We start from the raw sequence: 70,484 nt of genomic DNA on the forward strand, positions 1-70,484 counted from the left end.
AGCAGTGGGGAAGGGGATCCTTGCCAGCAGACTGGACAGGGAATAGGCCAAGGAAAGAGAAAATGTGAAGGAGAAAGCAATAGTGAAACCGAGTATGGGTTAGGGAGACGGGACAAGAGAGCTGGTAAAGCACCAAAGGATGTGTGCTCTAATCCGAGCCAAGCCACATAATTCCTCTGTGACCTTAGGCTAGTGACTGACATTGTTTCCTTCTTTAATTCATTGTTTGTTTTCATTTAGGCTGTTAAACCTTGAGGACAAGGACTACTCTGTTTTTACAGCACCCAGAACTGATTTCAGGGCAGGCGTGGCTCTATTTATCATAAATTTTAAAAAGAGAATGGGTGGGAAGGTGCTGCTAAGTTGAGTAGAAAGAAAACTCATTTTTCTGCGGAAGTGCCGTGTAGACATGTGATTTTATTCCCCCCCCGCTCTGGGGTCCCAGTTGCTTATTCTAGGGCAGAGTACTGGAAAACTAAGGCTAATATTTTGGCCATGAGTGTCAAAGTTAATTTTCTCTTCATTGTAAGTGCCACAAAATGCTTAATATGTATTAAAAGCATGTTCTTTACAAGCAGACAACCACAGATATCCCCAATGTGTAAGCCAGCAAACCCCCTGGAGTTTGTTTTATTTTCCAAGGAATTCCAGTAGAGTCGGTTCTGAGTTAAAACATCTTGTAAAAGCTTTTATTGGCCTGACACTTCTTGCAGTGGTGTGTGACCTGCAAACCACCGGCTGGAAGAGGATGTGTAGCCACAGCCCTGGAGACCGAGGGCTGGGCTCTTGAGATGAGACAGAAACAGGTTCATGCTTGGCACCTGGCTCATGAAGCAAAGCTGAGAATTTGTTTTTAAAAAAACCAAGAAAGGAGGGAGAAACTTCTTCTTGTCCAGAGCACAAGTGTGGCTGGCACACGGCATGCCTTTTATTTGCCAGGAGGTCATTCGCCCAAGACGGCTCCACGAGGCAGCTTTAGAGCAGCCAGAACAAACCCAGGTCTGCAGATGTCAGCTGTGGTGCACCATGGACCTGGAGCCTTTCCCAGCCACCTGCTGGCTGCAGAACAGGGAATGGGGACCTTTGGTGACCACGATGGTCTTCTCTTTCCTGTGAATGGAGCTGGGCTGGTGCAGGCAGAATGCGGACAGGGGCAGTCCTGCTTGGCCATCCGTCATGGCAATCTTCAAATTTCTCCTGCTGCTCCCTCTTTGACACCAGCTGAGCTCTCAGCCCTGACTGTTGGGTGAATTCTCCTGCTCATCTCAGATGTGTTCCAGCCTGTGATCCTTGACTAGTTTCTACTGATCAGAGGAATCTGCAGGGGTTACCAATCCAGCTCACCTCTGTAGTTTAACAGGCTTTAAAGAGGGCAGATGTTTTACTGTAGAGTTACACATAAGGGACATATAAATGTTTTTAAAGAGAAGAAAAAACATGAAAGGATTTAGGCATCCAAAGAAATAGTCTTGTCACTGGGGTATGCCACCTCTGTGCTGCTGAGTTTTCTCTTTCTCCTATAAGGCTTTTTGTTCTTTCTGCATGCTCGTGCATGACTTGTATGAGGGCATTTTTTCTGAGGACAAGTAAGCTAAATCATATATATAGTAAGGATAAAGTAGTATACACAAGGATGGTATTAGAGGTATTTCTGTCTTTAGCAGGGAAGATACTTAGCATATTGCATCTTTATTCATTCTTTGTCTACCTCGGGTAATGCCTGTGTTGTTAGTTTTTAGGCTTGCAGTGAGTATGGAGAAAGAGTAATTGAGCATTCAAAGACCATTTCACACATTTTCTAAGGGTTTTCAAAGTGCTTTTTGTTCACTGTGTTCAGAATGGTTAATGCTTTATCTGCACCATTTCCAGCTGAATTCTGCGAGATGCCTCTTAGAAAGACAAAGCACAGAGCATCCTTCAGCTGGGAGGAGAGGAGGAATCAGCTCGTGATACTTGCTTCTCTTGATCTTGTCATATCCTTCCTATTCAGTGTTTTGCTAGGTCGTCTGGAATCTCCCACCAGAGACATCCTGTACAGAAAGGCAGCATGGATAGACTCTACCTAGTGCTGAGCACTCCCCGCACCGGTCGTGACTTCCCGGGTGGGTATTTCATCCTTCCCTTTTGCTGTGGCTGTTGGCACGTACTCAGTGGTGGTTCCCTGTTGTGCTTTGCTGTGGCTGGGCTGCACCCTCCAGCGCTCGGCTCACTGCAGCTGAGCATTGGGGCTGCATGGGGAGCAACGGGCAGTGCCTGCTTCTGCCAGCTCATGGCCTGGGCCAGGCAAGGGCAATGGTGAAAGCGGGGAGTGCTAGTGGTGTGGAAATTTCTACTACACTAAGGTCAACCCATGGACATCCAATAAATTTAAGCCCTGCTGCTTGCGACTGCTGAGGGCAGTAGGACTAGAGGGAAGGCAGAAGGATGAGGGTTCATCTTAGCATGACCAGCACCGCTTTAGAAGAGGAATTGTGTCCTCCCTTGTGCACAAGGTTGTGTGAGGGTTTTGCCATAATCATGGCCAGGTATGAACATGTGTCAGGAGGGGTTTTCAGGTCAGTCATTATTCTTACACAACTCCTGACCACCAATAAGCAGAAGTAGGACATAGCTGAGCACTATGTGGAAATGTTACCCTGTTAGACTGAGTTTGTCACCAGACAGAAGATGGGGACCAGCTCCTTGAGCTGCCGCTTGCTAGGGGATGACATGTGATGGGAAGGAGTGGGACGGTGCAGGATGGTTCCCCACCTCCAGCCTCTGTGTCCCTGCCACGACCTCCCACCTCTTTGCTGCTGCAATCCTCCTTCTGCCCTACGGTGCACGTCCTGTAAGCACATTTCCCTCCCACACACGCTAAGTGAGACAATCAGCTGGGTGGTAATCCTGTGGTGTCAGAAGCTGTGGGAAGGTCATGGCCCAAGGGGATGCTGCTCCTGTATCTTTGGCTCCAGCCCATGGCTGTGGAGAAAGCAGGGGCTGAGGGATTGGAGCTGCACCATGCCAGGGACCCCGTGGGACTCTTTCAGGGCAAATCCTGGTCTATCCCTTTGTGTGTGCTGTGGCAAACTACAGTGCTTGTCAGCATGATGTAGGCAACCTGGAATTTCTTGAATTTAAAGTGGCTACACTGGGCACCACATTTGTTGTCGTGATGAACTGCTTCACCTTCTACTGCTGCTGCCAGGAGATTTTTTCCCAGCAGCAAGACCCCAGGTGAGACACAGACAGACCAGAGCTTTGGTCTCTTCTGGTGTGCAAGTAACCTTTCTTCACCCCCTCTGCCTTTACTTCAAGGAGAGAAAGGCAAATAATACAGAGAATGCTTTGTGCTGTACCAGACTTCTTGCACTGAGTGCACTGGTGAAAAGTCAGATGCCATAAGTGGAGTGTAAGGACACAAGGTCTCCTAGAATAACTTAGATGCAATGTATTGAGCAAAAAGACCAAAATCCAGCATGGTCCCTGTGGGACATAGACCCTGGAAGAACTCATCCTCTGTTCTGTGGATAGATTTCTCACCGGGGAGACTATTTGGTTTGCCCAAGACTGGAGCACAGGAGGGACTAACATGTGCAGCTTTTAGATGACTGAGGGATAAGATTGTGACATGACACAGGGAAGAACCAATGCAACAAGGGAAAAGCACCTTAGTCTTCAAGAGACCAGGAGTACTTTAGTCTCTCTCTTCAAATCTCTCTTGAAGCCAGAAGAGGTCAGGTGCAGGGCGCCCTAGGTCTCATCTAGAAGAACTCTCTGCATTTGACCAAGGTCTTTTGCTTCCAGCACGTACTTAGGAGTTGTTGCAGCTCAGCAACACAGGGTGGTTTATTCACATGGAAGTTAATTTCTGGTGATCTGAAACCATTTCACTGTCTTCATGCCTTCCTAGGCATAACACTCTCTGCTTTTCCATATACTTTTTCTCCCAATGAGTTTCCCAGGGTCAGAAAATAGTCAGAGATAAGGAGGAAAGTTCATGATAAAAAAAAAAAAACCCAGTGCAAAACATTGTTCTGTCAAGCAAAAAGATCATTTACCATTTACATTTGCAATAGCTCAGGCCCAACTGATTACAGAGCTGAGAAAAGTATTCTTAGCCAAACTCCCGGCAAGGTTTTCAAAAAGATACTGTGGGGAAGATGCTCTACTTCTGACCACATGGGTACAGGTAAGTTGAAATCAGTCAGTGAAACCAGTGCACATCAGTTGAGGGTGGTCTTCCCCACTGTTGTTCAGGTGAGATTAATGCATGTACCTGTGCATGAGTGCGAGGTCTGAACCCTGTTCCTCATTCATGAGGATGTTTAGGGAGCAGACGGTATCAGCCGGAAATAATATAATCGTCAGATGTATAAGGTTTTTCTCCTGGACTGACTACAAGATAGATTTACAGATACACTGCTCATTCCCGTCTGTTGCTGGAGTGGCATCTTACTCAGGTTTTGCAAGAATGCATTTGTATTGTCAGGGACATGTTAGCTGGACATTTTCCCATCTGTTTCAGTGCATACAAGGAAGCTGGCTCTGTAAAGTATTCCCTTCATGATCCGGGGCTTTGTTCTTCTCCTTGCTGTTGACAGTCCCTAGCAAATGGTCCAATGAAGCAGAGCTCTTTGCTCTGCACCAGCCTCCCTGCTCTACATGCCTGTTTGTTAGTCTATCAGTCAGAAGCAAACCACAGCTAGCTATTGTTGTCTGAACATCGAGAGGTTGCTGAGGATACAGAAAACAGCATCAGTGATGCATGTTTCTATGTGGCAAATGCAAATAAATGAAGAAAATCTAATTATACAGTGCAGTTCCTGGTTATTTTGTAGAAAGGATTATATGGCATGGATTGGGGAATAATGACTTTGCCATTACCTTCCTTTCATACATCACAGCTGGCCACAGCTGGACCTTCCCTTTCCTATTGCCTTCTCTGGGAACAATGCAGCCCAGAAACTGTCAAGTATGAGCAATGGGATCAGGGGGTCTTGCAGCTCACTTGCTCCAAACTCCAGATTTCCCTAAGCAGGGCAATGGTGACATAGTCTCAACTTAAGATCTTGGCCCGTATTGCCCTAATATGCTCTCAAACCCTTGAGGGTCAGTCTGCCAAGGCATGCTTTTGAGTGATTCCTGTTTCAGTCTTAAGACAGGGCTTCAAGTTTTAGGCTGCCATCGACACGTGAAGTGCATGCCATTAAAACCTGGGAAGTAGGAGTTGTCTTCTTTCCAGGTAGGGATGACCCATGTTTCCTCAGACAAGGCCTGCTGCTCCCGTAGACAGCAAGTCTGCCAAAATAGCCCCAGGCATGGCTGAAATGCTGGGGGCAGGATGCTGCTGGTGTGCCAAGCGGCATGCCTGTGTGCCAGCCAGGCAAATGGAGCCAGAGCTGAGCAGAGCCAGGGTGCCATTTGCACTACTGCCCTTGCTCCTGCTCCTCCGAACCACAGGGACATCGCCAAAGCGTGCAGGAGCACTCTCACAGGAGAGAAAAATTAGGAAGCAAACCCCAGATGGTTTCAGACAAAGCTCAATGAGAAAGAGTTGTTTGCATGATGAAGCAGGAATTTAGGGAGGTCTCTTCTAGATGTGCTCTAAGGAATTTTGTAATGGAAGTTTTGTGTCAGATCCAAATCTTTTCCACGGTATTTCTGATTTAGCTGCAGCCTTTCTCCAGTGCTGAAAAACCTATTCACAAAGGGAAAGGTTCTGATATCAGACTTGTCTCAGTTGTACAGCAAACAGAGATGGCTGTAGAGCCACAGAGGGAATAACTCTGCAAAAGTTAGAGCCCTCTGGCTAAGCAAGTGCAGAGAAAATTAAATCCAGGCTGTTAATCCTTATGCTTTGGGGATCAGATCATTATCTGTGATGAAAAGGAAGGATCGCTCTACTTGGGATATTATATCACATTGCATAAGTCAGTTATGGTCACACTTAACCTCATCCCAGGCATCAGGCCCCGGCTAAGGGCAGAGACAGGAAAGAGAAGTCGGCACAAACTGACCTCAGGATCTCTATGTCCTTCTGTGCATGTGATAGGATAGAACTTTAGCTTTTGCATCTGAGAGAAATTAATGTCTCTCCGTGTGCTGACAACCTCCTGGTGTTGATTTGACACTGGTTTTCTCCTGAAATAAACACTGGAATATATTTATTCCTCATTTACACGCCTCCTGCCATACTTACGTTATTAAATATTTTGCCCTTCGTGCCATTCCCCAATAGCTTTATGTCTCGCTTCGGCAGAGTCTTTTTGGATCATTTCCCATCAGGTAAATAAATAAACACAGGGCCAGTACCCTTCACTTGCACTTATTTCAGAGCTCTCCTTCCCCAGCCAGCGAGCCAGACTCTGCTGTCCTAGGATATGTGTGAGAGCAAAAGAGAAGCGATTAGAGCCTTACATTAGACATGCAATGGAACCATCACTCCTTAGCATTGACCTCGGTGGCAGGACTTGCCTTTGGCACAGCTCAGCCACCGTGGGGCCCCACTGGAGAGGTGCTGGGAGCTCCGCTGGAAGGTGGCGTGGGCTCACCAGGGCTCGGGGGTCTGCAGCACTGCTTCGTAGGGCTGGTGGAGAGGAGGTGAGGGGAAAGCCACCTGCATGTGTGTCAGTGCCGGGAGGTTGGAAGGACTCTGCCAAAGCCAGCAGAGTTTCTCGCCCAGGAGAAGCAGTTGACCTCCTGTGAGTTTTGAGATGCGTTGACCTGTGGCCTGTCACTATATGGAAGTTGTTAGCAAGCATCATGATACTGAGAAAGCACTTGTTTGGTTGGAGAGAACGTAATTAATAACTGTACAGGAAGAAACCCCAGTGAGTTCCTTCTCTCTCTGGTTTTGGGCAGGATGCCCAGTCTTCAGCAGACCAAAATTTTACAAGTGATATTACTGGTGTGAATGTCTACAGCTTGGTTCACCCTGGGTTCTGTGAACATCACAGGAACCTGCACATAAATTTTATGATCAGCCTTCACTGCCAGGTCTTTATGGCCACCATCACCTAAACCAATTAAATTAATGCTAGGATGGGTTCTAGCACTTACTGAAAATCTAAACCAGCAAGAGAGAGGTCAAAAAAACCCAACATCCCCCCCATCTAAGCTGTAGTATTCCTTTCTGTAGGATATTGTGGGTGCTGAAAATTTACATTGGTTCAAGCACAAACTAGATATGTTTGTAGAAGAGGAGTTCTCTGTGGGAACTAAATACTCAGAATTTGTATGTCTCAGGAAGTCCTTGGGCCTCCGATTGCTGGAAGCTGAGGGAATGTTTTCAGGAAGCATTGTATGTGTTTGCCCTGTACATCTTCATCTGCACCAGGGCTGGGGAGATTTGGGACATGCCTGTGGAAATGCCCTTGTGGTAGATCTCCAGCTGCAGACAGCAGACAGCAAGCAGGGCTGGGACACTTCTGGAAATGACTCCACTGTGGCTCCCTGATACTGGTGACTTGTCACAGCTCCAACAGGAGGAAATAGATGGAGTTACTGTGCCAGGTCTTGAGGCTACAACTGCAGAGTGGTGTGGCTACACCTTTATGACCAGCAGAGGATGGGTGACCACTCTGAAGGAGGCGATGCTCAGTCTGCTTCATTCTTTTGATCAGTATTAATTACACATTTCCTGATCTGAGCGTTTCAGCCCACTTACTTGTCCTTTCCTGAAACCTGGTCATTTGAGTAATACCTCTATGGTTTCCCCAGGTGGGTTGTGGAAGAGTATCCCCAAGGGGTTGCTGGCAGCTGTCTTGTGCACTTGGCGTGGGAAATTCCTTGCTCATATCACTCTTCACCTCCCTCCAACACACCCTTTCTGTTGGATGCAATTCTGAACAACCTGCTTGCCCACACAAAACTCTTACCCTACCTCAAATTAAATTAGGGAGTAAGAAATAAATGCACTTCAACAGAGTCCAGAGAGCCAGTTTTCTAAAGGTTCTGCACGTCTGTTCTTCAGGAGCTGATCTTCAAACCGATGTTCTCAGAAACATGATGTATCATGAGAAATTTCAGGGTTCCAGGTGGAAATAGCATGGGAAAGTTCTCCAAGACCAGTTTTACATTTCTAAATCTGTGAAGCAAATACACATTTCAGAAACAAAGCAGGCTGAAAAAGGCATGAAAATTGTACATGGCATTGTTTTTAGGCTGATCTTAATGTTTCAACCCCCCTCTCTTAGAGGCCATGTGTGAGACTGCATGATCTTATGGTCTCTTCATTAATAGAAAGGGATTTTACTTCTATTGACACAGAGATTACAAACCCACCATAGGTACTTTTTTGTTGAATGGGAAGTACAGATAAGCAATTGTAGTTTATTATTTTAACACTGAAATAAGATGCAGGCACTAATATCAGCCAGGCTTGAGCTCATATAATTTACCTTGCAGTAGGTTAATTGTTCATTGTCTATTGATTCTCCTCCTGTAAAAAAATATTGGTATTTGTTAACGAAAGCAAGTCTTTCATGGTAATGGAGCCCAAATATTGCTTTGTAAAATGAGAAACACCAGACTGTTAGGTGTACAACAAAGTGCAGTAAATTTCTTTGTGCTTCAGAGCTTTCTGTCTCTCCCTCTTTTTCCTGAAGAGCAATTAGTATACACTGGGAGTGTTGCCAGGCATACAGGAGATGTTCAAGTCTTGCTGGGGGGATGGTGACCTCTCAGGGTCAGCCTTTTGATAGGTATGTAGATATATATTTGGATGCATGGAGGATGATGTTTCCCTTTTGCAAAACTATCCTTAAATTTAGCCTATATGACCTGGTGTATGATTTGAGACTAGCTGTCAGCCAGCATTAAGGTTGTTTTCCATCTATCCATAAAGGGCTGACCTTGATTTTTGTCCATGGAAATTGCAATGTCTAAGCTGCTCTGTTGAATTAATATACGATAAAGTTCATTGTGATTCATAAGGGTGGTTCAGCCCAGAATACAAGACATGCAAATCAAAACAAGAGACACTATGTAAGGTCTGTAAGGTGTCAGTCATGAGCCTCTACTGTTAGTGGACAAATACTACTTACGGTAAGCAAAGAAAACCACGACCTCATACTAGGATGACAGGTGAGGTGGGACTAGGGAAAGGAAATTACAAGGGGAGAGAGGGTATTATTTTCATGTTGCACAAAATATGTTGTCCTGGCTTCCAATGCAGAAGTGACACAAATGTGAACAAGGAAGGACTGACTCAAGACTTCACTCACTTAAGCTTTGCTATATTTAATGCTGAACAGATTCATGTTTCAGGGATGATATAAACAGCTATGAAGATCTGAACAGAAGAGTAAAATCATCTGAATTTTATAGAATTACCAGAAGAATAAGATTAGCTCTATGCAGCACTCATCTTGAGTGTTGTCCTGGTTTTGGCTGGGATAGAGTTAATTGTCTTCCTAGTAGCTGGTACAGTGCTATGTTTTGAGTTCAGTATGAGAAGAATGTTGATAACACACTGATATTTTCAGTTGTTGCTAAGTAATGTTTAATCTAAAGTCAAGGATTTTTCAGCTTCTCATGCCCAGCCAGCAAGAAGGCTGGAGGGGCACGACAAGTTGGTGTAGACATTCGTCTGATCACCCCGTGGGACTCGGCACAGGGTCCACCATACCCTGGGCCACAGAGCACTGACACCAATATGAGGATGCTGCAAATGGCGTTTATTCAACTGCGTCACGCCCTTATATACTGTCTGTCGGTCATCCCGCCTCCTTTAACCCTTCTCTTTCCGTACATCGCGAGATCTTCCGAGCGCCAATCCCTACAGTTGGGAGGGGAAACAGCCAGGACAGCTGACCCAAAGTGGCCAGCGGGGTATTCCATACCATCCGACATCATGTCTAGTATATAAAGTGGGGGGAGTGGGACTGGGGGAATCACTGCTCGGGGGCTAACTGGGTGTCAGTCAGTGGGTGCTGAGCAATTGCATTGTGCATCACTCATATATTCCAATCCTTTTATAATTATTATTATTGCCATTTTACTCTTGTTATTATTATCATTATTAGTTTCTTCTTTTCTATTAAACTGTTCTTATCTCAACCCATGAGTTTTACTTCTTTTTCCAATTCCCTCCCCCATCCCACTGGGTGGGAGGGCAGCAAGTGAGCGGCTGAGTGGTGCTGAGTTGCTGGCTGGGGTTAAACCATGACAGGTGTTTATGTGGCTTCTCACTGTGAAGGACTCTTAAGTGCTCTGTCAGTATAAACTCAACGGGCCTCTCAACATCTGTGAAATGCAGATATCATATGAACAATTCCTGAGATCTGCTTTTCTTTGACAGATTAGGCCTATATTTCTTGGACTGATGCTCAAAAGAGTTGAGCAAAAATATAGCTTCCCCAGAAAGAAGAACCAGTGCATTCCTGAGATGCACCATTTGGACTGCAGTAAAGCTGGGAAATTCCTCCTGTTTTTTTGAGGTGATGTTTGTGCGGAGGGAAGTCTCCTGTCAGGACAGTTATTTGTTTGCATACATGTCTTCCAGTGCAATTGCTTTGAGATTCATATTTTTATTTAAGATTTTGATTTGAGACTCATAAACGGAATTGTTTGGGGAACTGGGAATTAGTTCCCTCCGTGATTGTTTGGAAGAGTATATAAAGCTGCAAGAATGTGCCTGCAGCTTACACTGGCTAGCTATTAACCTGGGACAATATACAGCCGCAACCTCATGGCACTTGCAGGGGGTTGACTGCCCAAATACTCACCAGGGAGAAAATAACTGTCTGCGCCAAACCTAACTGCAGACTACCAAAAAGGGAGTAATAATAAGATGGGACATCTTAAGGGAAGTGCCTGACTCCCGGGTCACTATGTAGAGGGGCTGTAAGAGCCTGGGGCTGGTACAAATTGATCAGTGAGGTTCCCATTACAAGAGGAGAGTGCTTAAGGTGGACAGGAGACAGGCCTGAACTATGAATGCATCTGGCATTGCGGGTAGGTGTGGCAGAAGGACAAGAGAGCAGTCTGGGAAGACTAGATCTGTGGAAGACATGATGGCCAAATCTCATGGTCAATCTGTGCAGAAGGACCTGGTGGAGGCTAGTAACTGGTTAGCCCCTAGGATCTAGGTTTAGGAGGCCTGAGGTGGGAAAGTGGGTCTGTCACATCCAAGAAACTGGCTTACAGCAGGCTTGAATGCACCCACATAAAGTGTGCTCTGATACTGCACAGGTTTTGGTAAAAGTAGTGGTGTAATTAGGATGAAGTTGCACCTCTGAAACCTACCTGTTTGGGATGGTGGAAGAGCGTTGAGAGGAGTTGTCTCAGCACAAGCGAAGGCTGCCAGGGTGTGGTTAATGAGGCAATTGACTGAAAGGCATTATTACTCTGTCATTGAATTACATCTTGAGTGGGTGAGGAAGGAGACTTGTTGGAACAGCCAGATGCAGGCTCTGTAGGAGTCTCTGTGGGGCTAATGTTTCTGGCTGCTTTCTGAGGTCAGAAGTTTGCTGCTTCTTAATTGGGCCTTTCTCAAGTGCCAAGGAAATCAATGAGTCAATTCCTGAAACTTGTCAACAGATCTGTATCCCTCATATCTCCCCCTGGGCCGTCTTGGCAGAATCTCACCTGTGGGATGAGGAGCCCTCTGCTATACACACCATTCCTGGTTTGTGGGTGTGCTTTCAGTCCATGACCGCATTGCAGGCCAGAGCAGGAGCTGGGACCACACCATCCTCTGAATGCTCAGGGACGTGCAATTGTGGGCATGCAAATGGGCAGATAGAGCCATCATGTGCTCCAGTATGTCCATGAGCCTGGAAGAGTGATGCAACAGCCACTTCTCCCAGTTCTGTTGTGTGGGCAAAGCCAGTGAGTCAATAGCCTCTGGGAAAGAGTAGAAATTATTTGCACTGAGCATTGGAGCCGACGTTTCCGGTGGATGAAATAGTAGGGTTACTGGAGTACAGCGGTGGCTCTTAGAAGGATCATTATCTCTTGACACAGGATGTGACTATGCCACAATCAAAACTTTGACTTTTTGACTACCTGATAAGACTGATTGGATCTAATTAAAGTTCATTACTTATGTAGAGCTGAACTCTGAGCTATAGTTGCTAAAGTTATAGGTTAACCTATACAGAAATCAAGCAGTAAAAGTTACATTTTTTTAAAACTGGGATCAAAGAATTATTTGAAAAAGCAAAATTCACTAACAGCTTGTTATTTTTTCCCACTTGCAATGTCTCTGGTATGGCAAAACAAAAGGACAGTAGTTGATGTTAAAGTATTATATGGGGAATATGCTGAGAAACAGCTGCTCAACCAAATGACACAGTCTGTGCATTATCACAAAATTATACCTAGTCATATAGCTCCTATCTGTAAGTGCATCTCATTTCCCACGTTAAACATCAGCTTGTTTTTATACGTTCATCTAAAGTCATTGCTACTTACATATAGATGTCATGCCATAATGCTTGCCAAAATGTTCAGCCTTTGGAATGTTTTATTAGCTGATATGATGGGATTTGAAGCCTATAAATTAACATACTACCATTGATAATAGGAAGAATTTTTAATTTTTGAGTCTTATAAGTGTAGAGAAAGAAGGCTTGCAGATGGCATGCCAGAGGGGAGGTGGATATGACCTTGGTAGCATGCAGGTGTCTTATAAAGAAAGGCTGTTCCCTGATACTCTCACCCATTCAATTGTTAAAGGCAAATCAATTCTGGTTTCACATTGATCAATAAAGTTCTGTCCTTAGTAATCTTAAAATAGAAGGAAGGTGGGACTGTAGGCTGGAGGAAATAATAATTCTATTAGACAAAATATCCTGGGGTGTGAGGGAAGAAATGATAGAAATATTTTATGTTCCTCATCTAATTTCACCTTGCTACATAAAACTTGTAACTTATGCACGGATACTTTCGTGTTTTGGCCATATTGTAAGACAGCAGTGATGTGGCCTTCCAGAAGGCACCTGAGACCCAAGCATGTCCTGCTCCTCCAGACACAGAAGTGACTTCTCAAGGGCATATATTTCCCTTTCAGCTGCATAGTGGGCCCTGTTAACATCTACTCCACAAGTGGGAAGGGAACAGGTACAGGGAAGGTTGGAGGGAAGTGCAGATGGTTTGCTAATGGCCTGTAGACATGCCATGGGCTGTAGACATGGATGGTAAATTAAACAAGATGGAGGCAGAAGGATTTTAGCCTCTTTTCCTTAGCCTCTTTTCTATCCTTAAGTCTCACTACTACCAAGTTGAAGAATGTGGACCAGGACTTTCAGAAATAGCTGGAGAATCTGAATGATGCGGGTTTAGGGCATCAGTCTGAAGTACTTGGAAAGGATTTGTGTGTAAGACTTACTAAACCACTTTGAATGAGAGAACTGGCACAAATCACACCCTCTCTCCCTCCCTTATGCTATCACAGGTGGATCAAACAAGAATAATATGGCTTCTCCCAAATCTGCAAAATAATCTTGCCCTGTGCTCTAGTCTCTTTGTCATGTACAAGTTGCATGGTATTGGCTGTAGCTAAAGGACTAATGCCCATTTATTTGTAATTATTGTTGATTAAACTCTCTTCTTTAGTTGCTGGAACATGAATTATTGTGGAAAACTTTAACATCTGTCTGTAATGTGTAATAAAACTCTTCCATCTGCAAAAATACCATGCAGGCCGCCACGTCATTCCCAGAAACTTTACCTGTTATCTAAAATTGTGAAATATAGCAACTGGGGAAAAACATCCTAAATCATCTCATTTGTTGAGAAAAGAAATGATCTTAAGGTAATGAAGCTGTAGAAAACCAAAGGAGGGTCATTGTAGTGACTTCTACAGTTTTCAGCAAAACAACCTTGATCAATAGAAATAAATTGTCTGTGTGCATTCATTTTGTGCATATGCTGGACAAAAGTTGCCCTTGTGTTTCCTTTATCTTATTCCATCGAGCCTTTAGCAGAGCAGCCTTCCCCACCTCATGGGACGAAAGGAATGAGCTCAAATCATGAAGCTATTCCTGTCTCCCTGCCTAGGCTAGCCGACTCCTCTATTTCACTTCTCCATTGAACCTTCCCCTAGTTTTTTGAATCACACTATTTCCCTTGTCTTCCCAAATTCCTCCCTTCCCTGTTCCTCCCTCCTTTCTTGTCCTCTGGGTCATTCCAGTAACATATTTTTACACCACTGAACGTTCTTCCTCTATCCTTCAGTCGACAATCCCAAACTCCCAGGGTGATGTCTCACCACTGTGCTCTCTGGATTTTGCAGGAGCTACCTAAAGCATGGTAGCTTGGGCGGATTCAAGGGAAAAATCTGCCTTGATGAATCACCTAGGACTGGTTTTTAGAATGAGTAATGAAAGGGCATTAGGGGTGAAAAGCTATCAGTACAAGGAAAGAGTAACTACTGTCTTTAATGGATATCACAGACCTTTGGTAGACAAAAACCTAGTAAGTCAAGATAGAAAGGCTTCTTCCATAGCTAGGTCTGGTTTGTTCTTTCATTTTCCTCCATGCCTTGGACTGTGCTGCCACAAGCATGGTCCAAGAGGCTACAGCACCTGTACTCTGCCTCTGCTTGGCTGCATGTCCCCACACTGCGGTACAAAGTGGGCTTCTTATGGGTACCAAATAATCCATCCCTTTCCTCATTCATGGGTTTGAACTCTGCTTGACTGCTCACAGCAGCCAGCTAATATAAACAGGGTGACTAGCTCTCATTGTAGTGGCTGTTCTCACGGCAGGGAAGTCATCTTGCTCCTGGAAGTCACCACTACTACTTGCACAATCCCTGGCACCTACAGCGCGTAATGATGTGCCACGAGCCACCTTTTGCTGAAGTGCCAGGACACAGCTATTCAGCAAGTCTGGAAGCTGAGGGCAGCCCTCCCACGCCGGGATGGCTGTGGCTCCCCAGCTGGCCCAATGCTGGCACTTGGGGTCCAAAATTCACTTCCACGCTGGGGCATGGTCATTTCCACCATCTTTGGAAAAAACTTTCAGAAGTGGTTAGACAGCTCTGTGTGTTTCAAGGCTGCTGAGCACTTGGTCTCAAAGGGTTTTTACTGAGCTCCCGTGGAGAAGACTGTCTGAAATAACAGAATAAAGTGCTGTCGTGTATGTATGTCTCTAGCATCTCTGTAGCAGCATGTCCAATTGAAGGGTTTCCAGGAAAACTCAGTGAGGATTACTAGTGGTGTGGAGAATGCAAGCAGCATAAGGCATAAACACAGATGAAGTGTGTGGCTAAAAGATTATTACAGGCTTCTTTGAGAGCTGCTTACTGTTACTACGTAAAATGCCCTCGAGCAGAGGAAAAGGACAGAGCACTGACCTACAGCTTAAAAATGTGCATACTGCACTGGCCAGTTGCTTTGCTTGTCTGGGCTTTGAATTTACAATAGGAAAATATGGGCTATGATACTGGGCTTCTTAGCTACGAAGCACTTGAGGATTTAATCAGAAATTGTTATCACTATTATTGCTAGTATTCCTATTGTTTTATTGTTGTTATTATTATTAAAGTAGACTTCTTCAGTAACAGGCATTTCTTAAAAGCTAATAATGTTTTCACCTGTAGTATCAATGCTGTTTACATTAATCTCTGTACTGTCTAGGGTTGCAGCTGTAGCGTGGAAATACTTTCTAAGTCTTCCCAGGTCATGTAACACAAAATTTATGCTGTCTACCATAATGACTGGGGAGAAGGGAACCAACACACCTTTTTTAGGGGACTTTTTTTTTTTTTTTTTGTACTGTTGTTTCACGTTATTGGGAAATCAGCCGTGTTAACATGCTGTAACAGGATACTGCTCCTTGGTCCTAATGCAGTGACTCTCATCTAGAATGGTTCTTATGTAGCATATTTAGTTGCTTTTGGAAATTATGCTTGGTTCCTGTCAGTGAAATAGGTGCTGAAATACTGTTAAAAATCTAGCTGTCACACAATGGTCTCTGCCTTAATGCTCAGCTTTGAAAAATTCATGTATCACCTCTCAGGTCCATTGCAAGACCACTTGAATGGAGGTTGTTTCATGCTGTGCACACAAATTATGCAGCACCGAAGGGCTATACCACGATTGGTGCAATTATAATGTGAAAATAACAAAATGTGCCAGGATGGAAAGGAAGGAGGACTGTCTAAGACAGAGGGGTAGTAGTAACTGAAAGGAAACTTGGCCTGGCAATGCTAAGGGAAATTTCTTGCAACTAAAGATCAATTAGCTCATGGGTCTCTTCTACTGGTCTGATGGAAACCCCATCACTGGAGTTAATAGAGAAATCTGACTAGTTTCAGGCAGGCCACTTGCTGGAATGATCAGCTCATCTGGCACTCAATTAAAAAACATGAAATGGCAGAGAAAATGAACACCATAGACTGAGGCACAGCACAGCCTGCTGTTACATAGTTTGGAGAGCTAAACTAGATTAGTGTAAAGAAGGTGAGATGCAAAACTTCAAGCCCAGGACACATCCATCCCTTGACACTGCACTTTGAGCCATGTCAGATCTGACCAGAATATTTCTGATAAAAATATTTTTCCTCTGGAAGGAAATTTTGCTTGAATGAACTGAAAACTCTTGGAGGAATGGCACTGCCTTTGTCAAGAAAAGTCATCCACAGGTTTCATTTCAATGATGTTTGTTTGTCCCGTTTCAACTTAATTTGACTTAATTTCAAACTATTCTAATCAAGTTTTTTTTTCCCTGTCTTCGTCAAAATTATAAAGAAGTACCTCGACTCTTCTGAAGTTAAATATTAGACAAATTAATGAATTCTATTCAGGAAAAAGCTTTTCATTCTGTACTGGAAGAAAACAAAGTGAAACTTCTGAACACTGCCCACACAAAGGAAATTCCAAGTATGGTCTCAGTTTAGCAGTGACAAAATAAAACCTATGGGTGTCATAGCATGAGAATGTTCCCATGAGAAAAAGAGTGGCTTTTGTAATACAAACAGTATTTTGTGCGCAATATGCACAAGCACATTTCCAGAGTTGTCTACTATGCCTTGATTTCACTGGTCAGAAACAGTTGTATTATTTTCCTGTGCAGCATCTTTATTTATCTTATTTATTTCTAAAAAGGATGTGCTAAAAATAGAAGCAGGATTTTAAGTTGTTTCATGATAAATTTTGTATGAATATGGTGCAATCAGCAGAATGTTTGAGATGAACCCAGTGGTACAGACCTGTCTATGTTGCTGTTCTTTCTATGGATCTTAGTTCATATTTGTCATTCTGAGCTATTCCAGATGTCCTCTGAGGTTACCAGAGAGAGTTGGACTAGACCCCAGTGAACACCTTAACTTCTAATCATTAACCACTTCTCATCTGGCTTTCCATTTGCTTCTTCCAGAAAAGCCTAGATTAGAAATGACTAAATGCAGAAATGTGAAAGCTTGGGTCTGGGATCAGGCTTAGGCATTCTTCACACACGTCAGGTTTTGCAGAGGTAGATTGCTTTACCTTTTGTTACTTCCCCCCTACCATTTCAAGCAGAACTTCTCTCCTTGGCAAGCTACAACAGCACAAAGGCTCCTCCAGTATATGTTTGCATCAAACAAAGCTGGGGACAACCTCCTGACCTGAGCTCTGCACTCTGAGAGCCACACAACTTGCTCTCTCAGTGCCTCTGATACCAATAGGTGTTGGTCTTTGTGTAGTGGTCCTCAACAGGGCTTTTGCTGAGAAATCTAAGAGACAAAACTGTCTTTTTCTGCTTGTATGTGGTATTGACTGCCTTCTTTCACTGCTGGCAGCCTGTGCCGCTCCTAAGGGAGCCCAGGAGTGCCAAGACCTCTTGGTTGCAGTCTTGCGTTGAAGCAAGTCACATCTGGTCACTCCGGCTTTGAGACCATTTGAGGCTTTGGTATGGTGTTTCAAGTCAGCATCACAGCACCCTTCAGCTGCCTCTGTACAGGTGCCATGAGTTCAGGTCAACACTTCTCCCCACCATTCAGCACCATCTGAAGGGTGGCTTACGTCTGAGCTGAATCAGAAATGTTAGTGCTTCAGAAATGTCCCTGTGGTCACTTTGAGCAACTTGAACTTTACAGGGAGGACACTTCATGACAGCCACCCGTTGCACATTTCCTGAAGGGAAGGCTCTGGGGAAAAAGCTGATGAGCACAGTGTGCTAGGACTTCATCTGGCCCCTAGTGAGGACGTGGTCCATGGTTAACATGTATCAGAGAATTGGTTAAGTCAGAAAATGTTTAAGAAAAATTGAAATTTTATTTTTTCTTTTGGTTGAAAGACTACATTCAGTTTGCTTACTTTGCTGATGGTAGGAGGGGCAACCCTGTTTAATTCATAAAAGGTCTTCAGCCATGATGGAAAAATTCCCGAGGAGGAGAGGAAAGTTCCAGAAATATGGGAAAGCTTTATGTTCTTTCACTATTATTCACCTTTCCAGTGAAAAAATACCTGCTTCCATCTCTACATATGGTTTGTGCAAAGATGCAGCAGGGAAAAAAAAAAGAAAATAGTAAAAATCTGGAAGTTCACGCACGTGACCACATGGGATGAAAGTCCTGTTGCTTGCCTCAACACACCCTCTGCGAAGTGTTTCCTCCCCTCCACCATGTCTGGGGGTGGCTGAAAAGGCCACCTCCATGCAGAGAAACTGCTCTGCATCTCCTTGACAAACAAGGCACCAAGGAATGGTGTGGGTGTTGCAGCTGCAGGGAGCTTCGTAGCTGCCAAAGGAAAAAGGGATTTAAAATAAACTTCTTTCCACATACCTGTACTTGAAAGGGATGCAGCAAGAGATAACGCTCTCCATAATCCCAGCAGGGTGACACTGTTCATTTCACCCAGAGAAGGGAAAACACCAATATCCAGGGAAGAGGAATTCAGACTTATGCTCTGTGGGCAGCTAGCAGTGTCACCAGGTTTGTGGTAATGCCAGTAAAGTATGACTGCCTGATCCCAATCCAGTGAAATAAGTGGAGGGTGTTCTACAGCTTTTGATGAAGATTTGACTTAGGCCTCTTTACATGAAATTAGGTGTGGATGACAAGACAAGACATTTTCTTTATATCTTCGTAAAAGTCAGGAGGAGAGTGGCCAGCAGACCAAGGGTTGTTGTTAGACCCCCCCATTTGGTGAGAGTGACACTGTATCTGGAATATGGTATCCATTTTTGGCTCAGGAGAATAGAATAGAATAGAATAGAATAGAATAGAATAGAATAGAATAGAATAGAATAGAATAGAATAGAATATTTTAGGGGAATATTGGAAGGGACCTACAAGGATCATCTAGTCCAACTGCCTGACCACTTCAGGACTGACCAAAAGTTAAAACAAATTGCTTAGGCATTACCTCTTAAACACTGACAGGCATGGGGCATCAATCACCTCTCTAGGAAGCCTGTTCCAGTGTTTGACCACACCCTCTGTTAAGAAATGCTTCCTAATGTCAAGTCTAAACCTCCCCCAACACAGCTTTGAACCATTCCCACGTGTTCTATCACTGCATACCAGGGAGAATACAACACCTCCCTCTCCACTTTCTTTGGGGACTACGAAGAGGCTCAGGGTCCTAGGCAGCACGACCTGTGAGGAGAGGTTAAGGAAGCTGGGCTGGTTTAGTTTGGCAAAGGGAAGCCAAAAAGCCTTGGTAATGCCAGATAATATATCCAGGGGCTATTCACAGCCATCAACTGCATTTTAGTAACTTGATGATGGATGTTAAGATGACCTTTTTAACTCAGTGTGTGATATAGCACGGGAATCAGCCGTGGGAGAGGTGCCTGAATCACTTCCCTGGGAAGCTGTCAAGACTTTGCCAGAGAAAGCCATGGCCAGCATGACATAGTGTCAGTGACAGTCACGCTTTGAGCAGGAGCGTGGGCTAGAGATCCCCAAAGATCTGGTTCAGCCAGTATACAGATACATATACAACTCTTTCAGCCAAGGACTCAGATTAATTAAAGAGGAGAATGTTACTAATAATCATTTAAATAGCGTTGTTGTAGTACCAAGTTGCTCATGTCTCAGATATTGTGCAAAGTGAAAAACAATCCTTGGTTGTGTAGCCAAATTCCTGCTATTTCCTGAGCTAACTTCCTCCAGCTTTGCTTAGCTTAACTGTGAGAGGTGACCAGCAAACCAACAATTTTTCAACACATAGTTCTGTTTATTGATTTGTGATGGGTCCAGTTAGCACTGCATAAAAGCTTATATACCAGATAATTTGCTTTATCTGAGATTTTCTGGGGAGATGTTTTGGTGTCTTTGAGATACAGCTGCAATGATAATGATTGCTCAGCGTAAGAGGAGAGATGGCCACATGCCATTAAGAGAGAGCAAGGATGAGAATGAAGCAATACTGGTCGGCAGGGTAGGCAGCAACACGCCACATTATGTACGTCATTGTTTCATTTTTCTAATTCTGAAATGACGACCATAAGCGGAGATGGAGAAAGCAGAAGGAAGAGTAACAGCAGCTGCTGTGAGTCACCAGAAACATGGGTTTAGTGGAGCCCTGCCTGCACAGCTTGCTAGCAGACCTGCAGAGACCCATTGCTACATGCAGAGGACCTCCAGAGACTAAGTGAGGTTTCTCTGCCTTTGGTAGTGTGTTTTGGGCAGAGATGCTGAAAAGGCAGGGGGTACCTCAACCTCCTTTTTGACCTCTTTTGGATCAGGGGAGATATTCACCCTCTGGATACTGAGCTACATGTAGAGCACAGTCAGCCTTCCCCAGGGATGGTACAGGTCCAGGGAGGTGGGAGGATTCACCTAACAGGCGGGTGGTGTGATGGCAATTGGATTTCCCTGCCGTAGGAGCCCACATACCAGATATGGCTGGCAGCAGCCCAGGCACATGAGAAAGACCTGGAAGGATCCCAGGAAAGATGTGGGAATGACTTGTCACCAACAGCACAGTGGAGCTGTAGTAGAGGGCGTTTACTGGGGCAGGGGAAGCCCAGGCCTTCTCACAGTGCATCCAGATCTACGCTTGCCCACAAAGCCAGGTCCCTTCAGCAGGAAAGCAAGCGTGGAAAAAGCTGGCCATTTTTTGCAGCTCAGCAGGGGCACTAGGGTCAGGTGAGGCAGCAAAACCATGTCTCCAGGGGTGAAATACCCTTTTGCTTTTTCCCCCTCCCTTTTGGTGGGTGCAGTGTGAGGGCATGCTGAGCTATGTCACACTGCTTAGGATGGACCTGGACCCAAGGGCTGTACCAAGTAACTTAAACTATGTTCAGCCTTTTTTATTCTTAAAGTTTTTCTCCCCAAAGCCAATCTTCCCTTCCTGCCAAAACCAGGCTAATTGTTTGCTGGATTGGCTTAAGTCCTGGAGTCATTCAGATCTCTGGCAAGAACCCATTCATTTTGCAATGTCTGGTAGTGCCTGGTCAAATGTCATGTTTCTGATTAGAGAGACCCACATCTGTGTGTTGCAGTAAGAGACCAAGAGCAGTAGAAAGCACGCACAGGGCTCTTGAATGTGCACAGTGCAGATTTAGGCACAAAAGAAAGAAACTGATGGGAAATGCAATAGGACCTTGAGGTCTTGCACTGATGTTAATGAAAATATTAACGTAAAGCAATGTCAAGTGGGTTGTTGGCTATTCCTCTACATCTTTGATTGAAGTTAAAATTCTTCATTATTTAATATTTCAAACCCTTTGAAAAGAGGAGGAGCTGCTTCAGGGCACTGTGGTTGTGGTGGAAGGCAGCAGAAGTTAGATGCTGCACCTCACAGGCGTGTCTAAACACATGTGAAATGGTAATGAGCAAGATCAGCACAGTGAGGACGTCACTGTGCAGTTAGGAGATTATGTAAGTCAATTTGTTTGATCCTGAGCAAGAAGCCAGGCATAAAAGGGGAGTGTGGAAAATGTAAGGCAAATTGTTTTAGCTCCTGGGCTTGTGATCTTCCCCCTGGGGCTTCTCACCCCCCTTTCTTTGTAACAGAGCTCCTTGCTCAGTTTCCGAAGAAAGTGGCAAAGATGGTATCATTGCCTCTTCCGTCACAGAATAAAGCCTGAAGAAGAGTGAACACATTTAACCAACCTATTGGCAGACTGAATAGCAATTGCTGGCTCATGTGTCATACGATACATTCATTCTCTAGTCACTTTTTCTTTAAGCGGAGTAGTACTTGGTAATATCAAATGTTACTATAGGGTTCTTCATTGCCTGCATTCAGACCCATCTGCCACTTGCACAAGACTTGGTCATAGGCCTCTTTCCATCACCGAGATGATCAGAGATTTTGGACAGATTCACAGGATCCTTTCCTGCATGGTGTGCAGGTTGCCATGAAAGCCTTGCTGTTGAATTGTGATAGGCTCCAACCACTTCGATCCCTGATAAAATGTCTATAAAATCACTGCTCAGTGGTCTGCCTTGAGCAATTTCCTCCCATTCCTCACCCAAATGATTCGCTGTATGAATCAGAGCCTGGGTTTTTTGTTGGTTTATCTGGAAACCTAGAGAGTCTTTTTCAGAGCCTTGCATTGGTAAGTAAAGATTTGCCACTTAATCTTGTGGCTCCATTTGACCCACTGCATCTGTCAGCATGGACAGGGGACAGGGTGCAAAAAGCTCTTTCCTTGCCACTGTGGAGAACCACAACAGTGATAGGAGAAATGCCAGCGGTCCCAAAGAAATTCTCTGGGTGGTGGCATCTGGCTCATCAGGGGAAGGGAAAGGCACAGTTCTAGGGGTTTTCCCCTCCTCACCATGGCCTTGGTATATCCAGGCCTGACTGTAATGAAAATCAGGCTGTATGACTTCATTAGTGCCTTGCCAGAAACAAAGCTTGTGTTGCAGCAGAGAATGGGCTAGGAAAGTTGCTCTTCCAGATTTGACGCAGCCTGGGTTGGGATGGCTTCGCACGACACCGTGGCCGCTCTGCTGCTGGGGCACCGGCGCGGCGAGGCTGGGGACTTCGTGTGACAGACCGTAAAAATCCAAGCGGTTCTTGAGCTGGGAAACAGTGCTCGATGTCTGGTAACTGTGAAGGAAGGTGTGCTTTTCCTTTTTCGTAATAAAAAGGAAAACCAAAGGGCAAGGAAAGTAATGAGAGTCATGCTTGTAATGAAGCATATGAGTAAACACATAAATGTTGTTTGCAAGGTTTAGGGCATTCAGCAGTTCCAGGGGAAGTTGATGAGAATGTTTTCAGTGCTTATGATTACTTCAGATGTGACTAATTTTTCTTAATATTTTCTAGAAAATAATTAGAAGAGGATTTGAAAGACTTTCCATTATATGATACAGATAATTATTTTCAAGCATAAAGTTAGATTTTTTTTACCATTCCTTATATCTCCTTATATTGAGCCCTAACTTCTGATACCCCACTTGTCAAGATTAAATTATTTCAAGTAAACTGAAATATTCTGAATATCAGAAATCATGATGAAATAGCAAAACTTGGAACAGAGGAATGGACTGCAATTTAACTTTCAGCCTAAGAAGAACAATAGACATTAGCAGAATTAAACTTCTTTCTTTAAAAAACTTTTCCTTATGATTTGTTCCTTGCAAGACATCTCTTTATTTGTGGATGAAGTGCATAATCCAATACATAATGTACAGCTGAAATGTCTCCAAACTATCTTAAGTCTAAGCTGCCATGCTGGATTGGTTCTACTTTCATAGTATAGTATTTGGATCCTGATAAATGATACTGTGGGAACTGCCTTATACCACTTTAGTCACAGGGGCTGTATCCCACGGCGTTGGTTCATGCATAAGCAATAGAGAAAACTTGTCTTTTAAAGCCTTCTGTGTCTTCTACAAATGCATCTGTCATTGTTATAAGTTCCTCTCTTGACGTCATTGCCATAATTTTGGAGGGTCTATCTGACGATGCAGAGCTAAAGGAGTGTTAGGTGCGTTTTATTGTGGATCAGGAAACATAAACCTCAGGCAGGATATGGGCAAATGTTTTCATAGATGGTAGCTCATTATGTGCAAGTGCTTTTGGAGGATGGTGAGGGCAAGAATGCACCTCAAGCAGGGCTAATGGAAATGAGACAGCCTAAAATGGTTGTCCTTGACTTGCCAGAGCTTGGAGAGGATGCATTTACACGCTGAATGTGGATTTTGACTGGATCCTGAGTCCAGCTTTGGTGTCCCTCTGCTGTCGTGTGCCGTCAGTGCATGGTCTGAGAAAAAACAGAAACAAGCAGCAGGATACAATTGAGATTTGGTAAGGGGTAGGAAGGAAAAGTGAGCCTTAACACGGGCCAGGAAAACATCTGCCTACAGGTGAGCCTGGCCAGCCACACTGCCGGCCTTGTAGCAGCATCACTGGTCCCAGAATCCTTCTTAGGATGGCCCCAGCCCTGCGCCAGGCGTGGGATTTGTCAAACCCTGAACCCGCTGCGGGTTTTGTACCACCAGCATCCAACACTGTGACTGCCTGACGCCAGCAGCATGCCCAGGACAAACCCTGCCCTCACGTTGGTGTAGGCACAGTCATACTGAGTCAGTGGCAGAGCTGGGAATGAACAGGAATGTGATCTTTTTAAAAAGCTGCTGTTCAAATGTCAGTCAATTTCTAAGAAAGCTGTACATTCTCTGGTTTAGACTTCTTGGAAAACCCCAGTCAAAATTCATCCTGAGCTCTGGCAAGTTAAAAGATTATTCTTTTCAACTTGCAAAACAATTTTCTTCTTTCTTTAACTCCCACAAGAGTTTCTCCTAAGAAGAGGAAGCAGGTGGCTGTGTCCCAGTGCCCTTCTACTAAAGAGTTTCTGCCTGCCTCCATTTTCGAGACAGGGTACCTCTCAGTTGCATGACACTCCCCGAGAAGCCGGAGAGGAAGGTGGCAGAGCCTGTAACTGGCACAAAGCGAATCAGCGTAGGAGAGAAACGTGCTGGAGGAAATGGAAAGAGAAAGTGCTGGCCCATCAATACCTTGCACTTTCTGCCTTTCTGTGTGGTGAAAGAAAGCAGCAATGAAAAGGCCTAACACATTTTCCAGGGCTTGCTTTGTTTTTAAGAGAGGAGTAAGGGCCTGATTTCAAGGGGGCAGTGAGACATATCTGGAAAATACGTACGTGAGTGAGGGTGAGTAGTCTCAGTGATGCTTAGCTGACTGATGCTGTTCCAGGCACTCTTCCAAGGGGATGATTCGCAAAATTCGGAATGGATGGGTACCACCTCTTTTGGGGATTTACACAGCGATGGATTTTCCAGAGGACTCCAACAACTATGGACTGTAAGTGCTGAATCTGGGTTGAAGATTGCTCCTGCATGTTGCAAATGGCCTCAAGTTGTGCCAGGGGAGGTTTAGATTGGATATTAGAAAAAAATTCTTTACTGAAAGGGTTGTCAGGCATTGGAACAGGCTCCCCAGGGAAGTGGTGGAGTCACCATCCCTGGAGGTGTTCAAAAAACACGTAGAAGTGGCACTTCAGGACATGGTTTAGTGGGCATGGTGGTGTTGGGTTAACGGTTGGACTCAATGATCTTAAGGGTCTTTTCCAACCTAAATGATTCTATGATTATAAGTATTTGCAGGTCTCCAGAACTCTCTTCAGAGCTTCTCCCGTCACCTTCAAAACCCCAAACCAAATAACTGAAACCCATTGACTAGCCCTCTGATACAAGGATAAGGCATTCTGGTTCCCTTGACTGAAATCAGTACTAAGCATCCAACTCTTCTGGCAGAGGAGGTTTATTGGGCCATCCTGAGCAGTGGCTCCCAGATTCGGTCTTCAGCACATAGCTCCTTGCATAGTGCTTTGGAGATTTTCAGAAATAACCTGTTATTAGCAAGGAGGCATCTCCTCTGCAGCCAAGGAGAGGGACACCCCAACAGGATGTTATTAGCCACACTCAATTTCTTGTATTAACTACCAGAAATCTGAGCGGTGGGACTGTGTTGGTGGTGGGAAGAGGAAGCGTAGCATTGGGGATTGGGGCTGTCTGCTGGGGCACTCCTCCGTCAGAGGGGACCTGGTGTAAGGCTTTGCAGCCACATCCTTCTGCCTCTGGGAAGAGCCAGATCCCCTGGATATTTTGTGTTAGTGGCTTGGTCTTTCTGTGGTTTTGACCAGAAATTCCAGCCTGGTCTTAGCAATTTCTGTTGATATGCACTTCAGTAAAACTTGTACTTTCCAGAAAAAGTGAGAAAAAAATGAGGCTTTGTTGAAAAGTTCGTGGCTTGCACTTTTTGGGAGATTGGTTTTCCTTGCGGGGCTGAGCCCTGCAAGCTTTGGAGGGGGGGAAAAAAAAAAAAAAAAAAAAAAGTTGATTTCAGTTTCTTTTATGCAATATTCCCTTTTGCCTTTAACATAATCTATTCATTTTCATTCTCTGGTGAGCAATCGCTAATGTAGAGTTGAGAAACAGACCTTTTTCTTCCCTTTTGGAGCCTGTTCTTTCAGAAAAAAAATAGCATTATGAATGATATGAGTTTATGTATTCAGTAATAAGGGTCCCCATCAAACAGGGATGCATATTTGATCTGAGTAGGCTAAGAATATTTTAGAATCCTGGAGGATAAATCAACTGTAGCATATGAACTTCTAAAAACTATTAAGGAAAAAACTTCCTTGGTTTTAGAAGCTAGAATTTTTGCTAATGAACGGGAGTGGATTTGAGTTTTATTTCCTGGATTATGTGTTGTAGTTACTGTTGTTCAATGCATTCATTTTGTTCATTTGACAGGATTTGGGTCATATGGTAAAAACAGATAGTTTCTAAGAAACATTTACGATGTATAAAACCAAATTAGCTGAATTATCTCACAAGTTAAATAGGGGAGTATGAGACTTGGCTTTTTTTCACACCGAGTTTCTCTTTCATTTTTTCTCGTGCATTGTTTAGTTTCCTCTGTGTGCAGTTTAGTTACAGATCCCTGTATTTACCCACTTTCCTTTGTTTTTGTGGGTGGCTAAGATATCAGCAGGAGAGAAAACATGTGAAATGGAGTGCACATTGAACAAAATCAGCTACGACACCTCAAGTGAGGGACGCGTGAGTCATTTCTGCTTTGGGAACACAATAAGGAAAACCAAGCAACGGTGTGTCTGATATAAAGGACATAAATTAAAAACCAGCAAAAAGACTGATTTTTTCCACCTCACATTTCTGAATAATTAGTCTGTGGTTATTGCACTTCAGGAAGTATGTGAGTTACAAGATTTTAATGTGACCTTTAAGAGTGATGAGGTGTTGATACACGTACAGCATGCTAAGAATAACTGAAAAATCCCATGTCAGAGGTCTGGGTGATCTTCAGCAGTTGCTGGTGGGACGGGATGGTACATGGGGACACGGTCTTGCCCTTTTACCTGGCATAGCCGTGCTGTCTTCTGCGGATGCCAGGATAGCGGCTCTTGGTTTTAACTCAGGCCAGCAAGTTTTGCTTTCCTCTGCAATACATAAACTGGCTTTACTTCACCTTCTAAAAGGATCAGTCTTCTAGCTGGCAGTGCTCCTAATGAAGTATATCCTTGACAATTAATAACATCCTAGTGAATCTGCTACAATAAATAATATTTTTGTTTCATTACAGTCCTACTGGTGGTAAATCTTAGACTTCAGTAAACCAAAAAAAATTACATTTTGAATTGTACACGGCATGTACCTCATGGGGTAGACTATTTACAAAGCTATTTTTTAATTTCTTTATCTTTTACAATAAGGAAGTGACTTTGTCTTACCTGCACAGAATTTAATATAAGAGGACTTGTAGAATGAGTCATCTATTGTATTTTCTTATGCAAACTTAGAGTTGCTATGGTTTTCTTTATTAGTTTTATTTAAAATTTAAAAAAAAAAAAAACAGCTCAAGAATTTTTTTGATCTTTGGCTCTTCAATTCCTGTTATCCTTTGAGTGACTTTATGTGATACTTAAACAAAATGCATGCTGAAGTCCTTGTTGCTTATTGAGTTTTACAACCTTTAGATTGAATTGAAGTTATTTGGAGCTTAAAAACCCCCTAATCTGTATCATAATGAAGGATCAAATTCTAAGGAAAAGCTCAAGTGAATCCTTAAAAATATTGACACTAGACTAACGTACATTCCTGAATTGTTCATTTAATGCCATGAGCCAGGATTACTTAGGCAACTAAACTCATGCACGGTATCTGTTCCTGGTTAAAAACACTCAAGTATCGAAGTGGCCACATATTTTTAGAGCCTCTTGGTTGCAATTAAACACCTGCTTGAAGCGAGGTCTACACTGAAGTGTTTCTCTAAGTCAGAGCAAAAGTACTGAGCACTTCCCAGGTCTGAATTCCAAAACTTTAATTGGCATTCAACTAAAATGTTTAAATCATTAAATCTTCATACAGACATTTTATTGCCATCTGAGAAAAACAAAAACCTGCCAAGCACTGAAAAATCCTGCTAACTTTCTGCGAACTTCTCTGCATCTGTGAAATGCAGAGCTCTTACATTTTCGGGGCCAGATCTCCCTCTCATCACCGCCCAAGAGCACTGTGATTTTTTCAGTCGTCTTTACTCAGATGCCACTGACCCAAGAAGAGCACAGAGTCAGACCCAGCCTCTTGCTCCAGTAATTGCTGCACAACCCCATCCCACTGCTGCAAGTGTGAACTGCGCATCAGGGGACCAGCCCCCATTCACTCTAAGCCATATTTCAAGCTCACAACATATTTAAACTAGCCAAAATTTCAGAAGCCCTTCCCTAGCCTTAGGACCTTAGTTAGTAAAAGGCCAACTAGACCCATGCATGAATGTTACTACAGGTGTTACAGGGGTCCATGCTCCTGGAGAGGGGCAGATGCTCGCTGCAGCCCCCTGCCCTGCCAAAGGGCTGCTGTGGCCCAGCATCAGGTGAACTCACCCATAAGGAATAGGTTTGGGTTTGGTTAGGCTGCAGGATCAGCTCTGGAGACATGCTCTGTGATGTATCTGAAGATGATTAAAGACATGCTCACCACTGTCTTATGAATCAGATGTGTTTATTCAGGAAAACACCCATGCCCCAAATATTTAAACGGCAATAATTAACATAGAACAATTTCATTTTACATGATACAATTATTTTGACATTTCAAATGTGTCTATTGCTAAAGCCCCCAATGAACTGTCTCACAACACAGTCAGGTTTATACATGAAAAAAATACCCTTTACATATAAAGGCTCTGCTATACTGCACACAATTCTGCTTGCCAGAGGCAAAAGTTCTGCTCTTCTACCACTGTCAAGCTTAAGGAACTTGGTTGAAGCCCCTGGAATTACATTCATATAAAGTATTAAAAAATTGCATAAAATTCTCATTTTTAAGCATTAAACTTATTCTTCCTCTAAAGCATAAGCTTTAGAAATACCTATTTTCAGATTGTTGCATATGCCAATATTCACTCACATCCTTGAAGTTAGAGCTTTCTGTAGAGCTCATTTAACTGTTCAAACAGGTGGGGTTCCCCCTCCCCCCCCCCCCCCAATTCTTCACACTTGTTTGGTTTCCTTCCTTTTTTCCCCTTTACATTATATTTTATTTGCTTTTCCCCATCCATTTTTATGCGGAAATAGAGACTGAAAAAAAGAAGCAAAGCGAGAGAGAAGCAGAATAATAGAAAAACAATAGAAAAAATAGAAATATGTAAACTGAAGAAATTAAAAAGATTTCAAATATTTGCTAAACAGTTCTAGATGAGAAAACAGTCACTTCAAAACCTAAGTACTAACTTGGTGCTTAATTCCAGAATGTTGCTCTCCCTCCATCAGTTATGGACATCTCCAAGCAATAGGTGCTGGTGGGAATGAAAATAACCTAAGCAGGCAAATCTTATTCTTTTGTGTCCATATATCTAACAACTTGCTCAGCTGGCATTTGTGTTTTATCTTACAGATGTATTCTGCTGGAGAGCTGTGGGCTTTCCATGAGCCTCACACAGCCTCAAAGCACAGGCAGCGCTCTATGGGAAGCTGTAGAAAGTGTCCATAAATTATAAATCCACAGATTAAAAAATCTTTGATTTATCTTGAATTGAACGAAGCTGTTGAGACTGAGGACCAGGTGATGGAACTGAGTAAAGACTCACTCAGCAGTTGAGGGTGTCTTATTTAGGCAGCTATTTTGGGTGCTCTGACTCACCCCCTGCTTCATGCTGGCTATAGAGGGAAATAGGGATCCTAAATTTAGATGCTGTGGACATGACTGAATGGAAATGGTGTGCCAATACTGCAGGATATGGTATCTCAGGAAAAACTGATGACGTCACCTATGGTGTAGAACATCCTCATTTTACAACAGAGGAGGGTGGTTGCTGCCTGCAGCGAGCCCTCTGCAGCCCGGAGGGGATGCTGAGCGTGGAGGGGTCGAAGGCTCTGGGGGCTCTCCACCTTCACTCTCCTTGGAAGCGCCAGAATTTCAGAATGTGCCTTGCTGTTCTTCTTTGGTCTCTACCCTCCTCCACCCCAAATCTTCGGGCTCCTTAAAACTCCTTAAAAAAAAAAGTACTTAAAACAGGAATCAGGAATTTAAATCACTTCAGCTGAGCTCCCCTGGGGGTTGGGGCACTGCTGCAGAATGCACTCTTCCAAAACATTTTTCCACGACTCTGTATCCTCACAGTCCATCATACTTTCTTGAAATTGAGCCTATTATAACCACAAAAAAGGTGAGGCTGGAAGAGGTTTTGAGGTCACTGAGTGCAACTCTGGCTGTCACAAGTGTTGCTCATCAGAATTTGCATTTTCACAGTTACTGCTCCTCCAGAACCTGCCTTTGCTTTGAGGTTTCCCTTGCTATCTGCACAAAATACAAGTCGTATCACTTCCATTTTTTAAAGTCCTGTCAGCATGGGTCAGTTAGAGGTCTCAAAAAGCAAAGGCTTCTTATTGATTTTGCTTTTTCGTTGGTTATTTGAGTGGTCCCTTTCTTACTTTAACTGCAGGATAGCATGCTTGAAAACAAATAGAGCTGCTTGTAATTTTTGTAAGAGCATGAGCAAGCGGCTGAGGCTTTTGCAGAACGCTGTTTGCTCTCCAGAGAAATCTGGGTGCATAACAGGGGTGCAGGAGTGCTGAAGATCGGTGCACTATTGATCCAAGTGGGATCATAGGACTGCCGTGCATTTTTAGGCAGCACACAGCCCCTGGCTGGCCCATGGCACAGTAAAGGATTTCTCTCTTAAGTGACTATCACATTTCCTCCCTCTGGGAAGTGCTGAAGAAAAGAAAATGAAACAAAACCAGAAGTGAAGTGAAGGCAAAACTCCCAAGCCCCTCAGTAAGCACTTGTGTAGCCTAAATAATGAATCCCTGTCAGATAAGCTGTGACCTAATTTTCAGATCTGAGCTTTGAGGAGTTTGGGTTCAGGCCAATTTCACAGGGGGTAAAGTCTACTTGCAATCCTGGATTCAAAGTCTTCACGGCTTTGGCGAAGTTGAGATCCAACTCTGTAATCTCTGCTATTAAACTTGATCTGATTTTGGTTTACTGCCCCCGGGTGAGCTTGGATGGAAGTGTATTGCATTGACTTGACTTCAATTTAAGTCCCTATTAAAATTTTCTATAGCTATTAACAACAGCCGCAATTAAACCAATAACATGCCTTTTTTCCTATCAACCAAGATTACGAATAAAGGCATGTGTTAACTCTCATAGATGCTCCTCAGCTAAGCAGAAAGCAGTTTAAGAGTTCAACTTTTTCGGTGTCTGAGAAGGGCCAAGAAACCTCAACAGAGCAGACTTGCTTGTGAGATTGCTGATGCTTCCTGTTTCTGGTCAAGTTAGCAACAGAGCCTATGCACAGAAAGCCACACATTTGCCACATCTGAGAACAAGGGGAGGAATTTTCAAAATTTCTCCGTGACTTCAGTGCTTTCAGTAGTTCCCCCCCCGCCCCTTCTCATGGACTAAGCCCTGTGGTGGGGAACCAGAGCAGGGTCTGGAGGTCCGAGGTGCTCCTCAGAAGAGCGAGGACCCTCTTGCAGAAAAGCTCGTCTGCTGCAAACGGTGACGCTGAGACTGTGGGAATGGGTTGTTCCCCAAAGTCTGTTGCTGTTGATGCTGCTGAAAAGAATCAGCATTGTGCAAAGGATCAGCCTGGACTTTTTCTCTTTAGTACAGGATTGTTGTCAAAAATGACCTGCTTCAAAAAGCTACGAAATAAAAGAAGGAAAAATGATGAAACAGTGAAGGGACTTGGAGTCTGCCAGAAAGCGTGGAGGCTGCTGCTTGGCTCAGGGCCTTGTTACAGTGAAAGCTATTTAACGTTTTTATAACTGATGGCAAAATTGCATACTATGAATGAGCTCTTTTTATGGCTATAATTTATTCTTGTTTCTCAGAGGCAACAGAGTAGAGGCCAGATTGCTTTATCCTGTGGTATTAAAAAGCCTGGGGCTGAGAAGCTTAGCACTGCTTTGTCAGGATTTTCTCCATCTGGCAAAATGATAGAATAAAATCATCCTATGCAGAGAGCTGCTTTATTTTTTGAAAGAATGGGCTTTCTCTTTCAATTCAAAGCCTTCAGGAAAAGGTGCAGGGGGGGGGGGGGTAGTATGTGTGAGTAAATGCATATTTTCATTCATTAGTTGCCTTTTCTCTATTCAGGAGCTATGATTTCTGACTGCCAGGCTTGCTTAAACATCTCTGGGCATTAGTTGTGTGTATTCAGGTGGAGGCAGAGAGAAGTTAAAAACCCTGTTCAGAGACATGAGAGATTTATAGGGTCCAGAGGGGTGAGAAGATCCCAGTGGAGGTTACAAAGCCATAGGCAGGGTAAGCTGACTCTTACAAAAATACATTTCTTTTCTTTATGGGGAAAAGAAAGAAAGAAAACATGGATTTAGTTTTCTTCTTTTCTTTTTTTTTTTTCCCCCAACCATTAATAGCAAAAGGAATTTTTGTTTTCGTCAACGTTTATCAAGACAGAAAGCAGGTATCTCTAGCAATGACTCATATCAATTGCTTATCACCTTTTGAAAGTTTCTTGTGTATTTTGAAGTCACCTAGTCAATAGGACGAAACCTCACCAATACATATCATGAGTTTCTGGTGACATAACACAGGTAGCAAATTACTGCTATTAGGAGTATTTTGAGTGTGCTCACACAAACTAAGCTACATCAGCTGACAACATAAAGTAAGCTTGAATAATAAAACACTGGGTTTCTGAAGGCATAAACTAAATCTATGACTAAACATTTTGATGTGAACAGTTCACCAGGATCTAGTCATGTAAAGGAAAGAAGGTATATGTATGCAAGGGGAAAAACTCAAATACCAGTGAAAGTAGACCTTAGTGGCATCTCAGGGATGAAGGGAAAAGAGGAAAGAGCGAACTGGTACCAGTTTTTGTAACTTTTTGATCCCTTCCCTCCCCACACTGTAAGAATAAAATTTCAAATAAATGCCTGTGTTACTGCAATTCATAGAATAAGAGGGCCTGAGAGTACTCCTTTATCTGTCTTTATCTAAGCTTTCCAGTAAGCCAAAGAAGCTCAAATAACATCTGTCCTCTGGACTGCTCAAAGACCACAGCTCTCAGCTGAGGGCCTGGTCTGAAACTGTCTTTGGGAAAGTCTGGACCTCAGATCTAAATCTTGGGTTTTCAGAAAGTGCAGGCGTTAGAGGTGTATTTACACACCAGGGTGGTCTGGTGTCACGCAGGGTACTGTTAAATGGGCAGGGCAGGAATTGAGGAAAACGTATCGTAATGAACTTTGCTATGTGGCTAGATTTGCAACTAGATTACTATTTTAATATTTGTTATGAAAAGGTCTAGAAGCCTCAGGTGAGAACAGAGGCTGAGCACTGTGCATACACAAAGTCTCTTCCCCAAAAGGCTTAATATTTAAATAGAAAAGATGGATAAATAGTGAAAAGGAAGACACTTGGAAGTAAATTGCATAAAGTCCATAGCAGAATGCAGCACAGAAATATCCCGTAAGTCCCACATCTCCTATGTCCTGTCCCAGAGTTTTAGCTACCAGCCTGAGAGTCAATAATTTCATCATCTTTGCTTTCGTATGATCTATCCACAAACCTACTCCAGAGTTGTGGTTGCGTGCTCCAGTTGTAAAGAAAGCCTTGATTACAAGCTCTGACTGTCTGATTTTTGGAAAGACGACATCAAAATACTACTCCATAAAATTCAGTTAAAAAGCTTTCCCCATCTCCTGAGCACAGGCACCTTGCCAGCAGTCCATTAGCCAAAAAGTCTCGATATTGCGTATTCTTCCCATAATCTGGTTACCTTTTAATCTGTGCTTACATAGTATCGTTTTGAGGAACCATTGGCAGATCTGTGGGTTAAATTCTGGATAATCCAACAGCAATCCTACCCTGAGCCAAACCAGAGGAATCTGTCAGGTGTGGGTCTTGCAGTGTTTTAGGTTTCGTTCTGGGACACTCACAAAGTTCCTTGTTTACCCTAGTGATGAGGTAAGATAGGAAATTTAAAATAAGATATTGCCTAGTAAAAGCAGGCTACTGTTGTTCAGAGAAAGTTAAGTCTGGGCAGCAGTGGGAAGTCAGAGAGCTGCTCACATTTCATCGCTGTACCTCAAGACCCCAAGAACATTTTCATTGGGAAGAGAGATTTCATTCAAGAATTTAGGATGATTAAGTGTTACTGATATTCGGTCCTTCACATTCAGGTAAGTCAAATGGAGCTGGAACAAGGTCTTAAACGTCTTTTCTTGGCAAGTTTCTGATGCGCACCATGTGGATAATGTTTGCCTGTCGACTTTGTCATTTACAAGGAGCTCTATCTTGAGGTCAGTAGGGCTGTTTGAACAGTTGGGAAAATGAAAGTTCAAGTGGCAATAGATCAAGTAGAGGCCTTGTTTCCTTATCACCAGCTCTTCGCTCTTGCACTGGATGTCTTCACAAATACCCTTCTCGACCAAGCTCAGTTTTGAACTGTTTACTGGATTGGACACTAGAAAGGAAAGCAAACAAATTTTAAAATGAGCCGCTGAGCTCTAGTGACCTGAATTCAGCTCTATGTGACTGGCAGCAATGTATTTTGCGGTAAATGGAGATACGTGTTCTGTGGTTTTCCTGCAGGAAGCTCCAAGGCCCTGGCCAGGTGGCTGGGAGTTCCCGCATGGAAGTGAGGTGTTAAAAAGTTCCAAGGACTTACACAGCCCTTGGGAAACCCAAGACAGGGCGATGCAGTGACAATGTCCTTCTGCAATATTTGAAGGGAAATAATGGAGATGTATATTCATATGTTTGTGTGCAGAAGGTATCTCTTTATTTATTTTTTTCTTATCGAGTTTAAAAAAAAAAGTTTGATCAGATAGAAGGTTTACCAAACACACCCACATTTCAGGAAAGCTAAGGATTGTCTTCCTGTAAAAGGCCCACTTGGCCAAAAAACCTATTTGCCACTAAAACCAATTTGAATAACATGAACAGCCTGCTCTTCCCCCAGCTCTGCAATCTCTTTTTGCCAACTCTTGCCCTCCACTGAGCTCCCCACTGACCTCTCATGTACGCAGCGGCTCTCTTGGTCGGGACATTCTGTAGGATTCTTAAATAGTCTTCGGAGGTGTTCCCTGAAGGAAACAACAGATTAAGTGACCAGTCCTGATTTTTTCATACTGTAAAATGCTGTGAGCATTTGGCACCTCACTTATTTGCTAGACCCGCGCTATGGGCAAACTCCACAGCAGCAGCTCCAAAGCAACGAGCAGCAGCAGCAGCTAGAACCGCGGGTAGGAGAGCTGGTTCTCGCGCCTTGGCTGACCACGTCTGATCTGCACGGGGAATTCATAGCAGTGTAACTCGACTGGTAGATTTCTAACAGGCTAAAGCTCTGGCAGATGGCAGCTATCGGTCCAAGAAGCTGTACTTCTTATTCCCCCTCCTACAAATAGAAACCACATGCGGGTAAGCTTAACTTAAGCAAATTTCTTGTATGGGGCAATTACAGAAAGAAGCTTTCGAACGCTTCACCGGAGCGCAGTTTCCGAAGATGCCTCTCCGGGTGCTTCCGAAACGCCGCTCCGTTCTCTCACGGCTCCAACGCCACTGTCGCCAGGACTTCGGGGCAGGTCGCCGGCTACCCAGGCCCGACAGCGGCCGGCCCGCGGGGCCGGGACCGCGTTCTGCCGCCCCGCGCCTCCGCCGCCCCGCCGGCAGGGCAGGGCAGGGCCGGGCCGGGCCGCGCCCGCCGCCGGCACCGCGGCTCGGAGCGGAGGGCGGCGGCGCGGCCGGGAACGTCCCCGCACCCGAAGGGCCGGGCCGGGGAGGCGCCGGGGCTGCCCCGCCGCGGAGCGCCCGGCGGCGGCGGCTGCGCGGGGGCGGCCGGCTCCCTCCCGCGGCCGCCGCCGGGACTGCGGGCGGCGGGGGGGGCCGCGGGGCTCCGCCGTCCCGGCACCGCATCCCGGTGTCCCAGCCCCGGCGTCCCGGTGACCCGGCTCCGGCATCCCGGCACCGCGTCCCGGTGGCCCAGCTCCGGCATCCCGGACCCTGCGACCCAGCATCCCAGCTCCGGCATCCCGGCATCCCAACTCCTGCATCCCGGACCCTGCGTCCCAGCGTCCCAGCTCCGGCCTCCCGACTCCTGCGTCCCGGCATCCCAGCTCCCGCATCCCGGCACCGCGTCCCGGTGGCCCAGCTCCGGCATCCCGGACCCTGCGACCCAGCATCCCAGCTCCGGCATCCCGGCATCCCAACTCCTGCATCCCGGACCCTGCATCCCAGTGTCCCAGCTCCGGCCTCCCGACTCCTGCGTCCCGGCATCCCAGCTCCCGCATCCCGGCACCGCGTCCCGGTGGCCCAGCTCCGGCAACCCGGACCCTGCGACCCAGCATCCCAGCTCCTGCGTCCTGGACCCTGTATCCCAGCATCCCAGCTCCTGCATCCCGGACCCTGTACCCCACTGCTTCCCCTTGAATTTCACCTCCTTCCATCCACACTTCAGCTTCCTATCTGCTCTGCGTAAGCTTTTTCTCCTCTCGCCTTGCTAGGCATTCAGTGAATGGCACTGACTATTCCTCCTTTATTTTGTGACTGTATAGAGCAGAGTTTGTATTGCCCTGTACAGCCCGCTGGCGCATGGATACACAGACAAGATACAGATTTGGGAAAACAGTGGCCCTGCTGCAGCTCTGGAAGGGATGTGCACAGGAGCTCAGATGGGAGGCTGGGAATTTCCTGTGTCTTATTCTACAGCTGAATACCAGGAAAAAAGTATGAAGGAGTTTCAGTAAAGCCTTACCAAATCATACTCCCCTCTCCCAGGGTACAGTATTCCTGTGACTTGGTTTGTAAAATCCGTGTAAGAGTCACCCACCCTACAAGGGTGCCTGAGAGACCAGTTAATACACAAAACTAATTTCTACTAAATCTTGATGTTAATCCATGACATCAGATGATGTATTTCTTGTTCCTTACATGAACAAGAAGGAGTCTACTAAATGCAGAGTGAGACAAGGACCTCAAGTTACATAGGGTTCCTGAAACTAAGGGTGCAAAAAAGAGATTCGAATCTCCAGACCCTTGCAGTATCTGCATGGCCTGATTTCTAAGAGGTACTTGGTCAGAAGGATGGATAAATCAGGGAGAAGCTGGTGCCACACACAAGTCCTCCTGGTTGGCGGTTTGTAACGTTGCACCCTTTGCACTCACTTTTGGAGAAGGAGGCTGTGACTGCCTTGAAAGAATCACAATCTTTCTCTGATTTCAGTAGTTTAAACAGTTTTGAGGGAAGCAGGTGCTCACTGCGCTCCAAGAATGAGTAAGTCAGTCATGTATCAAAGTCCCTTGGCCGCACTGGAAATCCCCAAAGAAAAAACCAAGCCTGCTTTCCTGGTGTTAGTCATGTCAATATAGTGTTTTAGTGAGTGAACAGACACTACAGAGATGTGGAGATACGGCATAGGATAGGAGAAAACCCTTCTGGCCCTTACTTCAAACTAAAGCTGTTAACAGTGGTAGCAACAGTCTCTGGGTAATGCAGTCATCACCTTGAGCCCACTCGCATTACAAGTGTCCTGCAAAAAGGGAGACTATTTTTACAGAAACTCGGTGGCATGTAGGGGGTTTACCTTATAAAGCAGAAAATCCCCTGCTCCTCAAGCCGACTTCGGAAGCTGCAGCCCTGCAACATCTACTAAGCAAGCAAAATGCTGTACCTGCACACAAACAGCCTGGTGCTGCCAGGAGCCCGATCAGCCACGAGCTGTCTCAGGATATTCATGGGATCTCTCAGGATCTACCCCTCACTGACTTAGCTGTACTTTGCATTTCCAAAGCTGTACTTTTATTGATGTCAGCAAGTTTTGGTTTACACCATTTATTTGGTGACATCAGCTGTGTTTCTGAGAAGGCAAGTTATGGAAAAAAAATTGTTTTATAGAGACATTTCCGGTTTTCAGTCTGCTGAGGCAGCTTATAACTCTTTTCTAGTTTTATTTCTCAGGTTAATTCTTTTATCTGAAACACTTCAGCACAAGCCAGGATAGACTGAAATTACTAGAGTTTCAGGACTGATCGATGGATATGTTCAATCACATCGCCTAATTGGCTTTGCACTAGTAACAGTGTAACTCAGAAGTAATCCCACTGAAGTCAATAGGATTATATGAGTTTAAAAATACTGTGAGAAGGAGGAAAAGCAAAGCCACATTTGGGACTAAGTACCAAGGAGACCACACTGGTTTCATCAACTGCTCTGATGCACGGATGCTGTAGATCAGGCTGCTTTAAGGAAGCCCGCTGATAAGGAAGGAGCCTTAGCAGGAGGCCACTTAGGCTATTTTGTCCTAAAGAAGCTATGAGGAGATAATTCACTTTTGTTTTCCTGACCCTTTTTACCATAGGATGAGCATCCGGAGGGTGCAGCCCTGAGGAAAAGGGCCAGAGCTTTCCATGAGCTTAAGGAAGCTTTTCCCTACCGAGCCTAAGGGGACGCACCACAGGACTGTGACATGGGACTCAGAGGACCTGCAGCCTTACTGACACTCCCATGATTTCCACCTGCGGTGCAAAACAGAAAGAATCTCATCAAAACACAAGAGGCCCCTCTCCAGCCAGGAGGAACCCAAGGGCTGCAGGACACGTGGACATATGGGCTGCTGCCAGCCAGGTCCAAGGAGATGTGGCTCTGCCCGGGGAGCTCTCCTCACTGCTGGCTGCCTCAGTTTCCTCACCTCTGAGATGGGTTTAATGGGAGCACAGACAAAGGGCAGTGAAACCAAGGGCTGAAAGTGGCATGCCAAAATGCAAAGTATTGCTATCAGACACAAAATGCCCCTCAAATGGGATCTCTGGAGCTTGTCCTAGTACTGGTCACCTCTTAGAGTGAGATTCCTCTCCAGTGCATATGGCATTGCAGCTAGCTGGAGGCTGAGCGTGGACAGGCACAAGAGCAGGTCAAAAACCTGAACTTACTTTACAAAGTAAAGAAGTACGGGCAGGCAACAAACAGCTTTCAGTTCCTCTGTACCCCCCACCAATTTAATTGCTTATAAAATTAGGCAAGGTGATTTCATACATCTCTGTCAGCATGCTAGAGTGAGCAGAACTTGCCTAATTTTGTTGCTCAGAAGCTGCCATCTGAAGTCCCCGCAGCTATCTTTAACTCTCTCCTTCCCGTTAAGTGTCCCGCAAACAGCTGCCAGCTGGCACTGACGGACTGTCCCCACCGAGTGATGCTGTGACAAGTGCTAGCCGGGCGACGTCCTCTCCTGGGCTCAGTGGCGGAGCCGGGCTCTGCTCGTGGCTGTGCCTGTCACACATGCACCGAGTGCCTTTGGTCCTCAAGAGCCCAAGGACTGTCACTCTGCTCCTGTGCATTGGAAGGGGACTGAACTCAGCTGCCAATTTCACCTCCTTCCAAAAATGTAAACTTCAGAAGTATCCCTTTTTTTCTCCAAGTTTAGGAAGAACCTCTTACAAACTCATCACTGCACACCTGACTACTGCAAAACTTGGAGACTTTAAGGCCAAAACTATTCAAGTCTCTAGCCTGCTCATCAGCATAGCATAGGTCACATAATTTCTTGAGCTATTCATCTATCTATCTGTCTATCTATATATACATATATTCATCTATAACTTACATTTTAAGTATTGGGAGACCTAACATTCAGCATTTTGTAGCAATACCAATCATCTCGTTATCAATTAAATAAGCAACCAGCCCCCGTTATGACTAACTGAAATCTGTCTAGCTGCAGTTTCCTCCGGATGCTTGCCTAGGATGGTGCCTGTGCATTTTTCTAGCATTTGCAAGCCCAGACTTGTCAAACTTTTCCAGCTGAGAAACACAGCTCATCTGCCCTGACCTCCCAAGAGCGGACAGCACCTTACACAGTTTCACATATATGCACACAGACACGTACATGTAGTGAAGTGAGAAGGCAAAAATCTACACCGTCTAAATGTGAAATATCCATTTCTGAAGAATCCACCCTCATGGGATTTGTGACTAACAAATTTTCATTAGCAATTTCGTAAGCAATTTCATTAGTGTTGCTTGCACTGGGACAGTTCCAGGCTGAAAGAGACCAGATTTAGTTGCAGAGGGCCAAATTGCACTTAGAGATATTGCCCCAAATCTGGAAAGGCTTGTTTGCTTCACTGGCTTCAGCCTGATTTGCTCTAGGGTAGCAAGGATGTGTACGTCACCTGTATTATATTAATTTATCGGAGCCAGTTTTTTATTTGGGAACCTATTTCCCATTGAAACTGTGAATGGGGTGCTAGATTTCCTCTCCTGGTCTATCCATCAACTGCTAATGGATCTTACTGCCAGACAAAAATATCTATAAATAGTGTGCATGCGTATGTAACTGCAGGTTTTTCCTTTTATAAATGAGAAAAGATTTTGGTATCATGTCTTTGCAGTTCAAAATAACAACAAAAGCCATCAGTCCGGTATTACAACATTTATGGGGAAACAAGGCTCGGAGAGGACAGCAAGGAGATGATGAGGGCTGAACCTTTCCAGACGTTGGCAAGTCATAAATTTCTCTGTGACTTAGTTTTTCCCTCTAAAAAATGAACTTAACAATAATACCTCTCTGGCCCATATTAATATATATGATTTGATATTTATGAAATGTGGATGAGTTTCCACAGAGAAATACTTCTACAGAAAGACTATTTCATAAACATTTAGTTCATGATGAATGTAACTCTTTCCCTCTGTTGCTCAGGTACTCCACTGACAATGGCACAGAGGATTTGGGGAGACCGATATCGTTTTTCACACAAACATTTAATTAGCTGACATTGCATTGCTCTCAGCTACTGCTTGTGGATTCCTGCAAACACATCCATTGAAGACTGACAGCTGAGTCAGGGACATAAACCTTCTATAAATCTGCTTTAGTGCCCACTGGTGTTTAGCTAATAATAGAACATAATCTCATTGGAAATCTAAATGAAATCATCGTGGTTTTCCTGCTTTAATATTACAAAATTAATTCTGAAATGCAGCTGTGTCTGGAGCACTGTCCATTTGCATTACAATACAGTCTCTGCCTGAGTGAACCCCAGCTGTTTGCACTAGCACAGTCCTGCATCCCCCACTAGCATCTTCAAGACATTTTGCACAAGTAGATGCCGATAGAGGGCTGGAGCAAGGCTGAGCACCCGGCTGGCAACTTGGCAATGCTAATTTTTTGCTTGCCTGCCCATTTTTAAAATGCAGGGCTTCAAACCCTGGTTTGAACAAGGCGGGTACAAAATACATCCAAATTACACTATCAACTTCTGGGTTGCCTGAGAGGCAGACACGGATCCAAATCTAAATCCACAGCAACTTCAGCCTCACCACAGTCCCCATCTGGCAATGTTTCTTACACTTCGGTTTCTTGCTGCTCTGCAGCTGCTGGATGGGACCTTGCAGCGGTCGCCACAACTCCCTGCTTAGAAGTCAGCAAGCGATGCCTGGCAGCATATGAGAGAGCTCCCTGCAGAGGGGGCCTCAGTAAATGACCCACTGGGATATATTAATCAATTAGCCCTGCTTTATGCATTTTAAGAGAAAAATAAAAGGCCATTGTAATTCGCTCACACTTTAATGCTCTATTACCCTGCCAGAGACATACAATAGAGACTGATAGGCAATGAGGGGTAGGCTGACAGAGCACTTACACCCATCGCAAACAGCTTTCAACAAGTCCTCCTGCCTTGTGGGGTTTCTCTATCATTCCCTCCTTTGTCTTTCACTAATGGCATCATCTCGGATTTAGCAGCAGAATTCAGAGCAAGACAGCAAGACCCTGTAATTGATATTGACCCAAAGACAGAAAGGTTTCTGGCTAATGAAACGGCATCTCGTACATTCCTGGAGACAGCGCTTTCCTCCTGCCTGGCACCTCCCAGTTAGTGATGAGGAGAAAAAGCAATTGGCACAGGTTGCCTGAGTTGAAATAAATAAATACATACATATATATATATTGCAATGCATTTGTGAATTAGTGACACCTCTCCTCCCTGCACAGGGTGGCTCGTGCTTTGCTTTGAAAAATGCTGACCTACAGATAGAGTCTCTGTGGTTTCTCCTCTGTCAGTCACTAGACTCCACACTGACGGCATTCACTACCTCTTCCTAACTGGTGGTAAAACTCAGCCATGAAAACCAGCACAGTTGTGATGATTTCTCTGAGGTTATGGTGGTTTACAAGCGCAGAGGTTCTGCTCTGGGGCCCTACCGCCTTTGCAGCCGCTGGGGACTCTATATTGTCACTGGGGATTGTGGGCAGCAAGGCTGATGCTTTCCAGCCCACTGGGTTTGCAAAGCTCCTTTTTGGGCACCTTTTGGGATGCACTGGATTGGGGCTGTGATGTGACTGTCCAAATGCCCTTATTCAAATCTGCTTGTATGTTCAGACCCTGCTTTATTTCTGAGGAACTTCAGGTACAAAATAGAACACTGTAAGACTTAAGAAAGACTTAAAAATACTTAAGGAGCTACGTAGATTGATAGAGAGAAAGAAATATGTGCTTAGGATGTCCTAGGGACATCCTAAAGGGGAAAGAAAATCCTTCCAGGTTACAGGAATTTTAAAACATAAAAAATGATGGTCAGGCAAGATGTGAAGTTCTCAGGATGCAGGGACTACTTTGAGACTTGTGGGCTATGAAACAAGCCCAATATGGAAGGGTCCTGCATTCAAAACTTATCTAAGGTAGAGTATGCATCGCCCAAATGCTGCATTATGTCACCTGTGTGCAAAACCACAGCTGCAGGAAAGATGGTTACATGATTAGGACTCTCTGGACCTTGAACTTCAATTACTTCTATTTCCCATTCTGCCACAGCTTCTAGATGAACACTGTGCTTTGTTTTTCCCATCTGTAGAGTGAGAGGCAATGGTATCTCCTATCCTCCACAACTTGTATTTGCAAGAAGTCAAAATACTTGGTGCTAAGGGCTGTATAACCAGGGAGGCAAAGTCAATGAAATAAACAGTGCTTCTCCTGATTTACACTAAGGAAAAGCAGAATCTTGGTACCCTGTCTCTGCTAGTCTAGCTGGACAGTTTTTTCCTATTTTGGGTTCCCTGTGCTCATACTCTGCCTGTTTTAATTCCTTGCTTTGTGCCTCTTGCTGCTGTTCTCCACTTGTGCCTTGTAGACCTACCCATTCCCTCCTCCCTTTTCCCTACAAACCAGTAAGAAACACATGACTGGTCTAGGCCAGAGGAGTACAGGAGGAGTTTCAGTTGTTTTGAAATATGTACCAACACATTTGTACCCATGCCTTGTGAAGACGGGGATGTTACGCCCACACATGCAAGAGCCAGACCTTAAAATAAGACCTAATAGTCAGACTGATGTTCACATCCTCTGGCAAAACGGCTCTCTTGCAAAGACACCTCCGGGCACATTCAGACATACTTGTTATTTCCTTAGCCATGCACTGGTTTCCGGAGGTGTAACCGAGTAATTTGAAAGCTTTTTTCTTCTTCTTCTTCTTCTTCTTCTTTTTTTTTTTTTTTTTTTTCTGTTTTCCCACTACCTTGGCTTTTCACCAAGAAGAGACTTTAGGGGAAATGTTAAGATGTGCACAATTGGCTTATTTGTGATCCTGGGCAATATTTGCATTGCAGATGAAACAAATCACATGTATTATTTAGGTGTCTTACCTGTTGTGATAGGTTTTGCAATGCCCTCCATGGCGGGATCAGCTGCCTAAAAGAGAAGCAAGAGAAGGGATGGTTATTCTGGGAGCAGGGCATATACATGTTCAAGTACAACCCTGCTTTAAAAGTATATCTTCAAAGTTTCTATTGCATGCTGTGAAGGCAACACAGAGCCTGTTGTGCAGGGAGACAGTGCCAGGCGCTACAGAGCGTATGGCTCCTATAGAGCCTCAGAGGTCAGTGAGAGATTGCTGAGGAGCAAACAGCTCTCTGCACTCATCCAGATACCATCCTCAGTCATCCCTCATCACATCCTGTTTTTTTCTAACATAGAAAAATCTACATTTCTGACACAGCCAGGAATCCTCTCAGTGTGGTAAGAAAAGTGTGTGGTTTTTGTTGGGGCTGTTTTGGAAGCACAAGCCCTGAAAACCTCACTCGGTGGCTCGCAAAGCTTGGAGAGGGTAGGACAGAGTGGGACTGGGCATCCCTGAGAGCCAGTGTCTGACCCGGGGAGGCCAGTAGCTGGATGAAAATAAAAGCTGTAGAGCCCCAACACAGGTCTGAGAGTGGCAGTGTTGTCCTGCTTCACATCTCCTCCTACTTCTTGCTGGGACGTAAGCGCAAGGGTCAAAATGGCATGAGAAACGGTCCTCAATTATCATGGCCTGAGAACTTCTCAGGAAACAAACTTCAAGTGTGAAATATGGTAGGCTTCATCTTGCTTCTGTTTTATCACACCTCTCTGCCATCCAAATACACAGCCCTGAAGCCTGTGCTTGCTTGTAGATTACTTCCACACAAGTAAAGTCACTGACAGCTCATAAACATCCAGCAAGGATGGATGCCCAAACATGCCCTCAAGGAGCAAAGAAATTCTCCCAACAGCTGAGGAAAGACACTGAGAGTGCCTCAGTTCTTGAAACTCTGTGTCATGTCCCTTCACTTACACACACCGGGCAGTCCCGCAATGATTTCAGTATCAGGGAGTAGGTTTTGCTCAGGCTAGCCTAAAGCAGCTCCTCTTAGCTGGATGCCAATTACCTGGGCTAATTGTGCAGGCTAGCCAGGCCAGATCCAATTTAGAATAGAATCATAGAATATCTGGAATTAGAAGGGTCCCATAAGGTTCACCGAGTCCAACTCTCTGCTCCTCACAGGACTACCTAAAACTCAACTATATGACTAAGAGCATCATCCAGATGCTCCTTGAACTCTGACAGGCTGCTGTGACCACTTCCCTGGGGAGCCTGTTCCAGTGACCAACCAGGATGTCCAAGAAGAAGAAAGTTGGGAAGCTGGTACCAGCTTTAGCAGAACATCTAATATTTCCTGCAAGAAATGAGGCACACCATGCGTGTAGTGGGAGACAACTTCATCCACAGTGGTCTTAAAACATAAACACTTCATTTCTGTGTGTAAATAGGATAATGTGTGCTGTGGGGAGAAGGAAGATTGTTGGGGAGTGAGAGAAGTTATGTTGTATCTGTTTGTGGTATTTAATGTTCTAGCCTTAAATGTTTAAGAATACTTTTAATTAGACTTTGGCCTAACGAGACCATGTTTTCAACCATGGCTAAAGTGCAGAACTGCATCTGCTCCCAGCGAAGCAATGTTATGCTTTGGTCTAATGCCAAATGCTGTGTCCTGCATGCAGGTGGCACAGGTGCTTCATAATTTGGGTATCTGTAACATATGATTTGTTCATTTTCTCTCCCCAAACCTATGTAAAACAGGGGAGAAGTTCTCTGTTGAGAGAGTATTTCTCCAGGTGATCTTCCTAAGCTGTACAGAAAGGCTGCTGGGTTAGAAGAATGTAGAGCTGTAGTTTGAAAACCCCAGGCATTTCCAAGTTTTTTGGTCCCCTGCACAACACCTTCCCTTGCAAACTCTCATGGATCCTATGCACCCATATTATAAAATGTGGGACTGAGAACAGTCTTGGCTGAAAATCCTCCCAAGGACCACCTGCCAGAGCCTCTTAGCTCCCATCTTGGACCCTTGCCCTGGGCTGTCCCTCTCACACGCACTCAGGACACAGGGAAGAATTATTTTTCAATGCAATGTATGAGTGTTTCTGCCCTCTGCGGAGAATTAAAGGCATTTTAACATGAGGCAAAAGGGATGCTTTGTCCCCAGCTAGATTACGCTAAATGAAATCAGGCAGCAGATCCACTGCCACCTGTAGAGAAGTGTTTTGTAAAGTGACTGAGACATTTTCATCAGTGAGGGGTTCAGCTTGCAGCCCTCCCTTGAAGATGGCATGCAGGACAAGGCTGATGGCTAGCAGCTTCCTTTGCAGTCAGGGCAACAGAAACAAAATTAAAATGTACTAATGTTTTGTGTTCTCACCTGGGAAGTCTCCCAGTGGGTAAAAACAGCAGATACTAATGCAATCTATTTTAGTGACAATTGAGTAGATATTCAACTAAAACATCAGAGCTTGCTTTGAAATATTACTGGCATCACTTCTTTCTTTTCTAATAGCAAAAATATTGCACGTAATGCTGTAATTTGGAATGCACAGAGCAACACAGTAGGAGCCCAAACAGATTAAATTCTACAGTGCCAGCTCAGGAAGTATTCATGACAATGAATTTCACCCTGTCTGGAGTGATCCGGGTGCTGATGATGAAGGATCTCAGTCTCTACTCAGCAAGCAGAATAATTTGGGTTTGCTTCATTAGAGAAAATGATAATGAGGTGCCAGTGAAATTCATTTCTTCCTTCTTTCCCTTAATCATTTTACAAGAATTTTTCCCAGTCTAAGACAGACTGGTGCTGCTAGCGGGTCATTCTAATGTGCCAGAACTGATGATTCATTTAACCAGAGGTCTCTGAAGTGTGTTATCTGCCTCTAGAAAGTCCAGGAGAACACACCTCCAAACCACAGTCCCCCAGAAATTGGCCTGGGGTCAGCTTAACTAGGCCCAGGGCTCTTCCAAGAGTATGTCCACACAGCAGCTCTGCAGGGAAAAGCTCTTCAGCCTGCTGCCCTTGAAGGAAGTTTTGCCATTTGAAAAAAAGCCTCAAGGCTCTCCCGTGTTTCTGCTCAGCCTCAAACCATCATTATCTGTCTCTGGCTGAGGGGAAGGAAGGCCATGGCACTTTAGGTAGGTGGCCCTGAGATGCAGAGGGGCAAAGGTAGAAATGAGACATGAAGACTCCAGAAAGCGGAGTGCCATCTCCACAGCTGATCTGATAATGAGCATCAAAGGAAACAGAGTCCCGTGTGAAATTCAGTTTTTCCGGCACTGACAAAACCTATTAAAGTGACACCTCTAGACAGCAGGTGAATGTTACTGGACAGAATACCGATGGCAAGAGTTGGAACAGTGCAGTTTTCTTTTAAAATGACTCAGTTGTTTTCCTGTGGTGTTCAACAAGTGGGAAATCTGCTTTCAGGGAAAATTTTCAGTGTTGGGTTTTTGGGTTTTTTTTAAATTATTGTCAGGATTGTCCACCAGAGGGGGCCAATAGGCACCGATTGGGTCAGCTTGTGGCAAGGTTATTTTTAAGCAGACATAAATCACCAAATAGACAGTGCAGGACCGTGCTAGGTGCTGCAGGAGCAATTTTTGGTTACAGCAGCCCCACTGCTAAAGGGGGGTTACATTTTTCACTCCAGCAGCCTTGAAGACTAGAGCAGCGAATATAAATAACTGCACTGACTTTTAGCATTTGTCACCCTCGTGCCTTAATGGTGGTGAAATATTTGCCCACACAGTTTCTAGGTTAAAAATGTGAAGTCTACAAAATCCAGAGCAGTGACGGACTGTCCCAGATTACAGACTTAGGACATTCACACAGAATTCGGTCACAAAGCTGGGTGGCCTAGGTGTCTGCTACAGCATACCTTGCAGTATAATGTAAGAATTGCTACGGTCTGTGTGTCTTAAAATTACATTTGTCTAGTCCTTTCTGTCCCATACTCTTTCACTGATTTTACATGTGTCTCTCCATATACATGAATATCTACATAGATGTGTATTTATACATATAACCATCAGCAGTGAAATGCAGCAGGCAGAAGGGTAGAGATTTTAGCACTTGTATAACAGTGTTAAGAAAAATTAAGGCTACAGACCACCATCCAGCGGCTATTCTTATTCCAGAGAAAAATAAAGTCACTTGTGAAAGATCGAGACAAGTGAATAGCCTGAAGCCAAGCATTTCTGCAGATGAAAGCTCAAGAAATAAACTGACTTTAGCACTGCACGTAGTTAGTTCCAAAAAACGACACTTCCCAGGTCTGACACTAATGTGCTGTGCCACCCTTCTTGAAAACAAGGCATAAAGGAAATTTCCTGGGGTGTTGGAAAATACAGGGCGGGGGGATAATGAGTATTAGAAATGCTGTTAGATTCAGAGAAGTGGCTTTGGAAGCATAGTTGCTTTTTTGTTTTGGTTTTCTTGTTTGATTTCTAGAGCATCTAGATTTTGGGTGATGCAGATGCCTTTTTTCTACACAGTTTGATTTTCCCTTTCCAATTCATCTTCTTTCATCTTAAACCAAGCAACTGTAAATTCATCAAAACAAAGACAAGCAGCCAACTTCCATGTACCTGCAATGGGGCTAGGGGACTGTGGGATCTGCTTGCCACCAGAAGCCTCCTCTTAATGCAGTGGTACCCAAGGCATAGGTCACAAGGCCTGCATTGTCCCTCTAACACTCCTTTGAACAGAGGAAAATAGAAGGTCCAATCTCAGCTTAGCATAGGGAGGGCATAAAGTTGCCACCATTGCCCCTGTGGTCAAGGACTACTCAACATAATCCAGGTGACAACATCTGGAGAGAAAACCAGATCTTCCCAAGAGGCCGATCACACAAAATGTTGGTCATCTCCTCAGAAGTTACAAGGAAAATAATTAAGCCAATTGATGATGCTCTAATCCTTACAGCAACAGGACTCAATATCCACAGAACTCCAAGAACCCCCCCAGACCCCCTGTCCTGGAGCTGCTGAAGTCAACATTACAAGATGCTCATCCCAACCTTAATTGTATTTACCAAAGGAGTTTGTGCCTAGCCTTACGCTGACAGTGTGACCATGAGCTAAAGTGTTTTTGGAGCAAGCCCTGGAGTTTCTTGAGGAACCTGTCTCACAGAATCATCGCTTGTTCCCTGGTCTGGAAATTCAAGACCAGTCAGGGGTGGAGAATGACTATGCTGCTTCTGAACTTGGGGTCTTTCAGGTCCCTGAGAGGAAGAACACAAGTTACGCTTTTACTGCCAAATTCCTCTCACAGCATAAAATTGCTGCTCGATTTTATTTGTGTTTCTCACACACCTCAGCTTCCTACTTTCTCCTTCAGCCAAGCTCATTTCCAAAGCAGCTGCAATAATGTCATTACTCTTTTAAATGAAAACCTTGACTCTTTCAGTAATATTGTTCCTCTGGCAACTAGTGTAACTGCGTTTATCCTCATGGAGAGGTAATTTAATGCTTACTTTCATAATAAGTACAAATGAAAGCCTCATTATATAGGAAAGCTGTGGCAATTCTGTAATTACCCAGGCTGTTATTTTAAAGATCTCCCTTAATGTCCCACTATTTATCACTTGAAAACCGCCATGTCTCATTCTAACTGTGCCCAAACTGCTTCTCTTTTGGAAGAATGCTGATTTCAGGTAAATGACTCCTCTCTGGTGCAACTTAAAGGAGTATCAGTCAAGCCTTCATGGTTTAATTTCTGTGTAATGTGCATACACAGACACACAAATTGCACGGGGTAAATTTAGTAAGAGAAAATACTAAGCTGAAAGATCATATCTGGTTTTCCATGGCCAACTTCCTCCAGCTGCCCCACACTGGTACTTTTATTCTATGAATAGTGGTGGAGATACTTCAGCACTTAGATTTTTGCAATAATATTTCAAAGCCTGTAAAAATTCTAACCTGGCATTTTACCCTGGCGAAGTTCATGGCAATGTTCCTGGTCAGATTAGAAATGCACTTTTTATATTCACAACCACCTGTACCTCTGCCCTGGCTGTAACTGTCTCACTGATTCCCCATTCAGCCCCAGATTCACTTGAGAGCAATTATCTTTATTTTAAGAAGAAAAAAATGTCTGTAGGCAGAAGGAACAGTTGTTTTTGTGAGACCTCCTCACTTAAAATGTCTGTAAGGCAGAGGGAACGGTTGTTTTTATGAGACCTTGCCTCACTCACATCCTCAGTCATCCTTGCTATAGCTCTACTTTTGCATTAAAAATCACAGCCAAGAACAGGACTGACACAAAAGAGAGCAGCAGTGAGCTACTTTGCCCTCATCCACTGCTCTAGGTAGTTTGAGAGAGCTCTGCTTCACCACATCACGGTGCATCCCAACAGACAGCACCACACTGTCACACAGAGAGACGCCTTGTGTTACATCCATTACTGAAATTTGTCATTATTTCAGAGGAACACATGTAGACACTACCAGACCATCTCAGACAGTGGTCACTCTCCAAAGAAGCAACAGGAGACATATGTAAAACCAGGCAGTAGACACTGAGGCACTGATCTATCTTCTCTCCACCTCTCCTCCTAACTAGGCAGGGCAGAGGGTGGCTTGTGTCTTGGATTATGAGCTTTCCACTTCCACTTACAGAGTAGAAATTGCATGCTAGAAATTAATGCTGCCCATGGAGTAAGGTCTTCATTTTTTTTGAAAGTTCTTTTCTCTCCCTTTTTGTTTCATCTTTCTCTCCCCTAATTCATGTGGGTGCATTTATAACAGGAGGCAGCGACTGTTTTTCTGGCCACAGAAAAATTTTTGAAAAGCAGTAGGTTAAAAGAAAGAAAGAAAGAAAGAAAGAAAGAAAAGAGACAATTAATAAAGTAAGAAATTTCTTACCGTTCTCTGAACAACTAAGACCATGATGGTGGCTAATGCAAAGACGAGTAACACAACAAGGGTAGCGATGGTGAAATACAAACTTGTTTTGTTAGTGGCTCCAAGCCTCCTTGAAACGGTGTCTTCATTCTCATGCATGGCTGATTCATGAGAGTCCTTAACCTGAAAAAGTGTTTGCTCTTGTGCCGAGCACATTCTTATATAGCTCTCAGGGTACTGCTCTGTATCTCTGCTTGATCAGGTTCAAGCTGCAGCCCATCTCTGTTCCTGGCAGGATTTTCCCCCTTCATCCTGGCTCATGTGATCTGGAAAAAAAACTTCATCACTTGTAGTACAAAGAAAGAGGGACCTGGGGGCGTGAAGCAGGACGCAGCTGTGAAGAGGGGAAGGAGCTTCATGTTCTTGATCAGGGATTTCGCGACGACAGTCTTGTATGCTGCATCAGAGGTTTCTGATGTCAGAAGGTGAATAGTTACCAAGATCAGTCCCCCCCTTCCACCTCCACCCCCCGCCACTGGCTTTCTGTGAAATGGAGAGCTATGCAAATTCTGTTTCATTTTATACGCAGTGCAGCTACAGTTTGGTACAGTAAATCACCCCAGAGCTCTGCCTTCCTGTTGCACAGAGTAACCTCTTCTTGTTCCCAGTAGCATCCCAGGGCTGCGATCTCCAGAGCTCTGTGTTCAGAGCTGACCTAAGCTTGGAGTTTGATGACTGTTGCTTTTGCCTGTGAAGGTCTGGAGATATTGGGTGAGATTTTAATTGAAATATTTCAATGTGTCAGGAAGACATCTTTGATGCAGGATACAAGTTCTAGGCAGAGGCATAGAAAGAAACCAAAGCAGCTGAAAGCATGATGTTAGGATGTGCCCATGAGTGTCTGTATTCACCTCCCTGCCCTGGCTTATTTGCAGCTAGCAAATTAATGCTCATTTCTATCCTGTCCACAAGCCTCTCCTCTGACCTAGCCTGGGACTATCACCCAGCCATGGGGCTTCTCACAGAACTCAAATGAGATTTCTTTAATGGGAAACATTCTTACTTCATTCCAGTGTGGAAGGACCAGTCATTTCTCACCCTGCATTTTTTGTGTGAGATGACTCCTCGCTTTCTGGCCAGTCCAACTCAAAAGACACTTGGGTGTTTCCGAAAATTTTCACAGTTAGATGTGTGTCCTCTTTTGATTTGTATCTATGCAAGCCAGTTAACTCATGTAACATGATCAAAAAGACTAGAAGTGTTATTTCTCAGCTATTTCCAGTTCAGTAATACAAGGACATCAGAGAGGCCAAACAGGATCTTACCAATGATCCATCTAGCTCAACATCTTGCCTTCAGTAGAGGGCAACAAGGGATGCCCTGGGAAGAATATCAGAACAGAAAAAGGAGGTATTTATTGAGTATAATTCTCCAGTTTCCTCTGATTTGGGCTTGTGGGACTCCTAAACTGGAGATAGTACCTTTCTTTTTTAATCCAATTCTTCTTTACACCTGTGACATTATAGAGTCCTGGCATCTTACTATTATTACTACTATCTTTAATAAAGATGAAGCACAGCACTACAAAGGCTTCTATAGATTTCCAAAGTAGTGTTTTCAGAGCATCTCTTATCACCGTGGAAACAGGCACAATCCATTTTAAGCAGAGACAGAGGGAAGCAGCCTCCTCTCCTTAAGGATGAGACAATAGTTTCACTTGGTCAGGCCTTCCTCAGGAAATCTGTCACTCAGGCCTGACAGGTTGCATGATGTGGATCCTCATCCACTGGGTCCTGCCTAGCGGATGCAAAATTTCTGGATAGCTGCTAGCAGCAGTTGTTCTCACTCACCCTGGTTTGTAGTGGAAATTAATCTTGATTTGCAAGGGAAAGATGTACACAGTATTACCTGTGAAAGTTCATTCATCCCCTTAAAGCAGCCAGTCCTGCAGAGCAGCAAACCCACCCTTTGGGAAGCAGAACATGGAGACCCCCTAACATCAACCCTCCTCAACAATGTGACAATTCTGAAATGTGGGAAAATCCAAATTACAAAGATCTTGCAGTGACTGGCAGCAGCTCCTATTCTTGAAAAGGCAGTTCCGCACCTCTTGCGCATGGCTGAGTAGACACATACCTTGCCAAAGAAGATGATTTCAAGCGAATAATGGTGGTGTAGTTTTAAGGATGTCACAGCATGTTTGGTGTCACGAGGAGGGCACGGTGCTCTGTGAGCTTGTAGGCTTTTATGGTTGCACATGGATGTGCACGGTCAGCTCTTCAAACTGTAAAACACTTGTCCTAAACTTACAAGTAGACAACCAGATACTGTAGTGGTGATGACTACAAAAGAAAAAAGAGAACAGTGAAAGCCAGTGAGGGAAAACAGGACAAGTTAATCTTTTGTGTAAACAAGTGCAATCCAGATTAAATTTGGTCTGTTACTTTCTAAGCTAAATTTGGTTAGCCCACTAGTACAGCATTGGGAACCCACAGAGGTCAGTGACTTGGAAATGCTGAAATCTGCTCCGAAGGTCACATAATAATATATAGGAGCATGGACCATCCACTTTTGCCATGATATCATGCTATACAGTGTTCCAAGACAACAAAGGCAAACAACTAAGATTGCCCCAGGTAACAACAGGATCTATGAATGAGTCTCCTCTTGTGATGGATGAAATATCTTGAAATGTAGAAGTGAAACACTGCTCAGCTAAGACTGCTATACTGTTAAGGCAGCCAGTAATTTTTAAACAGGATAACACTGCAGAATGAGTGGATACTTCTGTAGGTTTGTCCTAGGCAGTAAATAAACCACTGCACCTCCCCATTAAATAGGTGTTCTTGGTTGGGGTACTGTGGCTGTATATCCTGGCTTGTAGGTGGTGATGCACTTTCAAACATAACTTTAGTGCAATGCTCTGTTACCCTCCAGTTCCTAATAACATCACTCTGCAAACCCTATCACACTATCATCTGCCTGATTATGCCTGACTTCCAGAGCACAGTTCACTGCTTTCATGCCTTCTGACCAATGTTACACCAATTCTCCCAAGCTCCGATTCAAGACACTAAATAGCGGGTGCTTGTGCTGTATTTGCATTAGCACGTGCTGCATCCTCTGCAGCAAAAAGCTTTGAGCAAAAGAACAAAGAGGGAGAAAACAAGTAAACCACAAAACCAAGAGTTCTAATTATTTCTTTGTAGATATTGCAAATGACTCTTTTTAGCAGAAAAATACAAAATATCCCAACCCTTTGTTAATATTTATTTATCTACTCCTCCGCTGAAAGGAAATAAACTTGCTGAGAACTGAAAACCCATCTACATGGTCAATGGAAATTCACCCTTGACTGAATTCTGTGAGAACTGAAAACCTTCCTAAAAGACATTAATGGCCAGTCCTTCAAAGATGCATAGCTACCCAGCTGTCACTGAAATCCAGGGGAGTGAAGTGTATAGGTGCATTTAGAAGTTTCTGGTTTTATCCTCGATGGGAACTGGGTCCATTTCTCATCAAAACCATCATTCATGTTTACACCCATGTAGTGTGCTACCAAAACCTTGTCCTTAGCTTTTCAAGATCTAAGCGAGCTCAGAGAGATGCACCATAATGTTTATTTTATTACCCTGAGTCATCCCTAGTACCCAAAGATGCTGTTGGGCTTCTTATTTTCAAAGAGAGACCCCATTAAATATAGGATTATTTAACTTCAGCTGAGTTGCACTTGAGTGCATACATATAAACATGTGTGCACACGTGTTCGCTTGTAAATCATTTCATATGGAAAAGCCAGATCAGTAAATTGAGGTTACTGCAAAACGCCATTAGCACTCAGGGTATGAATCACCTTCTTGTTGGAGGTTTTTATGTTTCCTCTGGTGAATCACTCTCTTGTATTGCACTTTGGTGTTATGTTTGTACTCCACATTTCAGCCCAAGCCAAGGGAAATGGGTGCCTGGGCCTGGGTTGACAAAGTTGTTTGGTGGAGTTTTTTTAATTATATTTATTAGAATCTGTGCCCATTCATGTGGTCCTAATCCAAGGTTGGTCACAGAAAGAAGTAAATGACACTCCAATATCACATTTCTAACACCGTTGCGATGATATTGTTGGCTGGCACCATAAAATGGTCTTTTGAGGGAGATGCTGCATATCTCTCATCCAAGCCTTCTGCTCCTGCAACATATTGGAAGGTTTCCAAGAATAGCAATGTTCTTTTCTCATTTTCTTTCTCAAATAAAATTACTGAATAAAAATAGACATCAGACAGGAGGAAAATAAGAGAAAAAAAGAAAGGTTAGAGCTGCCATTGCACAATATTATCTCCTTGGGAAGCTGCATAGCATTTATTCATGCTGTGCAACTGTCTTCCTTGTTCAAAAGAATTATATCACTCAGCCTTGTAAGGCAATAAAAAAACAGGTACATTAAATTAGCTGAAAATTGGCTACAGGGGGAAAAACACCTTTTTATACTATAGGTGATACACACCATCCATCTCTTTTGAAGTGCATGTAGAAACCAGAGGCATTAGGATAGATAATAAAATGCAATAATAAAGCAGTACAAATGGAACAGTTATAAAACTGCAATAACTTCCACATATTTGTCAGAGAACGCATTTGCTCTGTCTGCCCAAACAGTAAGTAACAGTTCTTCCCATGTAGTGTCCTCTCCAAAGAAGGGAGCTGCGTGCTTTTCTGGAAAATCTTTGGTATCTTTCAGCAGCATTTGCAGGTAAGAGTCAATCCAAGTGGAAAAGCTCTTTTCTGGCTATTAAATGCCTCTGTATTCTGATTAATGAATTGGGAGTAAGATGAAGAAGGTAATGCATGAATCGTAAAGCTGGAAGAAATTGAATAATTAATAACATAGCTTAAATTAAAAAAAAAATAAAAATGCAGAGTTATTTAGAATGTGATTTTCAGGCATGTCTAGAGATTTCAGATACCTGAAATTCCAGTTATTCTGTTACAAAACATCAGAAGGATCATCATTTCCAGCATGGTTCTCATAATTTCCTGAAAACCAGGCTATTTCTGTTTGATTCAAACAGCATAATAAAAAATTGAGCCACCCAGAGGTACATTAAGACTCTGGTGCCTAATCTGGGGTCTAAATTCAAATGAAAGAGTATCAGTTTCAAGTTCATTAAGAGAGAGAAAAAGGACATTCACACTTGCTGGCTGAGTATAGTTCTTAAAGTCTCTGGACACACCTGAAAATCTTGGCCTGAGCAAATCCATGAGGCGGTTTGGGTCAGCAGGAGGAAGTTCTAATAAATGGATTTGGGTAGCAGGAAGAAATAGCCGTAAGCACTGAAACCCACCGAAATGAAGGGAATGGCTCCATTTCATCGTGCTGGACTTTGGATGAGGTTTGCAGAGAACACACTGTGACCATGTGTTGTATGAGGGGAAGCGGCACTGAAACCAGCTGTATCCAGCGATACCCATATCCAGCTATATCCAGGGTTGGCAGAGAAATGCAGCATGGCAATCAAAGCATCATAGAAAAGGATCTTACATTTAACATGTGTAAGAGATTCACAGATCTTAAGTCAGAAAGAGGCCTTTAGATCATATAATCTGACATGCTATTCAGGAAAAGGGCATACGGTTTTACCCAGAAAACCTTGAAAATAATAACGCTGATGAGCCAGGCAAAGAACCATCAGGTGGGATCTGAGTTGTGAGACAGGATCAGGCTTGAGCAGCATTTTTCATCTGCATGTGGCTCTCCCACCTCAACTAAGGAAGAGTATGAGGCATCTAGACACCTGGGGATGCAGATGACCAATGGTTTCGGAAATGATGACAGTGCCTCTTAGATGGACAGGGCAACTCGGGTGTCTTTGCAGACATAGATATAAGGTCCTAGGTTAGGAAAGGCATTGCTCTGGAAGTGTCAGGCTGTAATAATAAGAATTTTCCCATGTGCGAATATGAAACCTTTAATAATTGGCCATGGTAAGAAGTGGAATCCTGAACTAAAGACTAGTAGATCTGATTTATGTCAAAAGCTATTATTTGTGTTCCCTGTGCATAAGAAGTATGTTGGAAGCTTTTGACTGAAGAGAGATAAGCGATCTGGAGGTCAGATGGAAAATACTGAAACCTTCATAGGGACAACATCACCTCTGGTTAAACTTCACTACAAGAGCAGAATTACAGCACGACTGAATTTAGTTGGCAGCATAATGTACCCAGATTAGAAATAAACACCACACAAAAGGATGGCATTCTACATTTGGCAGTTACTAAATCTCCCTGTGTCTTATAAAGAGGGAAATATACAGTCTGCTCAGTGTGGCATTCATACACTAAACCATATCGGGAAATAATATGCAAACCAGCGAAAAGCCGAAGCTGCAACTAGCTTGAAATGCAGTATATACATCATGGGAAGAGCAGGAATGTAGGGTGAAAGTATATTTATAATTCTGGCAAGTTGAAAGGCTTCAGTAGTTCACCTTTCTCAAAGTCATAAAACTTCATCACTCTTCTTCTCAGGGAAGAAACTGTGAAGTTGTTTATTTTTTCCATCCCTATAGTGCAAGGAAAGAAAGACCTTGCAAAATTTCCACTGTGGTGTACGTGATAGAAGTAGCTGCCTTAGGTACCAGAGCTGCCTTACATCACCTCACAGTCTGAGGTGGGTTTGTCCTCACAGCACCTATTTAAGGTGGGTCAGTGTTGGTGTTTCTCCTCTACCTCCCTGTTAAAGACAAGTAACAAAGCATCAGAAGCTGAAAGTGCCACTATACAGGCTTGGTGGTTAAATACAGCTGTGCACTCAAGTCTGGGGACACTTCAGGTGTTGGTGCCCACTAAGGCTCCCTGAGGAGGTCCCCAGGCCTCTACAGAGTTGATGTGACATGGCTCAGGAGCCTGAGCACACACAGAAAAGCTGTAGCCAAGGGCATCTTAGCAGAAATGACTTGTCAAAATCCACACAAAAAATCGATGGTAAAATGATGAAATAAAACCTATCTCCTCAGGGAGATAGGAGCTTTCTCTCCAGATGTGGAATTGGTAGAAATCCTAAGAATGAGGCAAGGAGGTTTCCAAAAGCCTTAAATAATGAATGTCATCTGGAGGTTTTTACTCATGGCAATTAGCACAAGGTCAGCTTGAAGCTACTGGTAGCTTTTGGTTATGAGCTGGGCCTGGGACACCTGCAAGCAGTAGCTGCTTTCTAGTCTCCCATAACCATAGTTAAAGACAAAAATCACCATAAGAAAATCTGCAGGTTCCCTCCTTGGAGCAGTGTAGCACTTGGCTGCAATCAACGTCTCTAAAAAGAGCTGCTCAGAACCCAGCCCTTCGCAATTTACAATTATGTTAATTTACAGTTGTGCTGATTTACAACTCTGCATTTTTCTGCAGTGAATTGTTGGAGTTGCCTGGCTTCTCACAAGCTCTACTCATTGACAAGGGGCAACATTTTCACAAATGTGTTGGATGAAATATTTCTCAGCTCCCCAGGCCAGTTCGGAAGGCAAGCATCGGTGTATGCTAGACTATGCTTTCTTGGTAAGTGACTTACCCTGGCTTAAAATAGTTGAGTTAGGTGGGTGAATCAGTTTGGTAATGTTTGTGTCCCCAGCCCACATCACAGAGGGATTATAGCAACAGCCTGGACAACTTATTTGGTCTAGATATCTTTCAGATGATAGCTAAAGGCAGGGAAAAAGACTGGGGGTGCTTACGATTTAGGAGCATGAGCCTCATTAGCAGGCAGAGGGCTGGGAGGTTAATCATTGCGGTTCTTGTGAAAAATCACAGCCACCTTTTGATATCACCCTTCTGAGGGTGACAGCCACCAAATAAGCATAATGCACCACGTCTGGGAATGAAATGATAAAAGGCCATCATCAAGCAGAGATGACCTAGGGACTGAGAGCTGTCTCAGTTCGGTGCATCCAGGGAGGAGCAGTAACAGCGGGATAAGGGAATTGAGGCATCACTGTGTCACACAACAGCCATGACTGCCAGGGCACGATCACCTCTGGAGAAACTGGCTGTTCATTTACGTAAACCAGAGAAAATGTCTAAGTCACAGGAGAATGAATAAGCAAAACCAAAATATTCAGCTTTGAGTGACAGTCCTTCTTTCTCCCTACAAAGGTAATTGTCAGGCAAAATACTGCATCTGCCAGTATTTTCACTAGAACAGTAACCCTAAAAATACCCAAGGCTTTTATCAAAGTTGTATTTCTTATCCAAAAGAAGGACATATCCACCATGGATCCTGTTTGTTTGCCCTCTGTGGAATTAAATTTGGTGTTTCCGTCTTTGATTCCAATCACAGCGTACAAAAGCTGTGTGTATTCCCATTAATATTCATATCATTTCTACTTCAGCTTCTCTTGAATTAGTGTAACCCAGGAACTTTAGCAATGTCAGTCTCAATTTATGCAAGCTTATGCTGAAAAATTTAATCTTGTCCGTTCTTGAATCCCCCACCCCCTGGATTTCCTTTATTTCTTTCTTTGATGCCTTTATACAAATGTCTTAGTACTTTTCTTGGGTGTACGACACACAGCAGGTTTTGCTGATGGAAAAGCAGGTTTTTCACCCTGCCCAGAATAGTTGGATGCTGAGATGCCTGAAGGACAATCAAAAAAACCCATCAACACGAACCACTATACCAAATAGCAAGTGTTTCTTTGGCAATACTACTTCTTCATAATTTTTCCCCAGACTTTTTCATACTGGAGGCTTGCCAGCCTACATGTGGATTTCTAGCTGATTAGAGCAAAGCAGGAGGAATGCCACAACGTGAGGGTCAGCCATGTCTTCAAAGGTGCTACCATGAAACCAGCCCCACTTGGGTACCTGTGTGTTCCCACTGCAACCTGACAATTCAAAAGTAGCCAAAGAGTCAGGGGTCCACCAACCAGAGCCATGGTTCCATGAGGCAGCAGCAAACACCACGCAGAGCAAGTCGAAGTTGTGCCAAATTCAGTTAACAAACCTGACCTGCGGTTTCATGCAAACCCTTTTTCCTTCTTTTAGACTATATGGGTTCATGCCCCCTAAATTTCGCTCTCAGTTTCAGGTATGAATGAATTGAAATTCATTAGGTAAAATTTGGCTAGAAGAAACTACCTAGTCTGGACTAGTTTCAGTACAAACCTAAGCAAAACCACAGAATTGCTCATGGTTTCCAGCCTAAACCATACATTTCACCTAGTTTTTGGGGGTTTCATTATGAAAGTTTCATGGAGTCTGAAAAAAAAAAAAAGCATGATGTTTAAGCACTTCGAATTGCTATCTATACACTTTTGTCTACTGGGAATATAACAGTTGACAATGCAAGTCTTTGCTATCAGATGTCTGATTGCAAAGAAAGAGTTCTCTGCACAGTGTGAATCCCCAGTTTGTTTTAAGTGAAAATAGATTGGTTTATTGGCCCTCCTCGGCTCCTGCCCTTTGGACTTGATTTTGGCCTTTGTATTGGTCTTGTTAGTATAGTTTCAGCCTTGAATACATACCTGGAAGACAAAAATCAAGGATTCTCTTTGTCATGGTGGGAAATCTATGGATGGTGCAGGCATGGCTTAGACAAGTCTACATCTTTTAGATCTCAGGGTTTAAGGAGACTGGGAAAATACTAAGACTGTAGTGTTGTTCTCTCTTATCGATTAACAGTGGCTTCTTCCAGAAGAAGATAAAACCTGGATCATTTCTAAGTCAGGCCAGGGAACTCATCAAGCACTTGGTAGCTCAGGCTACTCACATGCATGTGAGTGTGATGCAACGAGGGCTGTGCACATAGAAGATAGCTTCAGTCTTGAGTTCATGACAGTCAAATAGTAGATAAATGAAAATAGGAGTGAGATTAATGATGGGCAGTACTAGAGATATATTATACTGTAGAAAATTTGTCTTGAAGTATAACGCATTTTTAGTGATATATAAGCAAATGTGTGTATTTTTACTGGATAAATTTCCAAAGGCTGTGTCTCACCTACTGAGCCAATTCTGTCATCCAGGATACATCAGTACTAATTCTTTTGCTGAATTCCTTAGAAATTACCTTACTGAACACAATGAACCAGGACACTCAACTAGACTGGAAGATTTAATTTTTAAAGACAGCTAGCTTTCATTTCAAAGACTTCAAGTCATGATGGACCTGCCATTTCTTTCACGGAGTCATGCCAGTGTTTAACTAACTTCAGTCTCACAGATTTGCTTCTCTTTTCTATTGGATTGACACAGAGTCAGACAGAAAAACAGAAAAGAGGAAAGCCTTGTGGGTTGGGGGGTTTTTTCACCTTGTCTGTCGTTAACTCTCATTTCCATTGGTCAAAACTTTCCTTTTCTTAACTTAAAATCACATGGACCCAGGTTCAAATTTCCTTCTTTCCTCAGTTTGAATAAATAAATAAAGCAAACTGCTGAAATTTCTCTCAGTAAAATTATTTTCTAGACCCCGAATCATTTGCTCACTCCTGCCACTGCAACTGTTTCGCAGGGAAAATCTGTGACAGAGTATGTTTCTCAGAACATGCAGGATGGGAAACTGCAAACTGCAGCTTCAAACAGTGCTTGAATGAAAAAAAACACAGCAAACAATTGAAAGTTAGAGGCACTCACTCAGATGCAAAAAAATCCCATTTCACTGTGGCCACTGTTAAATGTAATGAGGCAGTTTCAGGATGTGTCTTGACAAGCTGTTTTGTTTTGGTTTGGTTTGGTTTTGTTTTAGCTATTTTCTACAGGAGGTTGGTCCATGGGTAAAACTCAGACTGAAAGGAAATCTGGTTTCATGTCTGGTCTCTGCCGCAGCCATCCTGCCTGACCAGTGCCGTGACACCCTCTATGTCCCATTTTCCCCAGTGGCTCTGGGAGAAAAGCAGCACACTCACCCAGGTGCAAGCTGGGCAAATGTACAGCCTCGCCATTTGTCAGCATCCCTTGGAAGCGGAGGATAATTTTAGACAGATAGGAATGACTTTGCCTGGAGTTTCTTAGGCCAAAAGCCCAAGGGAACAGGGTGGGAGGGGAGCAAATGACCACTCCGCAAGAAAAGTCACCAACATGTGCTCTGCACTTGTCTGCTTCTTCTGTGAACACTCGGGGAAGATAAATGTTTGAACCCAGCACTGAGCAGAAGGACCTACTAATGCCTTTGGATCTATTGCAATACACCTAACTCCAGCCTTTTCCACCCCAAAGCTCAAATCCTTTTACAAGAAAGATCTACCTGATTTCTGCCATTCTACAGACAGAAAAACTAAAGTAGAGGATGGACAAATGAATAACAGAGCAGAGAAACCCTGCAGCTTTCCAAAGCCTTTGCCAGATGTACTGGACAAGTGAGATGCATGGAGCTGCAGTGGGTTTCTACCCTGAACTCAAACAGTTTGCAGAAACAGGATCATGGGCCAAAGAAAAGCTCCACAAACACTTGTGACAGTGGGTTGTCCCTGCCGTCCCGGCTGAGCCCAAGCAGTGTCTTCACATGCAGCCGGGTAAGGCAGGGAATGAGGGAAGGATTTTGATGAAGATAATGAGAAAGAGGAGGTGGTCGTGTAGGCTGTGAGAGAAGATGAAACAGCTTTGACACAAGCAAAGGAAACTTCATGTTTGGAATTTAAAAAAAATCGACTCAACATTTCTGCCATATCAGATAAACATCTATCTGTTTTATTACTGGGAATCTTTTTCTGTTTATAAATAGAAAAAGCATGTTACCTCATGTTATTTCCTCTGGGGTTTTTTGGGGGGTAGGTATATGTGGGTAGTAAACAGCTTGCAAAGAAGTTGTTGTTGTTATTATTAGTCAATATAAGGAACAGGAGGGCAGGGGATGAGGCTGTGATGTACCAGGTATGGGCTAGCCACAAGCCAAATATAGGTCATTCACTCACCCTGCGGTGAAGGGGGGACAGCACAGCCAGACCGATAATCTGTGGCTGTGAATATTGTTGTTTTGTGATACCATCTATATTCCTATAAGCATTTTTCTTGCCAAAAGGCAATTTAGGCAGAGACACAAACACCTTGAAGTCTAAAAACTAGCAATGAGACATAAAAGTATCGATAAGCAGCTAGACAGGGTTATCAGTGCACTTGTATAAGAAAGCTTTTTAGCCTTGACAAAGCTTTGCTTGTGTCGTGGTAACAGCTAGCAATGGAAACATGCGGTATTGGTTGGTACAAACGTATTACAAGGCAGTCTTGTAAATTCGCAGCCTGAACAGGCGATGAAAAGTCTGATAGGAAGCAAAAGCACAGACTGCTGGTTATCTGGTCTTTAAGGCTCTGTCTTCCAGCCTGAAGTACATGAGCTGCTCTTGCTTGCCTGGAGCATCCTCAGGGATGGGAAGCAAAGCCCTTCAGTGCTGGCGCATGAAGGATGGTCCTGCAGGGAGCAGGTCTGGCTTGGGGGAGGGGGAAAGGGAGGACCAACAGGAGCGGGGACTTTGGAGATGGGCTTCTGGGGCACCCACAGGCATTTCTGCATGTCCAGGTGGGCTGCAGGCACAAGGAAGAGTCTCAGCAAGTGAGAGCTGGTAGATATGTGCTGGTAGGTTCAACAAACCCAAGGTAAATTTAATCCTGTAGGTGCCGTGGCATATTTGGGGTTTACTGTGGATATACTTGGCCAGTGCAGGATTAAGAGTGACCTTCAGGGCAACCTTAACTATCAGGGTAGCGCTAGCCTGAAGGACGTGACCTGTGACAGTCATACTTCAGGTCTGTGTCAGATCCCACACCGGGGCTCTGGTCTTCTGAGTCTGAGTCCAAAATGGTGTGCAACCAGTTGGAAATATTGCAGTGGATTCCCCTCCTCTCAAAAATGCTGTTTCATTAAAAGCAAAACCCCTTTTCAGAAAGATGGCCATTCTGATAAAACTTAAGAAATTTAAAGAAATGTTTACATTTTAATAAGCTTAAAAGACGCAAGTTCAGCATTTTAGGACTGGAATGATTTCATTTTCCTATAAAAATGATGTTTTGTTTTGGAACACAATATTATTTTATTTATTCAATGTATTTATTCAGCTGGAAACCATGGGAAAAATTAAGCCCTTTGATCTCTGCTACACTTTGGTGGTGGAGATAGGAACTTTTTCTTTGTGATACATTTCTAGGATTATTTTTTTTTCTGAATAGAAGCTATTTTCAAATTGCAGCATTACAACCCAAGTACAAAAGCTAGTTCCTAGCTAGATGAAATGTTTGCATGACCGGTGGTTCTCCAGTGATAGCAAGCTCTGTCAGCGCTTTTATTCAGTAATTCAGGAAGTCTTCCCTTACTGCCGATATCTAATGAATTTCATAACACTTTGAAAAATGATAGTTTCGCTTTGCTTCCCAAAGAGACACCTCAGTGCAGTAAGGGTTGGATGATGGTGCACAAAGACATGGGAAGTGGGGTCAGGGACTAGCAGACAGGCAAGGTAGGCGGAATATAGGAGGAGCTGTAGAAGTAAGGAGCTGGAGGAACAGATGAGGGACTAGGTGGCTGAAAGATTAAGTTTGTGGGTCCACAGGAGTGGAAAGGACATTCTTAATGAAGACAAGTCTGCCATGATGTGGTTTAGAGCCAGGGCTCCCTACTTCTGCCACCACTACATCTCACTTGGGAACGCTGTCAAACGCACTGGAAAAGGAGCGTAGGGCCACCAAAGGGTCATGACTATTCACGGTGCAGCCACACATCACAGATGAACTGCTGATCTATCAGTCACTCTATTAAAGCAGCAAGAGACTGGGCTGTCTTGCTAGCAAGGGAGCAGCTTTCTGCCCTTCTCGATGAAACACTTGAGAATGGCACAGGGCTGGAGGAGGGAGCTGGGGTGATGGGATAGCCGTGGGGTGCCCGGGATGAGCGTCAAGGTAGGGTGTGGGGGCAAACCAAGGATGAAGAGACTATGGATATGGTCCAGAACTGGACAGGACTTTTACACATATGATTGGGGGACTGAAGAGGAACAGAGAGCAAGAAGTGACTGGGGCTGAAGGCAGCACAGTGGGGACAGCAGAGGCTGTGTGCCCTGAGCTGACGCCGGGGTGATGCACAGGCACTGGATGGTGAGCGCACAACTGGTGATGAGTCACTACGTAGGCAGAGGATGTGGTGCACGGCTCGAAGGAGCGGGGGAGACCCAGCCCCACCGCTGCTGCTCACCCCTCTGCTTTGGAGAAGAGTGAGCAGCAGCGGGGGGAGACGGCTGAGGGCACGGCTTGGCCAGGCTTCACGGGACCTGGGCACGAGGAGCAGGTGCCCGTCCTTGCAGGCAAATGCCACTGGGGATGGAGACAGGCAGAGGGCAGGCAGCTCCTCCGGTGAGTACTCCAGCAGAGCAGCAGACAGACACTGATGACTGCGCTTTATTTCATTGGGAAATTTTTGGTTTGGGGACCATTTTTCCAATTGAAACCAGCGGTTGGGACCGCGGTTCTCCACATGAAGGGGAATTTTTGATAGGCCACCTTTGAGACTTTTTGCCCCTCTTTTTTTATAGTGTTAAAAACTAAATATTTAGCCTGACCTACAGCTGACTGTGCAGCATAAAGTAAGGGACACCAGCCAGGTGGAAAGCAAAATGGCAGAGAACACGATGGACCCACAAATCAAAGCACATCCCAATCATAAGGAGACTGCAAAGTCTGATAAGTTTAACGCTGATAAATAGAATGCAGTGGTTTAATGACAATAAATCTGTTAGATTAATTGAAAGAAGGTAGAAGAGGAGGTACCACAAGTGTTTAAGTTACCACAGAAGATAGTCCTAGACGGTTGCACAGCCCACAGCCTGCGCTTTCGACACTCCTACGGTGGAATCGGTTGTGATAGCCATCTCTCTGAGCAAAGAACTGGCTTCCATGAAAGGCTGTGGCTCTAAAGCTGGGAGAAAATGGTTCAGTGAATCATCATTTCATTGGAAAAGGCACTTTCAGGTTGGCTAAGCCCGTTCATGAATTTGAGTTGAATTTTGCTGAATGGTTGAGGTGAAACCACAAGTGCTGAAAACTTTCAGAAGTGCTGAAACACTGGAATTAGACAAGATTAAACAGTGATTTAGACAGATCCAAGATAATTGCTTTTACACTTCTGACAGGTTTGGTTCTTGCCAAAACTTGAGCAAGGTGATGGAGACATTGTTCCTTATCCATTAACTGGCTTGATTAAGGTACCGATGCACACCGTAATAACTGTAGATATGATCTCCCTCTCTGAGTAATTCAGACCACAGATTTGAGCAATGTTCTCCCACCCTCAAGAAATCATTGTTATTAAATAGCATGCACGAATGAGAATACCATAAGCTGAATGAAAGCGTAGGAAAATACCTGTTAATAATTTCCTGAAAACTGCAAGTCCCTCCCTGGGACTCACTTTTACAGGATGAGTACCTATTAGATAAGTCTGTGAATTCAACCACTTATGACCTGGAGATCAACCACTCTTTCAATATTAGTTGGATAAGGAGAGAGCCGTAACTTTTATTGCCAGGGGCAGCAGCAGCAGCAATAGGCACTAGAAAGGTATGCTCCATACGTACAATAAAACCATTCTGGAGCCAGCAGATGCGGATTGCCAAGAGCCACTTAACGAGATGTCAAATAGGTCACCACTCTCTGTCTTTGGTCACTGCAATGAATCAGAGCACTGTACTGAGTTAGACCAAATATCCGTCTAGCCTGGTACACCATCTGCAAGCACAGTAATTAAGTGTAAGACGCTTTGGGAGAAAGTATAAGCAGCAGGCAAAATATAGTGGGCATTCACCTGAGTTATCTAATTCCTATTTGAGTCCAGTTACACACTGTGACAGTGAGATCCATAATTTAATCATTCAATGTATAAAGCAAATGTTCTTTACATTTATTTTAAATGTTTTGAAGGGTTTATTTTCCTGGGGTGCCCCTTAGCCTTGTTAGATAAAGAACTGGATTAATCTCTGGCTCGCTGCCTCTATGCATTCAATATGTCATAGTGCTTTTTCATACCTCCTGTCTTAGGGATGGTGGTGAAGCCTTGAATCCATTGCACCCGCTAACCCTCCCTGTACTGTCCCCTCTGCCTGGTCCCCTTCCAGACCTTCCAGCTCTCCATGGGTTGAGATGGCAGCTACAGCACCAAAAAGTGCCTTTTCCAGTGCCTTACATGATAATATTGCCCAAACACTTGTTGGCAAAAAACCAGCCAAGAGCATCATCCCCGTTGTGCGAGGCTTTCCATGCGATCACACCTTGATACCAGAGGGTGTCCCAAACAAATCACAGTTGCAGCGCTCTGGGTGCAGGAGATGGACATCAGTGATGAGCTGTCCCTTAACCAAAAGGAGCCCTAGAGCTGTGCTCCAGTTTTTATGGCATCCAAACTGAGCTGGGAGAGCACTGAGAGCCTTTTTATTTGGCAGCTGCTGGCTTTGGAGGACACAAGAGAGTTACTTTCACCCAGCTTTAGACCTCTGCAATGGGACTTGCCTGCATATTGCACTCTTTACTTTGCAATCAAGAGGGAGAAATAGACGTTTTTCAGAAGGGGTTTGTCTATCTTATTTTATGTATCTGCTTCAGGACGGCATGATGATTCATGCTCTGGCAGTAGCCATCTCTATCCAGTGACTGAGCTGCTGTCTGCTTTTGCTAAGAGGGCTCTGCCTCTGGGACACGTGAATGTCTGGGCAAACAGAGAGCCCGGCTGTACCGGGGAGAAGCTGCCTGAAGTCTCAGGCCATGGGAAAGAATAAGGAAAATCAAAAGCAAGGTGTGCTCTTTAATATGAACCCTGCAGGGCAGCCAGACCTGAACGGCTGTGACCCCCAGGAGCAGCCCCTGGCAGCTGCTAATGAAACCCCATGAGACAACAAGGGAAAGCACTTGTGTGCTACTGTTTTGGCTTGGAGAAAAAGGCATTAAACATGAGGACGGTGAAAGGGAAGGTGTCACTGTGGGTTTCTGGGAAGAAGCGGCATAGGCAGGACTGTCCCCATGGGCAGGGGCAGAGCTGCACGCCCCATCCTCTGCACAAGAGCCAGGAGGGATGCAGCCCTTCCCGGGGACTGAGCCCTGCACCCGGCAGGGAAGAGCTGGGCATCTCTGCTTTGCCTTGAGAGGTTTATCCAAGAGCAGGAAATCCCAAACTGGTCAAAATTATGAAGAAAAAACTAAAATGAAACAATATTTACTTGTTAAAAGAGCTGAGGCAGGTTCTTTTAGGTTTGTTTTCATTTCAGCTAATGCCAGGTCAGTTTTTCTTTTGATCTGTATTAGTTCCCCCATCCCTATAAAGGCAGGCACAGTGAGAACACACTTCAGACTAGCTGACAGATTTCTGGTGTGGTTTTGTATGGTTTCCTGAGAATCAGGGGACATTTCTTGTTTTGCAGTTTTACAGAAACCCGCAAGTATGCCTATGTACTTTAAAGACCTAATAAACAGGTAGGTGTTATGAAAGGTTAGCGAGGGGCAAAAAATTGTAGAACTGCCACGGTCGGCTCGTCTGCTAGCCCCTCACAGCAAACCTCCTTTGAGGTTACTTGCAGCTGCAGCGAGCACGCTGCGCCGAGAGATTTTTGACATACCAATGAGGCGGATAGTTATGAAGCTGCAAGAAAAATGTGGTTAGTTTTACTAGCACCTGTGGCAAATTCCTCTCAGAGGTCCTCCCACAAGGCAGTGTGTGCTGTACAAGATGATGCAGAAAGAACAGGAGGAGCGAGATGATTGTGTCATATGTTCCCCTGGGGCTCGTTATTTTATTTTGGAAAAATAAAAAATAATAAAAAAAAATCTTTAGAGTTCTTTTATTTTTTTCATTCACAGGGGACATTCAGTGGAAATTATTACAGAGGCATCATAGAAAGGAGCCAAGCAGCCTCCGTCTGCGTGCTGAGCTCATCCCGATCCCTGTGCCTCAAGGAGGAGAGCGCCAAGGACAAGAGCAGACACTCGCATGGTTGAAACAACGGGGGTGGCAGTTGAGGGAGGAACGTGATGATGCTTTTGGCTCTGGCAGTGATTTGCTGTATGTATTGAACTGGGCATTTAGTGCCTCTGTGCTCGGGTTTTGACACAGCTAAAATGGAAGCCCCCAGGAGCGAGGAGGTCTGTTGTGGGGCTGCTGTCTGTTGGCGTGTTTGAGAGGTTCTAATAGAAAGTGTTTTGTAGCAGATTTCTCTGTGAGAAGAAAGATTTAATGTGAGAAGAAGAAAGATTAGGAAAACATTTAAAGTTCAGAATGGCAGTAAGTAGCTCTTATTTTACATTCTTCCCCATGCCCACATGTCCCTGGAGAACACCTGTATCTGGCTATGCTTTTTTGCAATTATCCAAGCAAAGATATAAGGAATTCCTTCTTCCATAAGTGTTCACTTAAGAAGGAAGCAAGAAAGTTATAGAATCAATGATGCTAGATGATAATGAACCAAACCATCTCTCTTCCCCCAACCACAGCACCGCACAATGGGTTTTCACTTTCTCCCAATGGCCTTGAAAACATCCTCGTTCTGAGGAGCTGGCTGTTTTGAGCTCATGTTTCTGCACCTCAGTCTACAGAAAGGGATTGGGGCTCTCCGAAGGGAAGGCATTTCCATATAATTTCTCATATACCTCTTTCTTGATAGATGGGTAAGAAGCATTGAAACATTATGATGTCTCTTACACTAGAACATATGAAGCACCTCTTGAAAGGCAATGACGTGAAAAATAATCTCATGACTCTTACAAGGCCTAACTGTGTAACCTTCAACTTAGTAAATTAGAAATAACACCAGTGCCAGCTAGAACCAATGTAAGCCGTGAAATAAGAGCTGCCAGATGCGATAACTGGCCAAAAATGATCAGATTCGGATAATAGCTCTAGGTTTCCTGCTTTTTGAAGTCCAACTTGATAAACTTCATACTAATTTGCTAAGTACCTTCAGCCACACTGGAAGTCAAAGGGAAAGTCCTGGAGCTAAGCCTAGCTGAAGAAAGAAGCCTTGAAACATCTCACGTTGGCCAAGTGGAAATGAAGGCTCCCAAAGTCACAGGTGACTTCCAAAGGGTGGTCACGCTGGCTGAAGTAAGAGGCCTTTCTGCCCAACTTGGACCTACCTACACATGTTGTAGGCTTAAGGCTGTCAACAGCTTTACACCATAAAAAAAGGAAAGAGTCCACAAGGGAAATTTAAGAGCATGGTGCCAAGACTGCACTAATGGCTGCTTGTATATACATGTGGTTAAAAGAGATGTATGTTTGCAGTAACTCCATTAAATAAGCTGTGGTAATTTGAGAGGAGGAATTTTTCTTTCCAGTGAAGTCCACCTGGCAGCTTACCCACAAGTGGGCAAACACAGCAATGTGTTTTGGGCCACAATTCCCAACTCACAACATTGTTAATGTGCAAAGCTTTTGTTAGAAATCAATGGAAGGAGTAGATTATTTTTGAAGAGTATTTGTTTTCTGTGCTTTAGTTTTTTCCAGGAAGAGATAGCTGAATCTCAGAACTGGTGCACTCCAAACTCTTAAATGCTGGCACTGCTTATTAGCTGCTTGCTCAGTGGAGAATATTCTTCCTTATATAGGCCTTTCAGAAACTAGGTCAGAAGATTAACATGAGTACTGGTTGCTAAAAATCCTCTTTGACAGCCTGCCTTCCTTTATTATTTTCTCACTTTGCCCATTGCAGACGCCAACGCCTGCCAGCTTCTCTGTTGAGGTCTCCT

At 44.1% G+C, this 70,484-nt stretch overlaps 1 protein-coding gene across 1 annotated transcript; it reads right to left on the reverse strand.

Annotated features, from left to right (window-relative positions):
* Positions 1-33,646: 33,646 nt before the first annotated feature.
* On the reverse strand, positions 33,647-51,011 carry LOC126052187 (tumor necrosis factor ligand superfamily member 8-like). The gene is made up of 4 exons (XM_049832508.1): positions 50,817-51,011; positions 43,975-44,020; positions 35,353-35,424; positions 33,647-34,802 (listed from the first exon to the last, which is right to left on the reverse strand). Exons 1-4 carry the CDS (start codon positions 51,009-51,011, stop codon positions 34,405-34,407), a joined length of 711 nt encoding a protein of 236 aa, XP_049688465.1. The 3' UTR covers positions 33,647-34,404.
* Between the last annotated feature and the right edge of the window lie 19,473 nt (positions 51,012-70,484).

Source organism: Accipiter gentilis, chromosome 29, assembly GCF_929443795.1.
Source record: "Accipiter gentilis chromosome 29, bAccGen1.1, whole genome shotgun sequence".
Classification (NCBI taxonomy): domain Eukaryota; kingdom Metazoa; phylum Chordata; class Aves; order Accipitriformes; family Accipitridae; genus Astur; species Astur gentilis.

Excerpts from the sequence above, each read along its gene's own strand:
- LOC126052187 (XM_049832508.1), bottom strand. The coding sequence starts at position 51,011 with ATGTGCTCGGCACAAGAGCAAACACTTTTTCAGGTTAAGGACTCTCAT. Across the intron at positions 44,021-50,816 it reads TCTTAGTTGTTCAGAGAACG|GCAGCTGATCCCGCCATGGA; the intron begins GTAAGAAATTTC and ends CTTCTCTTTTAG. Across the intron at positions 35,425-43,974 it reads TGCAAAACCTATCACAACAG|GGAACACCTCCGAAGACTAT; the intron begins GTAAGACACCTA and ends TGTTTCCTTCAG.